Source organism: Varanus komodoensis, unplaced genomic scaffold (genome assembly GCF_004798865.1).
Source record: "Varanus komodoensis strain SLA01 unplaced genomic scaffold, ASM479886v1 scaffold14_1, whole genome shotgun sequence".
Classification (NCBI taxonomy): domain Eukaryota; kingdom Metazoa; phylum Chordata; class Lepidosauria; order Squamata; family Varanidae; genus Varanus; species Varanus komodoensis.
Genome location: NW_025335438.1, coordinates 25,956,837 through 26,028,925, shown reverse-complemented (window position 1 = coordinate 26,028,925; position 72,089 = coordinate 25,956,837). Strand labels below are relative to the sequence as shown.

At 39.8% G+C, this 72,089-nt stretch overlaps 1 protein-coding gene and 1 long non-coding RNA gene across 3 annotated transcripts in view; one reads left to right on the top strand and one right to left on the bottom strand.

The window, feature by feature from the left end:
* MIB1 (MIB E3 ubiquitin protein ligase 1) overlaps window positions 1-4,764 on the top strand; it is a 75,074-nt gene extending 70,310 nt beyond the window's left edge. The window contains exons 24-25 of one of the 2 annotated variants that reach the window (XR_006414044.1): window positions 3,574-3,885; window positions 4,619-4,764. The gene's annotated coding sequence lies outside the window, so the exon portion shown is untranslated. Of the gene's footprint in view, window positions 1-3,573; window positions 3,886-4,615 lie in introns of both variants that reach the window. The other variant, XR_006414043.1, reaches the window with a different exon arrangement.
* A 36,561-nt stretch (window positions 4,765-41,325) lies between these two features.
* Window positions 41,326-48,112, bottom strand: LOC123020581. Its single transcript, XR_006414140.1, has 3 exons — window positions 46,476-48,112; window positions 45,761-45,832; window positions 41,326-42,373 (listed from the first exon to the last, which is right to left on the bottom strand). It is a non-coding gene; the product is annotated as an uncharacterized LOC123020581 (long non-coding RNA).
* Window positions 48,113-72,089: the final 23,977 nt, after the last annotated feature.

Genomic DNA, 72,089 nt, shown 5'->3' with positions numbered 1-72,089 from the left:
TTGTTAACTACCCTGCGCTTGCTGGTTGCATGCAGGAGGAATTAGCAGAATTACTTTCAGCGGCCCAGTTGCCCATGTCATATTAACTTGCTTTGTTGCCATAACGAAAAGCCACTCTGAATCTCTAGGCTGTTGTAGGATTGATATTATTGTGCGGGTCCAGTCCGGGTGCCTTGTTGCTCTCGTTAACAAGCAACTTGGAACCCATAGGCTATTGTACAAGCAGTGGAGAATGGAGCCACCATGGCTTATTCCTCTCTCTGTGATCATGCAAATAGGCCCAGTGCGTGAATCTGGATCACACAAAAGCTCTCATTACAATATTTTCTTATGTTTTCTATTTTTCCACTGTTAAATTATTTGCATTAGCTTGCTAATTCTTTCCAAGTTCAACTTAAAATGCTGATTTTAATCTGTAAAGCTTTAAAGACCCAGGCGTATATTGTCCCAATTAGCATTTATTTTCATACGTGTGGTGCAGTGGTTAGAGTGTTGCACTAGGATTGAGAGTTGTGGGTTCAAGTCCCCACTGGATAGCTTTGGGCCAGTCACTAACTGGCCATCTGAGCTACCTCATAGGGTTGTTGTAATGATATAATGACAAGGAAGAAGGTCATATATGCAACATTGGGCTTCTTAGAGAAAAGTGGGATATAGATGTCCCACTATATACAAATATATACAAATAATATATTTTGGTAATTTTGCTTCTGTCTTGGAACTATTTTGTTAAATTTTCTTTTCTAATTTTATAGGTTACTTATTAAATTTATATCTCACTTTTTTCCAATGAACTCAAAGCAGCTTTCATCATTCTTTTCATGCTGTTCTCAGTCTTATCTCTACAACAACAACTCTGTGAGGTAGGTTGGGCTGAGAGTCTGCAACTTGTCCAAAGTCAACCAGCTGGATCCATGGCTGAGCAGGGACTAGAACCCAGATCACCTAGGCCCACACTCTGAACCATGCACCACACTGATACTTAATAGCTGTAAGTTACACATCAATTAGACCATAGGTCTAAAGGAATATGTTTTAATTAATTAATTAAAAGCTTAGCCATCCTATTATACAAAATCTCAGGGAGGCTTACAATATTTAAAAGAACAATTAAAACAACAATTTCTAATAAATAATAGAAACAGAATAAAACAATAAATCACAAAGCAAACAGAGTGACTCAAGGTTAAAAGTTGTTAAATTTTAAAATACTGTTTAAATAAAAAGGTTTTGGCCAGGCGCTGAAAAGAGTATAAACTTGGCGCCAGGTGTACCTTTCTGGGAAGTACATTTTCATTTAAAAGGTATTAGGGAAGAGATCATTTTGCTCTCTGGGTACAACACTGATAAAACATAGCATAGTGCCATGTTTGTATGTTTCCTTATATTCCTTATATTTAAAATTATGCTGTTTTAAAGTTATACCTACCTGTGAGTAGGCTTATTCTAATAGGAGGCTGATGAAAACTTCCCCATGTCTATCCTGCTCATGTAATAAAGAATGACATCAAAGCTTTTCCAGGTCCTACAGTACAAGCATTTTTACATAGAAGTAATGAAATTTACTTCCTAGTAAGAATATTTAGGAATGCAGTGCCCTAATGTTTTTAAACTTTCCTTTATTAACATTAATTTGCATTCAACATTGATTTACAGAATAGGTTAATTACATGCAAGATAATTATACAAACTGTGTTTAAGTTCTAGTAACATGTACTCTGCTCATACAATATGGACAAGTATAGAAAACCATTTTTCCGAGGCTGGTAAGGTTTGTAGATCAGCTAATTTTACAGTGGGTACAAGTTTGTGCTGTAATGATTCTGCATAAAAAGAGAGTACTGTACTGTGACAGACTTTAAAGATGTTTTTTCTTGCTAAGCTCTTCTGTCTATTAGCCCTTTGGCTTTTTATTTACTGTTTTTACTACAGTGCTGTAAGTTTTGTGTTGTGGATTTTGTTTATACACTTTATATAATATTTTATAATGTAAACTATCTTGGACATTTCAGATTTGAAGTGAAAGGTTAGGAAATATTTTCAACAAAAGGATCTGCCATCTGCAGAGTGCTCTAAGAGAATTTATATTTCCTTCCTTACACACAATTAATGTGCTCTGTGAAAAAGCTTGGGACATTCAATAAAATGTTTTTAATTGGTGCCAGTTTAACAACAGTGTGGTTACTTCCCTGCCCCATGCCATGTAGAATAGAATAGTTTTGCCTGAGCACACAAACAGCTGTTCCCTGGCAAATGGCTCATCATTTCCTCAGATGATGGTAACTATACTTGGTTTCTGTGATTGATTCCTGGCTTTCAATTTGAACATTAAATGGGGTTTTTCTCCCAGCACTCTACAAGGTTAGAATATGGATCATCACTCTTTAAAAATTATTTAAACAATACCTTGTATTCTCTGTTCCATACGCATAGAAAATGTGGATGTTATATGGGGAATTCTCAATATTCCTTGCATGCAAAATTGCCATAGGATACAATAAGCATTTCAAAACAAATCCCTACAAGGTGGGAGAGTTTGAAAATTGTACATTTTTGTGGAGTGTTGGTAGGTTCTAATACAGTTATTGCCCAGTGATGTATAATGTTAGGATAATTCCACCAAGGCAATGTCCAAGGTGGATGTAGAGGGTGAGAAAAGGAATGCAGAATTCCATGCTCACTCAGACTCGGATCTTGTTCTATTTCTTAGATACGCATATGGCTAAGCTGGTAAATAGAGGCTGCGTTAACATATTCCAATAAAAGTTAATGAAGAGCCCCAAAGCACTCTTTTCTTCTGCAACTTGTACTGGAAGCTACCAGTGCATCCTGCAGGTAGACATGGCACACCCGCAAATGTATCTGACCTACAGACGGGGAATACACATCTTGGATACACATCATTTTGTCTGTATGTCTGGAGAACCTACTGACACAAAGAAACAGCTTGTTGTAATACACATGTATCTTCCCAGATCCCTTAAAGCTAGTCCATTTTTAGGCTCCAAATAAATATGCCTGAAATGAAGCAACTAACTATACAAATGCAAAAGTATCCTGCAGCCGTATTATATAAAAATTATTATTATTTATTATTATTAAAATAAAAAAGATGATTAACATGAGCATTTGAATAGTTCATAAATTTACCTTTCAGTAAACAACAGAAAAAAGGCGCAATTCATTACAGCTATTTATCAGTAACTCTGTTGCTGTGCTAAACAGGGAGAAATGAAAGGGTAGAAGCTCCAAGCAGGAAGCCTTTCATTAAAGACAACAGAGTCCCGAAAAGCCTTGACAGAGCTGTGCAGTGCATTAAAAATGTAGGCACCACATATCAGGTCAAAAGGGAAGGCTAGCACAAACGCACTGGAGTACAACAATTTGTCAGAATCTAGGTCCTCTATAGATATGCATATGTGTGTATGAACAAAGGATGGCAATTCCTGTCCAAACTCAAAGAGTGCGTGTGTATGTGTGCATACACATGCAGGTGGGATGACAGAAAGATCTTAGCTAAAACCTTGGTGGCATGACTTTCTCTCAGATATTTATTTATTCATTATGTTTCAGGAGCCCCTCATGTATAAACACAGCATTGCACGAACAGAAGTATGGGACACAACTCTCCTCTCCAAAAACAGATGAGACTGTTCTGAAGTACATAAATAAAAATAAGCTTTTTAAGCCTGACACATTTCAGAAAAAAAATTCCATCCTCGGGAACCTACTGACTTGATCCACGTACATCTTCCAAAATGTACAAATGCTTCCTCTGTTTCAAGTGACTGCTACTTTGGGATATAATTGGAGCCCTTCTCCCTGTTTCTTGGAAAGAATTCTCATCACCTTAGAATGGCAGCTGTAGTCCTACCCCTCTAGAAGGTACTGGCTTTGGAAAAATTGGACTAGAATATTTGTGTAGCTTGAAGTACTGGAACTGTAGAAGACATTAAGGAAGCCTTTAGTTAGATTGATCATACTTGCGTTGTTCTCAGTTTGATGTATCTCTGGCAATTATGAGCAAGCCATAAATAGAGTAGCCCCACTTAAAAGGGTTTTGCTCACCTAAGCCACTGGTTTTTTTTTTTCATCAAATCAAACTGATGAGCAAACATCCATATACTACAGCTCAGCTAATCTGTTGCACAATTTTCCTCTCCTCCACCTTAACCTAATGTGGGAGCCACTATGACTGCTTTGGGTTAACAATAGCTGCATTTATATGTTATGTTTTGCTTGTAAACTGACATATAAGGGAGTGTAATGGGCTTAGGTCACCTGCTTGTTCAGGGGAGGTTTCATTCTTTTCTCTTTTTTTAATCCTTTCATTCTCTTGGGTGCTCACTTGATCAGATGTGAAAAGCAGTGCCATGGTGTTCTGCCAAGTATTGGCCATGGTAGAGTTTCTAGAAGTGGTGCAGTAACAATGAAGCCAGTGTGCTTCTTTTAGCTGGGAGTGGGGGTAGAAAGGTGAGAGATGCTCAGAGCTGGATTCACTTTAGTATTTTACCCTGTTTAACTGTTGTGGAAAAAGGAAGGTGCATTTGATAGATTCCGTGCGTAGTAGGCAGTGTATGCAGACTTTAATAGTATGAAATTTGTCCTTTGCCAGCAGTTATATCAACAGATAATTCCATTAAAAATCTATGTGTGTTCGCCCAACATTGGAGGAGTGAAGAACCACCCACTGATGAACCGATTCTAAAAAAAGATTCTGGACTGTGCTGAAATGGACAGGCTGACTTTGTCTCTGAAGGAGAAAGAGGATACATACTTCTATCAAACTTGGAATTCTTTTTATTATTGGCTAGAGAAATAGGACTATGCGTAGATTTGAATATGTCTATGGATTGCTATAAAAATAAACAAACAAACAAACAAACAAACAAACAAACAGGGGGCTGACCCAGCAGGTCTGATGTCTCTGATGATTTTTTTTTAGTTTCTTTTTTACTTTGTAGAAAATAATAATAAAATTTACTTTAAAAAAAACTATGTGTGTTCAAGGTATTGCAGGAAGGAAATGTCACCAGGGGGTGTTTTGTTTTGTTCTGTTTCTTGCTTTTCTCATGGGTTTGGAGGTTGACTCCCATAGGGATCTATGCAGTTGTTCTGCAAAGACAGGTATCTCAGCCTTATCTGATGTTGTGTCCCTACAGGATTTTTGGTCTTCAAATAGCACCAGCCACAAGTCAGCATGGCCACTAGTCAGGGATGATGGGAGTTGTCCATAATACCTAGAAGGCCCCACATTAGAGAAGGGTGTGGTAGCCCCTCATATCCCTTGTCACAGCATCAGTTTTATTCTGCAGGTTCATCAGGACTGTTAGGAGAACCGATAAATAAAGAATACTCTGAGTCTAGGCTTCATGTTCCGTAATTATCATGCAAGTGAATAACTGATGGTGGCTCTTCTCCATTTCAAAAGGTTCTAGCAATGGCCATAATTCACCTGGATATTCCTCACTGAATATTTAAGTAGGGCTGTGTAGTAGCTGCCGAAATCCCAGATTTAGTTCATAAAGCAGTTTTGTTAACGACATGAAAGTATTTTTAAAGTTCACTATGTGCAAAATGGAACTTGAGGTCCTAACACAAACACAAGTCCTAACACTAATTTGGTACCCTTTCAATATGTTGAATTACAGTTCCAAGCATCTGCCATGCTTGGAACACCTCTGGAAGGGACTAGGTTGGGGAAGGTTGCTTTAGTGCAAAAATCATTTCTCTCTTTCATTTTGTGTATGGATAGCCTTAAAGATAAACCTAAACCAAAACAATGCACCAAGCCATTTAATGTCAGTTTTATGCTACATGTAAAATTTAATGCTTCTTGCTGTGTCAGTGCTAATTTGCAGCTTCTGTATCATGTCAGACCCATGTCATCTTCGCTGCTCAATTGTATATGTAGCCAGTGTAAAGAGGCCTGCCAATCCTTCCGCAATTAACTATGCTTCAGAATTGGCAGGAACAGAAACCCTGCATGATGGTGGCTAATGTGACTTTCCAGTGAGCAAAGCCTGCCTGTCATCGCCATCTCCTCCTGCAAGCTTTCTTATCCGACAAGAGACTTTCTTCTTCTTTCCTTTTATTAGATCATGTACAATTCTACACATTTGCTAGATGAACTCTAGAACAAGGGCCAATGCGCAAGACACATATCTAAGCATCTGTGAGGAAAGCCCTGGAAACAAATGCATCTCTCAACCTGGTACTTACAGGCAGGAATGAAGAACAAAAATCCACACAAATGCAGCATAAGCTATACTAAGTACTGCTTAGAGAGGCTAAGAGATTATACCAGCTCTGGCATAGGTCATGTTTCCTACAAGCTCAGTAACAGCAAAAGCACACTTAAAGCTGTATCTTCCACTGGGTACAGGAGAAATATCGATCAAATAACCAACTTGGTCTACTTCAGATCATGTTTTGGATCTTTCAGCTCTAAGCCTCTGATAGGCATAGTTCCCTGGATGTCCATTATGAATGTAATCTAAGTTCCCTCCTTGTTTGCAAGAGAAAAGTTTGGCGAAAGGAGTGGGGTGGATATGGCCAAATCCAGCTAAGCTGAAATCAGCCCTGAAGTTCTAACTCTGGAAACGCCCAGGGATGGAAAGGAAGGAAGGGGGTTTCCTGGAAAAAAAGAGAACACGGTTGACCTTTAAACAGAGTTGGCTCTATTGTCTGAGGAAGACTTAATCCAATGGAAGCTGAGAGAAGAAAATAAACTAAATATCACAGAACTGTAATACAAACAAAAAACACCGGCACTGCTTGTGTTATAGTTTCTTCCCTGCTGAGAACAGACCCTCACCATTGCGGGAGGCAAATAGGGAGACAGGTATTGTACAAGAATGCTGAAAGTGGGAATGCAGTCAGTCTGAATCCGTTCACATTGTACCTGCAGTAATGCATGCCGCTTCATTAGTTCATGGGTGGTAAGTCCTTAAGGCTGCTGTCCTGTATACATTTACCTGGAAATGAGGCCTTTAAAGATCTCCCTCATCTTAATTTTAAAATGTTTTAAACATTGTTTTATGTACTGCATTTTGCTGTTTTTATATCCAGTTGTGAACCACCCAGAGAGCTTTGCCTATAGGTAGTATAGAAATGCAAATAAGAATGGTAATAATAAAGTCCCAATGGATTTAATGCAACTTGCTTCCAAATCGATGTGCCTATTCTGTCTATTTTGCTTTAAAACACTTGTAAAGTTAATTAAGGTGCTTAAGTTTACTTATTTAGAAATTAGCACTTTGATATAGAAAATAAGGGAATAATGTGAGAGTCAATGACAAATCTCATAAGTAAATCAAAGTAGATGACAACCACTTTGCTCAGATCCAACCAATACAAATGGGAATAATAGATTATTAAATTAGGCAAACCAAATTTAACCTAAGGCTGACATTAATTTTTGTAAGTGTGCAGTCATTATTGCTTATCTTCTTCCTTTTCTTCAAATTTAAAAAATGGCCTTCTGCATACATGCAGCTAATGTTTCAGAAAACAAATACCACCAAACTGTAAGAAATGACACAGTTCTTAATTTCATGGACAAATTCTCAGGAAAAGGAGATACTATATAATAATGCCATACTGACTTTGAATTGTGAGTTTTCCCAGATTGGATGGGGCCAAGTGCCTCTTCATTAGTGTGGGTATGTCCACCCTAGAGAACCCAATTATATCTGCAGAATTCTCTGTAGCCATAATTGTATTGATGATGATATTTCTACCAGTAGTAGGACCTGAAATGTGGTTGGGAAATTCTGGACTGGGGCACGATAGTTATTCCCTTGAATCCACAGAACCCAAAGTATCTTCATTCACTAGAGAGGTACCCTGTACATCAGCCTAAAGTTGGTACAACTAATCCAGTCCTCCGCTAGGACTAATGGAATCATTGCACAGTAAAGGAGGTTTAAGAAAATCAAAGATCTGCCTAGGACAAAACAAATTAAGTCTGCCTCTGACACACCTCTTACCCTGGCTGGTGTGAGTCAGCAGGGTTAAGTCTGCTTAAGCCTGAGAAAGGATTGGACAATCTACCACTTTGCTGCAATTTAAATACATTTCTGTGGCTTTTTTTATTTTGAAGTGGACCATATTAGGCTTATTAGGACCAACTGAAAAGTCTCCAAATTAGGGAGCTTTCAAGTTTTCTTGATCTCTTCCTCGGCATTTTGAACTAGTTTGTTTCTTTGTAACTTTTCAATTGATCCTAGTATAGATATTTTATTTTGGGAATTCCTCCCACCCATGAACAAATATGACTACTGGGGAAGGTGAGGAATCTATCTTCAGAAGGGTTGTCTTGGTCATTTACAAGGCTGGAATTGCCATAAAATGACCACATGAATGATGCCCCATAGAGCCAGCTGAAATAGTACAGCCAGCCCTCAAAGTGATGGCTGTCTGGATGTTTTCAAAGTTCACAATCAACTCTAACCCAACTTTAAATGGGGGTGGGGCATAGCTGTAGCATTCAGTGGAGGTTGGTGGTCGCAATCCCAGTGGATACCTAAAATCCATGTATCCACTCTGGATTTTAGTCTGAACCTTTCAAGACCTATCCATGAGATTGAACTTTTAAAAATGTGGTTTCAATCCCATGAATAGTTCCCTTAAAATTTGAACTGAGCCCTGGAGCAGATATGCTCACTGACTTTGCTGCTAACAGCCACTGCCGGTTGCATCTTACGGGTGGTGACCATGTTTTCCCCACTATAATAAAACTTAGGAAGCAGCATCGTAGATCCGCAGAGCACTGACATTAATTTTAACTAGAATGTTCCCATCTTCTCCTCTTCCTGTTGCTGTATATAGTATTGATAGTGTAAGCACATTTTCTGCACAAGGGCTATTGAACCAAGCTGGATGTGTCAATGTGAATGGAGATGGACATCCAGATTAGCTGGCATGGGTAACTCATTGCCCATGGCCTGAGCTCAACCTGTTTAGTGGGGTCATCCGACCCTATGTATAGCATTGTCAGGGGATGAGAGAAACCACAGTGGGGAAGAAGAGGGAATTTTCCTTTGCTAGCTCCATTGCATGCACCTGCATCTGGATCCAGCCCAAAATATTTGTGCTCTTTATTTCTATATTGCATTCAAGCTGTTTATTACAAGCCCCATCCAAGGAGCTTAAGACAGCATGCCTATCTCTCTTTCTCTTGCACACCCTCCCCCTTTTTTATCCTTGTAATAATCCTTTCAATAAGTTAGACTGAGTGATGGTGGGCGGTATAGAGTCACCCATTATGGGCTTTCTAAATCAATTAAAGGTAAAGGTTTCCCCATGACATTAAATTCCAGTCATGTCTGACCCTTGGGGCCGGTGCTCATCTCCGTTTCCTAGCCGAGGGAACCAGCATTTTTCCACAGACAGTTTTTGTGGTCATGTGGCCAGCATGACTAAACACCAAGGTGCACAGAATGCTGTTACCTGCCCACCTAAGTGGTACCTTTTTATCTACTTGCATTTGTATGCTTTCACACTGCAAGGTTGGCAGGACCTGGGACAGAGTATGGGAGCTCATCCCATCTGAGGATTCGAACTGTCGACCTTTTGATCCACCAGTCCAGCAGCTCAATGGTTTAACCCACTGCACCACCGTATCCCCTCTAAATGAATTAGGAATGTTAAAATTCCGACACACACAATATTCTGTTGAGAACTTGGAGGCAATTGAAATTTTGGGACATAAGCTTCTGCACATTGAGTACTTTTAATCCTCTGTACCTTCTGGTCAAAATTTGATGTAGTGTGAGGAGTTCAAATTAGAAATCTAAATCAATGAGATCCCTATTAGAACTTTAGGCGTATGCATGGGGCTCTCTGGATCCAAGCCATAATAAATACTACAAGACACTGTCCGTTGGAAACCATCAAATCAAACCATCCATTGTTTTCCTTCTATCCATTCATCATCACATTCCAGCAGGGCAACACATGTCTATAACATAATTCAGCAACAAATCATTCAATTTAATACTAACAAGTGGCGTGAGCAATGGGTGATCACAGAGATATTGAGCATGTCTTCTTCCACAAAAGCCCTTGTTTTCCATTCCTCCAAGAACCATCTGTATGTTGTTAGCTTGAGAATGTCTCTTCTATCATTTAGTTACCTTTTGAATGCTAAGGGCCTGTTGTTTGATGTGCCTTCACTTTAATGTAAAGCACACCATTGCTAGGTTAATGATCACGAGCTGTCATCACAGTCACTTTGAAAAGGTGGCAGTGATGAATGGAGCCAGCAGCTCCAAGGGAGGTTGGTCACAGAAGGCACAGTGAAGTTTATTTAAGCTGAGTTGGATAATGGGCCTATATGTGAGATGGGATGTTTCTAGTTGCTATTTGTATAGCAGATATTACCTGGCCTAAAGTCCCCCAATCCCAGGCTCTCTCTATATAATACTATAAAGAGAGAAGGTGGGTATCCATTTGAAATCTATTCCTAGAATGAGTTTCCCATGGCAGTGGATACGGGGGAAGCTTGGCTATATGAGGCAGAAACACTGTCTTAAAATTTGGAGGTTAAGAGAATGCAATGGAGAATATGACCAGATAACTAAGAAGCCTGGATACATCTTTATTATTTGCATGGAATGTGATTCCATTAGTGTGGCCACTTAAAAATAACCAAACCAACCAAACCAAAACTTCCCCAAAATAGAAGACAAAATAAGACATGGGTTAACATAAATTTGTATATGCTAATTCAGACCTGGGCATTGTTCGGCCCGCGGGCCACATCACATCCGGCCCGTTGGCTGACTCTGACTGGCCCGCATGAGGTCACTGGCAAATTAAAAGTCAATGCAAATATATATTATCGTAATATAGATGCTTACTACGTTAAGTGCTGGCAGATTATATATGTTGTAAATTTGTGCTATATAAGTAAAATTGAATTGAATTTATTGCTTTTCATGTTAATGTTAATGTTTTTGTGAATATTCATTAAATAGTGTTGTTCTGTGCTCCACATTTTCACTGTATCATTGTAATGTTTCATTTACTGTTTTTATAGAGATATATATTGAGCAGAGCTGTAAGTGTATTGGTCCGGCCCTTAACAACTGTCAAAGTTTCTCATGTGGCCCCATAGGAAAATTAATTGCCCACCCCTGTGCTAATTCATGTGTATATATGCATGAGTGTGCAAATTTAGAAATAGCTATCATAATTCAAATATAAATACAGTACATCTAATACAAGATGGCTTATTGTAAGCCGTCCTGAGATGTTTTATCGGGAAGGATGGGGTAAAAACGTTTTAAATAAATAAATACAGTACATCTCACCATTGTGTGGAAGATAATAAACAGGGAGTTTGTGTGCCTGCACCTGTTCAGCCTTCTGCCTAGGTGTTAACTTTAGATGGGCAACCATTCTTACAGTTCTTCATCTTTAAACTGGAAGTAGACACAGTAGCCCTTCAATTAGAAGACATCTTTCAGTAGAGGACTGTCCTCTGTAGAAGAGGACAATGGCCACTCTCTCAAGGTATGTGTGAATAAAGCTACCCTGCATGCAGGAGGACCATTTGCTTGGATCTTTTTTCTGGGATCAGCATCTTGCCAGAAGGAAAGATGACAATAGGGTGGAAAAGCCCATGCTATCAACCATGCTGGTGTGATTGTGAAATGCACATGTGCTGCCTTGCAAAATGGGACAGGACCATGTGAAGTGAGTCTCATGCTGCTAACTGCCTGAGTGAAGCAGTTTGAGATGTCAAATTAATTGAGCTTAAAGCATAAATGTGGCAAGTTAGTGTTACATGTATATGATCAATGTAACCATAGGCTACAAATATTACTGTGCATCATGCACTTGATTGCCCAGGCAGTTTTCCAACAACCATCCTGCGAATAGGTTAAAAGTAAAGGAATTTATATGGAAAAATTCCATTGGAACAACAGTGCTAATTCAACGTGTGTGTGGGTGTGGGTGTGGGTGTGGGAGGGGTATTCTGATAGCTTTCTGCACATTAGCACTGAGGAGGAAGTACAAAAAACAGCACTAACACTTATTGTATAGACTGGAAATGTTATTTTCTCATATCCAGTCTTCATTTCTATTTCCTGTTTTATTTTTTACATGTTTTTTCCTGTGGGCTGTAAGAAAGACTGATAGACAGACAGACAATCTTGTTTTAAGGAGCACAAGTGGCTCTGCCTTGTACTTGGACAAGCTGTTGTGAAACTGGCTGTGAATAACGCTTGCGCAACTGAATCACCTGGCAAAATGCAGCAGGCAACCACTTGTGCAATCCAAAGATTCAGTGAAACTCTGCTAACACTATTTGAATTTGAGGAATGATACCAATGAATGGTGGCTCAAGTTGACAGCTTTTTATCAAATAGTTGTTAGTAATAGCAATGATAATAGTGATACATGTTGTGACTTATTTTCTTTTGATTATTTCAATAATTTGGATTTCCCCAGACCATTTCAATATAAGAAATTATGTCCAGATGTGCAGACATTTTCATTAAATTAATATTATTTCTCTTTACATGAAGGATATATTGGGATATTGTATACTATTTGTGGGGGTAGGGTTCTCTTTTAGGGGAAAAGGTGATACATTTAGATATGTTACTGCATGATCTTTTTGGACAAAATGGCCATATTCTGTTCATATAAGAACACCACTGTAACAGGCATCCATTTAAGATATCAGAAAGCCAGACACCATAACGGGATTTTGTTTCAAGGGTGTATATTTAATTTATTGAGTGAGAAAGAGAGAAACTCCTAATCGGAGGCAGGGATAACAGTTTGTAGTGAGAAGAGGGGTTTTCTCAGAAGGTTTTGGAGTGATATTCAGCATTCTGTGGGAACCTGGTATCACCAGCTGCCAGGAACATCAAAGACAGGAGTTGAAACTAGACATGGCTTTTGCCATGGAGCTTGCTGCTTCACTAAAACTGTAATGGGCAAGTGGTTGTAGTTTGACTGGGGAGTTTACAGCCTGGAATGCTGATGCTTTTGGGTTCAGAGTATGGAGGACTTAAGGTAAACAAATCTGCGGGTGAGAGTGACTAGTGTTAGGTCAGGCTAAGGGTCACTGAAAGGTCAAGCTGCCATGGATCTGGATATTTTGGTTGTCTGTTTACCCACTGTGAAAAGGCAGGGCATGCTAAAGTACTCTCTGATCATCATATTTGTGCTTGCAGAAACAGTCTAGATGGGATGGGCAAGCAAATAATCATAATGATCTCTTGTTTCTCAGAAAGCATAGCAGGACTGTAGTCCATTAGCAGCTTTTTCACAACAGCATGACCTATGATAGTCAAGTGCTTATTTTAACATGTGTGTTGTACATTGAGCAAGCAGTAGTTTTTGGTACCCAAAAGCAGGATATCCTAGAACAAAGTTTTGGTTTAGAATGCAACTGTTGGCAAGGAAGAGCACTAAACATGAACAGAATACTCCATCTAAACATTTCTGGAGCATTCCAGAATCCATGCTGAAATAAATAAATCAGTCTTTGACAGTGGGGAGGGCTGGCAGGGAAAAAACCCCCATACACCTAACTTTTCAACACTACGAAGGTAAAAGGAAGAGTCAAATCCATACAACAATACAAGACGGAAATGTTGTGGGGGGGGGGGGGGGGGGACACAATGGACATAAATTTACCTAAAGAAGAGTGGTAGCATCCACAATGTACCTTAGTTCACATGGTAAAGATGATACATGAAAACAGGCTTATTTATATAGCAGCAGACAATATAAAATAATGCAATATCAGTATTTTGCAGTATTAATCAAGTATTAATAATTATTTGGAGTGATGATTTCTGTATTTATAATCTTCTGAACATTTCAAAGTCATTTATTAAATCAGTAAAGTTGGTAAGTGACAACCAGACATAGGATCATAAAAGCACTATCATAAATGTATAACACAAGAAAAGAAAAAAAGAATAAAAAGCAGGGCTGCTGCTTCTGTTACATTTTTAGTGCAAGAAATCTAGTGTGAGTACTTATTTTGTTCTGCACAAATAATTCTGTACAGGCTGGAGGAAGAAGCTGGCCCAGTAATGTTTTCAAAACTTAAATAAATATTTATTTTCCACAGCTAATAGAGCAAACCTAACCTCTTCAGGTGACTATCTAAGAAGGGATCAACTGAGTTTGGATAGAGTGAAAAAGTCCCTCAGCCAGCTGTGCAGGGAGGGCTGGGGGAGGAATAGATCTTCCCAACAGACTCCAGTAAAACTATCACCACTGGTAGGCAGTAGAGCTCTCAAAATGGAGAATTCCAAAGGCAGGACAGGGCAACTTTGGGTCCACGGAATCCAAAATCCTTATGTTTTCCATTTGAGCCCTAGGATTAGGCTCCATGCCTATACCAGTCTCTGGTTGTGTTTTGGGGAAAAATTAAAAGTTGAAACACCAGGAGAGAAGCCACTCCCACATTTCCCAGCCTAGCTGTTTGTATGACAATAGGACTCTAGATGCTATAATGGATCCATGAAGGATGTCTCATTTAACCTTGGAACCTTGTTTTGTAAAGAATCATTGGGAAGATAAGGGCAAAACTTTTTCGATCAAGGAAAGCTTTATTGGAAATTTTCAAGTCAAGTCTGACTAATTTTATATTAATATTTATTGAAAGAGGGACTAAAGTAAAATTTTGAAGCCTAACATCTTCTCATTAATCTACTAACTGCACATAAGGTAAATTGTATAAAAGTAAGCAAGTTTTTAATGGCATGAAGCCAAGTTGGAGATTTAAAATGATATACGAAAAAAGAAATTAATAGACTTTATTAGTATTGTGACCATAACATCTTCAGTTATTACATCAGAGCCAGAATCTCTTAGGGCTATTCTAGATTAATTGTTATTACCATGGAAACCACTTTGCAGAACTGCGTTCTGAGCTGTCCATGAACAGTATTTCCTTTTCTGCTTTTCCACTACATAATCACGAAGTCACTGGCATGGTTAACAAACAGTGTCAAGGACACTATTAGAGAACAGAAGGTTCCTTCTGAAAGTGCAAGTCTTGCCCAAATGAGGAAAACAAAAGTGAACAGCTGCTTGTACAAATGAGATGCAAGCACACAATGAGTTTTTTAAAGGAAGCATATCTCTAACAACAATAAAGAATTCCTTAAACATATAAAAAGCCTAAAACCAGATAGAAGGGTAGTTGGATCATGAGATAATAATGGAGTTAAAAGCATACTAAAGGAGGATAATGATACTGCAGAAAACTTGTGTGAATTCTTTTCATCTGTCTTCACTGCAGCAGGAATAGAGCAGACACCTGTGCCTGAATTGATGTTTTCAGGAAGGGAGTCTAAGGAACTGAGGCAAAAAGTGGTGACAAAAGATTAAGTTCTCAGCTGTCTTGAGAAATTGAAAGATCATCAGGCCCACATGGTACCTATTCTAGAGTTCTTGAAGAAGTCAGAAATGAAATTGTTGATCTTTTAACGAAGAAGTATAACCTGCTCTTAAGATTAGTATCTGAACCTGAGGACTGGGGGCTTGCCAATGTAACAGTTTTTAAATTTTTCAAAAATGGATGTAAGGGGAAATATAAAAGATTAGAGACTGGTTAGCTGAATATCAGTTCTGGGTAAATTGGTTATCTATTTTATTAAAAATAAAATCAGTAAGCATGTAGAAGAACAAGCCTGGCTTTAAAAAAACCAACATGCCTTCCATAAAAATAAGTCCTGTCTCTCTACCTGTCAATAAACATATGGATAAGGTTGATCTAATATACATTATTTACTTGGGCTACCAGTAGGATTTTGGCAGAGACCCTCATAAAAGACTCCTGAGCAAAGTAAGTGATCATGAAATAAGATTGGAGGTCCTCTTACGAATCAATAACTGGTTAAATAATAGGAAGCAGAGAGTAGGAATGGTACATTTACCCAATTGAGGGATGTAAACAGTGGGGTTCCACGGACTTCTGTATTGGGACCAATGCTTTTCACATTTCCAAGGCACACTGGGGCAAAAAAATCCAACTTCAGTTATAAGCTGATGGGACCTGATCTAGTCATGGCTGACCAAGAAAAAGATCTTGTGGATGTATTGGCAGCCAGTGTGCCAACTGTGAAAAAAGACAAATTCCATGTTAGGCACAGTTAAGAAAGGAATTGAAAATAAAACTGACAATATCATATTTGCTTTATCTGACAAATCTATGCTGTAACCACACTTAGAATAATGCATACAGTTCTGGTTGCCCCACCTGAAAAAGGATGTAGAATTAGAAAAAATGGGGCAACTAAAATGATCACAGGACTGAAGCAATTCCTGATGAGGAAAGGTTACAATAGATGGGATCATTTAGCTTATTAAAATGATTAATAAGGGGAGACAAGAATGAGGTGTAGAATATTCAGCTTGGTGTGGCGAAATTGGATAGGGAAACATTTTTCTATGGAGTTATCCTATGAAGCTGATTAGTGGAAGATTCTGAACAGATTAAAAGTGGCTTTTTCACACAACACACAGTTAAACCATGGAATTCACTTCCACAAGATGTAATGACAATTACCAATTTGGATGGTTTTAAAGTGGGATTGGACAAATTCATGTAGGAGAAAGCTCTTAGTAGTTACAAGTCCTGAAGTTTATGTGCTAGTTCCAGTATTAAAGGCAGTATACCTAGGTATATCAGTTGCTGGGGAACATGGGTGCAGCATGCTGTTGCACCCATGTCCTACTTGTAGGGTGTTTCCAGGCAACTGGTTGGCCACTGTGAAAACAGAAAGCTGGGCTAATGGACCTTTGGTCTTATCTAGCATGGCTCTTCTTATGCTAGATGCTACTAGGCCAGATCCTGAAGATGAAACTCAAATACTTTGGCCACCTCATGAGAAGGAAGGACTCCCTGGAGAAGACCCTAATGCTGGGAACAATAGATGGCAAAAGAAGAAGGGGACGGCAGAGAATGAGGTGGCTAGATGGAGTCACTGAAGCAGTTGGTGTGAGCTTGAGTGAACTCCGGGGGATGGTGAGGACAGGAAGATCTGGAGGAATGTTGTCCATGGGTCGCTATGGGTCGGACATGACTTCGCAACTAACAACAACAAACTACATTATAGTTGGATATCCGTATACAAGCGGAAGAAGATGTTTCCTTCACTTTCTTTAGTTTCATAAATAGTACACCATTTTCCATGCTTGAAAAGCAGCTATAAAACTGAAACTGCTTTAAAAACAGAAGTGAAATGTGAAGGTCTCAAAATTTCAAGAAGCCACAATTACTATGAGTAGGGAATGATGCTCACACAATAAATACCATGTGTAGAAAAACTCTTCTATTCCATGCATGTGAAATAATTCTTTACATGAATCAGTACAGAAGATATTCAGGGTATTCGTGGCTGTAAAAAGCTTCCATTTCCAGGTCAATTAATTAGACAGAACATAAGTCTCTTGATGATGATGATGACAACAACGACAATAAATTACAGCATCGGCTACTTCTACACCCACTTAAGACAGTGCATGTATATTATGGAGAGATCATAGAGTTGGATATCTTGGATATTCAGTCCCATTGTTTAATTGTTGCTGGACACATAGAACAAGAATATTCATATTACAGCATGTACTTGGCATCTTCCAGCGAGGGAAAGGAATATTACTCACCTAGGCAATTAATTCCTCTTCTAACCATCATGACATTGCTCCTAATATTGAACCAAAATCCTGTAACAGAAGCCCATTAGATTTGTCTATCCATTAACTACATCTACTGCATTCCATAATTCCAAAACAGTCTAGCTGTGATTCCCTTGAAGATTCTAGCATGCAAGAAGTGCCTTTCCTTCAGCTTACCTGAAAGATTAGCTCCTTAAACAAACGTGGTCAGCAGAAAGGGCCATCATATTGCTGAGTATCTGCAAACATTTAGGTACATAAAACTACAGCTGTCAGCTTACAAACCATTGTCTCTTTAATGAGTTTTTTTCTCTGAAAGTTATTTACTAGAGGACAATGTTGAGCAAGCAAATCAGTTCCATAGAAGCTAAAGCTTGCCTCCCCTTTTGCCTTTCACCGTTAAAGGTGTGGTAGTGTTTAGTTAAGGCAACTTCAGTTTAATTTCCATTATTTGAGAATAGAGTTAGGAAGTACCTGACTTCAAAACAACTAGAAGAGTTGCACATTTGACTTCTTGTTGTGTTGCTCACAGCAGATTGGAAGGGAGAATTATAGAAATATTGGTTTATTATGGTGAAAAGAATTAGCCCCTTATTCTTTTTGTCTGATATGGAGCCCTTTCATCCCCAATTTCAGCTGAGAATTTGTTTTCATGTCACACTAAAATCATCTTAGATAAGTTTTATGTTCCACTAAGTCTGCAGTGACCAACCTGTGGCCCTCGAGATGTCATTGGACTTCCATCAGCCAATCATCAGGCATAATGGGAATTATGGTCCAGTACCATCTGGAAGGCCATACGTTTTCTATCCCTCCAATAAGCACTTCTATGGTTTATAGAAAGTTAACAATCATGTTTAACTGACACATTATTATTATTATTATTATTATTATTATTATTATTATTATAACATTTCTATGCCGCCCCTTGCCGAAGCCTCGGGGCGGCTTACAACACAATAAAATACATTGAAATACAATAGCACATAATAAATTACCATTAAATACAAAAATACAAAAAATACATTGAGTTACAAACATAATAATATAAAATTAAAATTATCAGTATAAAATAAGTAAATAAATAATATAGGAGGAGAAAAGAGAAGGAAGAAGAAGTTGCCCTGGCCAGATCATATATTTTAACATATATATTTAACATATATATAAAATATATAATATATATTTTAACAATTAAAATGACATGACAGAGCAGGATAACAGTTTTCCCATGAAAGGAAGAGAATAAATGAATATTCTGATTACTATTTCTGGAAGAAAAGAATACAGTTGATGAAGTAGGACTTTGAAGAAACAAATTCAATGGTTGTCTATGTTCCATGTTATGCTTTTAGGCCAAGGATGGACAGCAGATACTCCTGATGTTTGGGACTTCAACTCCCAAAAGCCAATGGTCAGGAATGCTGGGAAGTGAAGCCCAAATCTAGCCCACAAACCTTAGGAATGTAATTTGGTTTTCTCTAGTGTCAGAAAGGTTCACTATTGATGTACTGTGAGACTTTATTGTACACAAAGAAGTTTCTTAGTTATACAAGTTGTCCAATTTTATCTAGTTAAATAACCGGAAAAGGCAGTTAATTAAGAGGGAAGAGACTTCCATATCAACCCTCTAGTAAGCTTCTGCTCTCTCAATCGCTCACCTGTTTTACAAGATCAAAACAAACTACTGTGGCTTGTTGTGAACCACGGTGTATGCCAGCACAGCTGTGGCTTGTTGTATAGTCTGAATCTCAGGGGTAGAGCTTTTTGAGGATCAGACAACCACCAAATATCCATGGTCTCTTGTAGGGTTATTGATTATTGTAGGGGGCTGAAATTCCAAATATTCAAAATGGCTGCTGTTTAAATAAGCTACAGTAGGCTGTGGTGAGTTATTTGTGGGTCGCATAAGCCTCCAATAAGCCATGTGAGCCAGGTTTAGCCAGCATGATAAATTGTGGCAGGGTGGCAATTATGCAGATTGTACCCAGCATGTGCTGCAGCTCATAGCAAACTGGTAACTTGTTTTGCTTCAGAACAAAGCAAGTAGGCAGACAAGCCACACATCTGCTTAAAAAAAGAAAAAGTCACAACGCTGTCCCCTGGACTTATCAGTAGGACACATTGTCAGAAAAAGTTACGGACAAATCAAGTTCTTTAAATGGTTGAAGTTCTTTTTAAAAATTTGACTGCTACCTAGCATGCTGAAAAAAGACTAGTAACACTGTTTTGATTTATGACTCCTGTGGCAGGAAGCTGCCTTCATCACAATAACCCCAAACTCCACCTTATGTCAACAAGCCATTGAAACAGAAGGCTACAAGGCCGTTGCACAGCCTGGTATTGTACACCCGAACCAACCCATGTATTACGTAGAAAGGAAAACACTGTGATGGTTCTTTTCCGATTGCAAGCCGATTAGCCTCCACTTCACTGTTTTTCCCTCCTCTTTTTCGTTTTACCAGTAACATAAAAATGTTATCATAGTTCTCTGTTGATTTGTGTGGGGCGTTCTTGCTGGCTTCAGTGCCACCATTCTGAGCTGAGATATGGACACACTTGTTGAATTCTTAATAGTGCTGTTAAGAAAATGTTAGTGCTTTTGGTCTGGTTATTATTAAACCTTGCAGTTTCTGTCATTCCTTATAATTCCAAGACCAAGACACTTGATTTAAGGAAATGGCAACATTAAGTAGAGAATCAGTGTGTGGTGCCCAAGTACAGAATTTTGGCAGGATACAGGAGCCGCATGCATAACTTATTTGCATTAATAATTGTCCCATGGTACATGGGCAATCTTTTATGTTTTGTAAATTATGCAATCAATCCTTATTAAGCGGTGTGTTTGCAGGGATTTGTATTTAAAGGTACTTGGCTTTAGCTACATCAAATTGAAGTGACCACAAGCAATTTACAAATGCACTTGTATTTGTAAATACAAAGTTGATGTTATCTGTTTATACTGCTTTGTTTTTAAATATTACATTAATATCAGGTACTAGATACAGTATCATTCCGGATTAAATAAAACCATGTTTATTTATTTATTTGTTTCACCATTTTGACCATGGACCAGTAGTAGAAACATCTTGCAAGGTAAAACTAAAAATATGCCACTCATTCAAGATGTGTTGCTTGCCTCTTGACTCTGCAACCTATCATAACTGTGATGAGAATGTGAAAAGAAAAGCCAACTCTTTATCACAGTCTTCCATTAGCCCCAATCAGCCTGGCCCACCTGGTGCTCTCCAGATTTTTGGAAATTGCAGTCCCAAACATAATTTCTAATAAATAACAGAGATACTAGATCTGCTGCAGAACATTTTTTAACTTTCTAAAAAAGCCAAGTCTTGTTGGTTTAAAGTATTGGACAAAATTATTTTTGTATAAAATAAGTGTTTAGTCTTTCAACATTCTTCTTTGGTTGGATCCAGAACTTTATTCCTGAAAAGGAAAGACTCCACTTGCAGGGAGTCCCTGTGCCCAGTTTTTGGAAATTCTCCCTTACCCCACTCATCCCAATCAGCAGAGTCTCCTGACTTTCTGTGTAACGTTTCCAGGGTTCTGGAAGAGCTGCTGTGGGAAGAAGGGGGTGCAGAAATCTACTTCTGCCAGTGCAGTGGACCCAGCAGAAATCTAGATTCAACTTGTGGTCTTTGGATTAATATAGAAAACTTGGTATGCTGGGAACAATTTACTGTTTGGGAAAATGGCCTACATTTAAAATAAAAAGCTGCTTGACTTGGCAGAGTGAAGCATGCGTAAGTCCATTGATTTCAGTTGTAAGTAAGCATATTTAATTATATATGAGATTGTGGATACTTTAATTCTGCATTAGATTGTGGGTGCTTCCAGCTATCCCATATTTTGATTTCAGGCACTTGACACCTGCAAGCTGCAACAATTCCTCTGCTGAACTTTGTGAGATCAAAAGGCAGACCAAGTGGTCATGATGGGCATACCTTGGATTCAAGAAATCAGTCACTGACTCCCTGCTTTTTCTTTCTTTTTTAAAAAGCAAGCAAGCAGTGTACATAGATTCTCCAGCGAGCTGTTGAATTTTGGGCAGATGGCTGTTGAAGCATAACAGCATAACAGCTTCCAATTGCTATCTTACAGCAGTCCCTCCAGCATTGTATTCCCTAGATATTTGGACTTCAAATGCCCACCATCCCCAACAAGCATGATCAATGATCAAGGGTGATGGAAATTAGAGGGTGGCATGTCTGGAGGGCACGAAGGCTTAAAAAAGGCTGCTGTAAGCATTTACAAGCTCTGCTTGAGTATCCAGAGTCCTCAGTTGGGGGACTATAGGCAAAAATCAATGCTGCCCACCCATGGCTGTCAGGTGGGATCCTTTATATTTCTATTATCTCTCCTTTTTTAGATTATAGCACTAATCAGGTGCATTGCAAAAATAAAAATAAAAAATGGGGCGGGGAAGATATGCAAGCATTTAGAGACCAGGTAAGGAGTCTTTTAGCAGTGGATCTTAAAATGTAGATCTTTGTGTATTGTATGTTCTATTTAAAATAGATATTGTTTTTATAAGGCTTTTGCAGACAGGCTGGGTCATAAATCTAAAACAAATAAAGAACAGCACCTCATTACTTGATGCATTTGCTGAAAGCTCTTGGTTTCAGTCTCTTTGGTGTCCTTGATTCAGTTACGGAACAGAAGGCGAGTGATGCTGGTTACTTGAAGTAAATGTCAGAGTTCTCACTGATTCTCAAGGAATTGCATCTCTCATTTTCTAACAAGTGGGCCTCTATTTTGACTAAAACAGAAGGCCACAAATTTAGTCAGATTGTATCTTCTGCAAGGATTTGATGGTACTAATGAGCAAAAAGACCTTGAGGCTTGTGACATCATGGATAAGAAAGTGGAGAAGGCAGCAGATGTCTGCTTTTCCCTATCTTGTAACTACTTTTTTGCAGCTGCAGTGAATAACATCTTACCAAGGTTTTAATACCAAAAATAAAGAAGGGACAATAATCAGAGAATTACTTAGAAGTCAAAATCTTCAAGGTATCTGTTCGGGTGGTTGTGGTGCATTCATACCAAGGCGGGTGAGGTGAAATGTGGCAAGAGAATAGCAGTCATGAAAAATGAAGGATAATTCTAAAAGAATTCAACTCAACATTTATTTTGAATAGAACCAGGCAATGCTTATACAGGGTTAGCCATTAAACAAATACACCATTCACGTTACTTTACAGCCAAACAGTAAGCAAGAGTTTTCGTGCCCAGCTGGTACTCAATAATTTCCCAGTAAAAATAAGCAACGTATTACAGTGTTTAATTTGCTATGCAATGAGCCTAGAAGTCTTTTTTATTCTCTCTAGGCTGGAAACTTTATTCCATATTATTATGATTCTCCCAGATCTGTCATCTAGATCTTTCACCCGACTCCAGCTAGGGAGAATGGCTATACTGGTACTTTAAAAAATGAAGTCATCAGACTAAAATGCATCCACCTTCTTCAGGAGGAACAGTCAGATCAGCAGAAGAGAATGGATATCCCTAATGATGATGGGGGCAGAGGAACTCCCATAGGGCAGCTACTGAGCAGCAACAGAAGGCAACAGTGGTGGAAGCTCTTTCAGAGACAATGGCAGTGATTCTAGAACTGAAAAGAAGGCAATGGTAAACCACTTCTGAATCTTCTTATTTTGGAAAGCCCATGATGAAACAATCTGAAATGCATCAAGTGATAGTTCCGAAAGCTGAAACCCTCAGGTTGGAAGGTATTGAATGAGCTACTGGGGGAGCAGCAAAGGACAAGTATGAATAGTGCTGTCACTAATGATGCAACTAGGTAAATCCAAAAGGAAATCCAGTGACTGATATGCACAGAGGTGAAAGGAAAGATGCTGCACAGCACATACAACTAGAAGATGGAGCAGAAGAAGTATGAACCAAGGTGAACGGGAAACCATAAAGCAGGCCTAAGTGTGAGCAGACTCTGGTGAACTGGTATGGGATGCTTCAAGTATTGATAGCAATTCTTGGAAACAAACATTACCAAAACATATGGTACAATGACAGCAAGTTATAAAAACAGCATTTTCTTTAAGATATTCTCTTCATGTGTTGTTTGTCTGTGTAATGTATTAAGAATACTAAGGTTTGAGAGATTTTTACAAGAAAGACACCTTCTCATATTGTAACAGACTATCCCAGTGTTCTGTTCAGCAACCTTATCAGAGGTTTACAGCTGTGGACAAAGTCTCCTGAGAAAGCATAGTGGTTGAAATATAACATGCTATTTATACCAAGGCACAAAAGAGCACTCTGGGACACTGGTCTTGGTGCACAAACAGAGCAAAGTGGACTCCAAAGAGAAAGAGATGTGAATGTGGACTGGCAGGGAGAGAGAGGTGGGCATATGTAAAGTTTAACTTTCCCAAGAGTTTCTCTAGGATTGAGACACATATTTGCTTGAATTGAAGTTCTAAAATTCCTGTGAGAATACCAGTACCATAACATATCTGTCCATAAAATTCATCTAGTTTGTTCTGTAAAATCAGTTTTGCCTTGTGAAAAGTACTTGAATTTGATTTTTTTAAAGTGGATGCTGTACTATACGTATGTAGCTGAATATGTTCCCCCTTTATTCTTTCATAATACTGCAATCTTGTGCTTTGGAGGAACACAGTGATTGGTAGCAGATGCATGACTGGCAAAATGCAGAACATATGGGATTCACTGCCACAAGGTAAAGTAATGGCTACTAGCTTAAGTGCTTATTTTAGTCATAGACATATTCCCATGAAAGACACTTAGGACAGCCAGATCTTTAAAGAGCTGGACCAGCACCCCCATCAACAGGTTACAACATCTGAGACTTGTTTAGCTCAGAGAAAAAGCAGATAAAGGGAGACATGACAGAAGTACACAGAATTATGCATAGTGTGTTGAAAGTGCATAGGAAGATTTTTCTCTACCTCTCATAAAACTAGAACCCAGAGACATCCCATGAAACTGACTAGGGGGAGATTCAGAACATATAAGATCAATTAAAAGCACCAGAAGTAAAGCACTTGTCAAACAAAAAAGTCTTCCATAATATAGGTGCCAACTGAGGCTGCCTAAGGAAAGCGTTTCCCAAATGAGGCACTGCTTCTGAAAAGACCCTTTCTTGTGCAACCATGAGCTTTGCCTCATTTCATGCAGAAAGGTCTTCAGTGATTATCCTAGGGTGGGTTCCATGAACACGGACATAAAATAAGCTACCATGGCTTATTTTCCTTCCTTGCGTGTGCTGACTGGGAGCTGCCTAATTAGCATAATAACCCTCATAAACATGGGTTTTCATGATGTCTGAACCTGGCAAGTGTGGGTGGTTAGGGTGATTTGCAAACTACCCCAAACCCCATGGCAGATTCTAGGTTGCTGGGTGATTTGTAAGCCAGTCCAGCCACCCAACCTTGCTCGTGACTGCTATATAAAGATTGGAGGAGATGCTCCTCCAGGACATTTAAAGCTTCAAAAGGTGGGATTTGGTGATTATTTTTTTCATCAGAGACCTAATCAGCACTCCTTTCAAAACAGATAGTACAACAAGGTCCGCAAAGGAGGGGTTCGCAACTGTACTGAATCCAGCTGGCTGTTTTCACAAGCTGGGAGGGGCAAGGGCCAAGCGAGATCATGGGCAGTCTTAAGATGCCAAGAAAAGTCTCTACTCTTCATGCCTACTAAGCTGAAAGTTGTCCATCAAAACAGAACAAGCAGCTGCCATAGGCACATCCCTGGTCCTTATGCTAAATGTGGAATTCAGGTTTATGCTTGTTTCATTTATATATCAGCCCAAAGTCAAAGTAATTTGGGCAGTTTACAACAGTCCATAAAGCAGATGATAAAAATACAGTTAAAATATTGTACAGTCGGAAGGATGTGAGTCTTTTACTGGCAAAGTGTTTGATAAACTGGTAACAGCAGGCCCCCTTTTCCAGCTTTGGGATTCAAATGTAGAGATCCGTTCACTGCTTGAAGCAGCTCCCCTGGCAGATTCTGGCCAAGTGCAGTGGCAGTGAGGAAGTGAGGTTTCTTTGGTACCATCACTGCTACAGATCGGGCTCTAAAACAAGAGCGGGCAGCATTTTGCCCATGACAATGGCTTGCGGTGGGAGACACTAGGTTGCGGGTTAGGCTAGTGGTCATGGCCAGAATCAGAGGCTGGCAAGTCCTGGGCACATGGGTGGTGTCAAGAGCAGGCACGGCTGGGCAATTGCAGGCCACCACTGCTTGCTGTTACATGCTCTAAAATGAACTCTAACACATGTTCAGTCAGAGCCATCCTGAGTCCGCACTGTCATTATAATCATCTCCCATGGCATTTCGCTGCCACTAAATCATTATCTGGAGGACTGAGGAGAAAGCCTGCTGATGGACCAACTGGTGGTCTTGCTTTGCTCACAAACAGGTAAATGGCTACCTTAAGTTTCCCATCCATGTGTCATAGTCTCACGCTTATCAGAACGATGCACATTTCATTCACCGTGAATGAAACTATGGCACAACTCCCAGTCGCCTTCCCTGCTGCCAAGAATAAAGTTAAGAACTAAACTTTTCACTTCCTCCCTCCCTCCCTCTGTCTTTCTTAGACATGCATGTGCCTGCCTGCACACGCACATGAAAAGCAAGGGGAAAGTGTCTTGAGAGGGAAAAGGTGTGGGAAGAGAGGAAAAATAGAAAGTGGAAAGAAACGACATTAAGCAGTAAACAATCAGAAAGTGAAGGAAAAGACAGTCTTGATGAAGGGGAAGGCTTTCAGAGACATATACGGATGCTCTGCCTGGTTCAGCTTGAGGACTTGGCTCTAGTGAATGTCTTCACTCGTGTTGTAAGAGCCAAGAACAATGTGAACTGTAGAGAACGTTCATGTGCTTGACCAGTGGGCCAGAATATTTCTTCTGACTCTGTCAAGCAGCCATCAGCCCTTAACACTTGACCCTCCTGCTGCCATTGCTCATGTAACTAGATGGCTTTAAGCTCTGCATTCTTCTTTTCTATGTTCAGTTTGCCTGCAAAGAATAGACTGAAACTTGGACCTAAATTGAAGAAGGTGGAGTGCCTGATTTACATCTTGCTGCTGCCACTCTCCCTTGATTTTCTGTGCTGGTGACACAAGAAACTTTTCTTTACCATCAAAACCATCTGCAAAGCTCTCATCAATTAGTAAAATGATTTTGACAAAAAGAAGAGAAAAGAAGCCATAACCACGAAGGGCAGTGCGGGGTGGCCAGGGAAAGACTTTGGAGTCATTTGCTTAGGTTTGCTTTGTTTTCACTTCCACTCATCCACTGTGAGACTGCATTCAGGCATATTAACTCAAATGCATACCTTTCAAATCAACTTCAATACAAAGCAACCACAGCAGAATTTATTTTGCAATTTAATACATGTTTTAGCAAGTATTTCACATATGGAAGTGAAGCCCCACATTCTGATTGATTAGTGACTGTTAGCAAACAATGTTTCTTTCTTTCTCTCTCTTTTCCAATTTTATGAAAAAATAAAAATTCTCATTTTATGCATGATTAAAAGTCTTACACTGAAGATGGTGGAAATCAGAAAGAGATACTCAGAGACAGAGAAGCAAAAGAACAAGGAGGCCAGAATCAGGAAGACTGTGGGGATGGCACAGAGTAGATGACAGACTAAGGAAAAACAAACATGGAGAACAAGTGGAGAATAAGAACTTCTCCACAGGAATAATTTATTAGGAACTTGTGATCCCTTACTCACAGAAGTTTACAGGACCTTTTCACAATGAAGTCATCCTCCAGAACCTCTCTTGTGTTTTTCAGGCTTTTTAGTTATTTTTGATGGAGGAAACTTTGGTATTAAATTTTAAACTGCAATGTAGTAGAAACTTCATAACACTTCTGCTTGATCTGGCTGGAAATCCTGTTGAACGATCGTTCCTGAGCGCCCTCTTTTTGGTGGAGCTTGTACAGCTGTCTCAAACTGTTTTTGTAAAGTGTTCTTCTTGTCCTTTCTCCTTGACACTTCTCTTTAACTCTGTATCATCACTACACATTTGTTTCTTTAGTTATCTCCTTTTAAGCCTATTGTTTAATTTTCCCCATTTCCTTTTGCCGTTTTACTTTTGTGCCCACAAATTAATTTAACAAACCTTAAATTTAGGTTTGACTCGCTTTAATGTTTTACCATCAAGGCTTTTAGGGGGATGATATTGGAAGTTTCAGTATCATGAATATATGATGATCCCTGTGACAGAGGGAAAGGAGGAAACCACTGGGCATGTTCCATTATATGCTTCTTTTTATTGAGACAGTTGCTATGTGTGCACTTATTCCCAGGATGATCAACCTAATTTGATCTTTTTTCCTCTTTTACAAATTACAGACAAAGGATTCTCAAATTACAGACAAAATGGCCAGGTTTTATATTGCACCTAGTGCCTGCTGTTTTGGTAAATAGTATTATTATAACTGTCTAATACTCCAGGATCACCATAGACTGTTTTTGAGTGTTGGTATAAATACAGTATATTGCAATTCTTTTTGTTCTCTTCAGAACTTTTCACCTGCTTGAGCATTGCTTTCTTTTGGCTCATAAATTAGACAGAAGAATCTTTTGCATTTAACGGTTTTACTGGCACATTTCTATGGGGAACAGGGATCATTCACCTGTTGTCCAAACTATCTTCCCACTATTTCTGGCACAGAAGAATTCTAAGCCATAGGAATATTATGCTTTAACAAAAACAATTCAGAAGTTGAAGAACAACATGAAATAAAGGTATTAGAGACCAATTTAATTACCTCTGCATTTTACCTTGTGTAGTAGGCTGAGAAAATGCTGAGAAAATACTTGAACAGGGCCTTTACTGCCCTGTATTTGCTTAGCAATAATGTCTCTGCATCATATGTCTGTTGGTGAGAACTCTACCTTAAAAAACAAACAAAAGGCCTCTGGACAGTGACCGTCAAAAGGCTGAGTTTGCTAATGCCATTGAGCATTGGTACAGGACGGCCTGAACAATTTAACTGGATGCAGAACAAGTAACGCTGTGCATGTGCGCTCGTTTTCTTTCAACCATGAATTCATACCAATAAAATGTCTGCCAGGGTGTTGTGTTGAGCATTTGTAAAAGACACCTCTGGGACAGCCAGAGTAGGGTAGTGGTGAGAGTACTAGACTGGGGCTGGAGAGACCCAGGTTCAAGTCACAACTTGGCCATGAAGTTCGTTAGATGACTTGGGGCCAGTTACTGACTTTCAACCTAACCTGCCTCATAGGTTCTTGCAAGGATACCATGGAGAGGAGGAATATATATGCTGCTTTGGGCTCTTGGAGGAAATGTTGGGACACAAATGTAGCAAGTGAGCAAGCCAACCAATTATAGGGGTACTGGAAATGGGAATGCAACGATTTCTGTCTTTGAGCACAGATGGAATTGGGGTGATTGTCCTGCTGGAGATCTCCATGCAGGGGCATTGCTAGGCCTAAGCTCATAGGGCTCCAACTCCAGACTTCTTCCCAGAGCCCTGGATCCATTCCTAAGAGTGTGTGGGGGCTCTTGAAAAAAGGGTTGCAAGTTAATTGAAGAATACATTTACCTGAGGTGATTTGGAGGAAAAATTAGTAAGTTCTCTGTGTCTTCTGCAACATTTAAAAATCATAGAATCATAGAATAGTAGAGTTGGAAGGGGTCATAAAGGCTATCAGGTCTAACCCCCTGCTGTTGCAGGACACCAGTTTATACCATCCCACTCTGATGGCTGTCCAGTTTTGTTTTATTTTTTAATGACTAGTGTGGGAGAGCCCACCACCTCTATAGAACTCTATAGGCAACTGGTTCCACTGTCTTATTGCTCTGACAGTGAGGACTAAATAAATCCTAGTAATTATTTCTGAATTTGCCTATATTGATATCATTCATCTTGATATTTTATGCAGATTTGTGGCCTGTGGGCCTGATCTCCAAATCCATTAAGTGTCTGCATCTATGGTTAAGTATTGCTCCCTTGCAGTTGTATCTCATGATTTGGCCCATAGAACTCAGGGAATGGCATTGTTATTAAGCAAGGGCCAACTTGCACAGCCCCAGACTGAGTTCCACTTGATGTGATGCTAGTGTAATTGGCTTTTGTATGTATTAATAACTTGTGCTGACTGTTCATATTCTAGGGCCAAATTCACAAAAAGTTCTTCATGTTTTCATAGCAAAAACCCAACAGAATTGTTCATTTGCTTTCCTATAAACCAGAGCTCTTTGCTTTAATGGTGACATGACAGATGAAATTTCATCTAGGTATTGCCATACCAGGAAAAGTGTTAATCTGTTGAATTTCAACCTGCTATAAACTGTTGAAAACACAGAAACCTTGTTCAGATATTTTGGATGTGATGGGGGGGGGGTGAGATGTGCCAAACTTCTGGATGTGGCATCCAAAGAACTATAGCTATTCTGTACAGTTTGTTCATATTTTGGGATATGAGACAATGCCATACTTTTATGACTTTCGTGGTGAGAAAACACTGGCAATTCTTAAAGCAACAAGAGTGTGCTAGGATTAGGACTAGTCTGTCATGTGACAGTGATGGAGGGGGCAGGGAGAAAAGGGGACAAAGTGAATATTTAGATGGAGCAGCAATGCAAATTTACCTTCAGTTCACTTTAAAAGCCTAGTAAATCATTACACTTTTTATTATTTACTTGGTACAAAATTCTCTAGTGAAGGAAGGGGCTGCACAACCCCCTAAGGACACGGAGGTTTTTTTGTGAGTTGCTCATAGTTTTTTCTGAAACTTAGGATAACCCAGTGAACATATTCCACTGATACATACGCATATTAGAAATATTGGAAGGTTGAGGTTTGGCTGTATGCTGGGGTTGTTTCATAAGGCTCAGTGTGTCAATGCCAGGTGGGAATTTTGAGAAGGAAGGTAATTCTCGCACAGCTTGAGGAAGACAAAGGTTGCATTTACACCTGGCCAGGAGGTTTAATCATCTACTATTTCCAAACATTGCTGGCTAACAATCTGCTGTGTCTGAGATCATAAAACATATCACAAAGTGGAGACAGAAGAACTGTGACTCAGTTGACCAGACCTTATCTTTTCAGAGGTGCAAGCCAGTTGGGAAATTGTTGTCCAACTTTGCAAATGTTACCCATACCTGATAGATTAGCTATAGTTATGGATGATATTCATATAATACAAATATAGACATAAATAGAGGTATAGATCTCGATAAAAAAGACAGAGCACATTTTAAGGAAAGATACCACTACATAGATCTTTAGAAAGAAAAGAGACAGAAATATATACACATGATCAAAATGGGAATCAAATATGCTATCAGTTCATTCCCTGAAAGGTAACACCTTCTCGGTTGTGTACACATGAGCTTGGATTTGTTATTGCCCAATATTGATAACATCTGAAGATTTGGATTTTTCAACAGCTTTTTCAAATTTCAAAATTCTACCAAGACCTCTCACTTTTTTTTGAAGGCATGTATTCACTGAACATCACTGGCATGCAGTGATTGGTTCCATGAAATCCAACTTGTGTTCTATCCAGTAGTTTCCTATCTGTAAAATGGGAGTGTAAATATATTAAAGATAAGAAGGTGTTCCATTGCTTTCAGGTTGGATTACATGCCTAAAGTAGCTAGATAGATTTGGATAGATAAAAGTATCTGTTGCATGTTATTTGTTCTTACACTGCTATATAGTATTTGCTGGGATTCAGGGAGTTCTGGACTATCAGTTACAGTTCAATAGTGTTTTGTTTTTGGGTTTTTTTGTGGGGGGATGCATATTTATTGCATGGAATCCATATATCATTGGCAGTGCTGTTGTGGGGAATCAAGACTTTTCAGCACTCAAACTGCTGGAAAACTGTGATTCTTCTAGCTTGGAAGATGGTGGACAAGATTGCTGCACATGCTCACTTACTTACTTACTCCTGAACATCCACTATTTTATACTAACAAAATGTTTATAATTATGGTGCATCTGGACATTAATAGAGGAAGACTCTGTATATTACAGGAATGCTGGGACTGGGAATGAAATAGGTCTCTGTGCTAAGCAAAGTATTTCATGAAGACTCCCTTGATATCCTTGTTGAAAAGGGCTAGTCTGACTATGCAGACTAGATGATATTATGATAGGATACGGAGGTGATTGAGCAACCATGCCAAATGCTATGGAATGATGTGATTTGGAATGCTGCCTGGATGACACTTGTGAATGATTAGCAAAAAAATTCTGGCAATGTCCAAGAACTGTGGTGCTCTCTGAAGAATATTGTGCCTTTATGAGAATTAAAATTGCTTGTGCCTTCAGCTTGTAGCTAGACTGGATGCTAAGTTGGATCAGAGAAATGACTTCTGCAGATTCTGCTTTTAATTCTCTTATTCCCCATTCTTTAGTTTTATTAATATTAATATTCCAAGGACTGTATAATCCAAAATTGAGTTGTTGTTGTTGTTAGTTGCAAAGTCATGTCCAACCCATTGCGACCCCATGGACAACATTCCTCCAGGCCTTCCTGTCCTCCACCATCCCCCGGAATCCACTTAAGCTCACACCAACTGCTTCAGTGACTCCATCTAGCCACCTCATTCTCTGCCGTCCCCTTCTTCTTTTGCCATCTATTGTTCCCAGCATTAGGCTCTTCTCCAGGGAGTCCTTCCTTCTCATGAGGTGGCCAAAGTATTTGAGTTTCATCTTCAGGATCTGGCCTTCTAAAGAGCAGTCAGGGTTGATCTCCTCTAGGACTGACTGGTTTGATCGCCCTACAGTCCAAGGGACTCACAGGAGTCTCTGCCAGCACCACAATTCACAGGCCTCAATTCTTCGGCACTCCGCCTTCCTTATGGTCCAACTTTCACAGCCATACATTGCAACTGGGAAAACCATAGCCTTGACTATACGCACTTTTGTTGGCAGGGTGATATCTCTGCTTTTTAGTGTGCTGTCTAGATTTGCTATACTTTTCCTCCCAAGGAGCAAGCGTCTTTTAATTTCTTGGCTGCAGTCCCCGTCTGTGGTGATCTTGGAGCCCAGGAAAATAAAATCTGTCACTAAAATCTGTTCTTCCACATCTATTTGCCAGGAAGTGATAGGACCGGATGCCGTGATTGAGTACAGGATATTAATCGGAATTGGAATACATTGCAGTACATTGGAATTGATCACTCGGGTATACTTCCACCGTGGTGTCATGTGCAGTGATTACGAATAAGGAGAATATGGTTCCAGTCACAGTTCTACCACTACTAGTAGTAGTAGTGACTGGCCACAGTCATGTCATCATGAGCTTCATTTGTTACTTTTCATAGCAAGAAGAGTGACAAAGGATGACAGCCAAATTCATCAGAGCATGCATCAGATTGGGATTGTTAAACATCTGGCACATCTCAGTGCTCTTTCTCTCTATTTACACACACACACACACACACACACACACACACACACAGAGTTATGTATTGTATGTGGTGCTTCCTTTGAAAGGGATCAGAAACCATTGGCTGGTCCAAAATAGAACAGTGAGAGTGTTAAGGAGGACTGACTGATGTGATCATATCACACCAGTGTTTTATGATTTATACTGACTGCCAATCCATTACCAGACCCTAAATGGCCTTGGGACAGGTTACCTGAGGGAACGTCACCTTCCCTATATACCTGCCCAGATACTATGATAATCCTCAGGGGCTTTTCTCCAGGAGCATCTGCTGAATAAGGTGAAGCACAGGGCTACTTAGGAGGAAGTGCCCATGATGGCATTCCAGCTGCAGAATGCCCTGCCTGAGAGGACTTCCTGGCATCTATGTTATGGTATTTTTCAGTTCCAGATTGTGACCTTTTTATTTTTTTTTCTTGCTCTTTGGTCTTTCAGGGTTTTTTAAAAAATCATCCCTGTGCTTTTAGATCTTTTTGGATTTTATTCTCCTGGTCTTTACTTCCACATATGACTTTTATATTATGTTATACTATATTATTGTATTTCAGCATTTTAAATTTTCTCTTGTGGATTTCCCAGAGAGCATCAGCTATTGGGTTATATAGAAATATAATAAATTATTGCATGATAAATAATATATCCTGAATCTTCCATTATTCAGCTTCATTGGGTGACAGATTTCCCTAGGATGGCAACCTTCAGAAATCCAAACAAATTGATGTTGTTGCTCTTCAAAAGGGTTATAAAAGAATAGTGCTTACTTCTCTGTAAGCATGTTTCATTGCCATCAGAACATTTCCTGGATTAGCAAAAGTGGTTTTTCTTTTTGGTAACTTTTCCTATATTTCGTCTTTAACTTAGAAAGCACAGATGCAGACCCCTGACCAGGATATCAGCTGCAATTTTGCTAACAAATCTTTCCAGTGGAGCCCTGCCAACCACATTTTCTGTGCTCATTCATTATTTGGTTTTCAGCTTTTGAGCTGATTTAAGGAGACCCTGCTGGAACTGTAGCAGTTGCAATGGAAGGCACAGCTCTGATTTATGTTTCTTCAGGAGAACCCAACCAATGGCTTACTTTACAAAGTGCAGGAGAAGAATCATAAAGTAGTCACTACATGAACTCAAGAGACTAAGCCTCCTTTACCTCTTCACTCTGACCCCAAATGCCATGAAGGGGACAAAATGCTTTTGAAATTGTGGAGAGTTTCAAAAGCAAATGAATTATGGCACAGCAGTTTGCCTTTCATAGTCCATTAAAGGACTGTGAAATTTTACAGTCTAGCTGAAGAAAGTTTTGGTGATAGAAGGGAGACTTTTTCCTCTCCGTCTTGCCTTTCATAGTCCCTTTATGCTTGCTCCTCGCATGCCCTTTCACTCAGTTCCAGAGGCTGCTTTTAGAATGGAGGAGAAACTTCTCTTGATCCAGACTCTTGATTTTATTTTATTGTATTTTTTGGTTAAGAATCAGCAATCTCATTCTCTCTGTGTGTGTCTCTCTGTCTCTCTCTGTCTCTCTATCACACACACACACACACACACACACACACACACACACACACACACACACAGACACCCTGCAGACCACTCAGTGTAAGGGATGGTAGATGGCTTTTGCCTTCCTTCAAAGTTGTCTTGCAGTGTGCTGCTAAGGTACATTTTCCCTCCTCGGTATAATCTCTGTACAGACAGGAAGAAGTGTCAGTCAACCTTGTGGAACTTATTCTGAGTAAATATACCTAAGATCAGGTTGCATGTTGTCTGTTGTATCCAACAATTGTTTAAATTAAATGATCCTGTTTATTTCAATAGCCTAACTCTAACACTGGATAAAACCCCACTGTTTACTCTTCCATGAATCTGAACTTTTAAACACTCCTCTCACTCGGGCTAATATAATATTTGGTGTTACTAGAAGAAATTGCATTGGACTGGCTTCCCTCACTGAGGTTTCTTTTCCTCCGTAAAATGGTTTAGAGCAGGAGTGAGCAATCTGTGGCCCTCCAAGTGCTATGGTTTACAACTCCCTTCACCCCTCATAACTCACTATACTGGCTATGGATGATGGGAGCTGTAGATCAAAATAGTCATAAGGCCATATGTTGCCTATCCCTGATTCAGGAGAAAAAGAATAGACTCCATTTCAATTTGGAAAGAAATTTTCAAACAATCATGCCTAACAGAAATTAGCATATGTATTTCTTTTTATATTACATCTATAGGTTGCTTCAGAGCAAGATCTAAGAGTTGAACTGTGCTGCTAGATCAGAGTAAGAGTCCTTATAGGGTTTCTTACAGCAGCTTGTCAAATGCAAGTACAAATAGTTCTCACCACAGGGTACTCCCCATCAATTGGTAATCCAAGATACACCACCTCTGAACCTGGGAGGTGTGGGATTTAGGGACAGTTGTGGGGAACCTCAGGCCCAGAGTTCCTCAAATGGAGCCCACATCCCTCCACTGATTCTGCCACTTTTCCTAAAACCACTCATTGGTCTGTGGTTTCCTAGTTTTGGGAAGCTTTATCTCTCATTCTAAAAGGCTGAGGCACTGTCTCTAAGCGTGACCTTAAGCTATAATTCGTTGGTATGCTTTGTATGTTTGCCTTTCACCCTTAGTCTTTGGTCCTGCCCACCACTGAGAACTTTGGTCCTCAGAACTTTTTGATCCATATACTGAAGGAAATTTCCTAATGCTGTTTTACTACTACGGCTAATAGTTAGATTGATAGACTTATCCTCCATGAATTGTCTAATACCATTTTAAAGCAATTTTAGGACTATGGGAGACACCTGGTCAAAGCAATGAATATTTTTTTTACTCGAAATGGAAACTATATTTATGTATCAATCTAAATCTATCTATCTATCTATCTATCTATCTATCTATCTATCTATCTATCTATCCATCTATCGTCTGTCTGTCTGTCTGTCTGTCTGTCTTCCATTTAAACAGTGGTTAGAATAGGGTGAAAGACTTATACAAGCTACTGTCAAAATGATATGTATATATATGTTGTTATGTGCTTTCAAGTCATCTCCAATTTATGGCAACCCTATGAATGATTATCTTCCAAAATGGCTTGTCTTTGAGAGCCCTGCTCATCTTTTATGATAAGGCTGTGGCTTCCTTTATGGAATCAATCTGTCTAATTGGTCTTTCTCTTCTTCCTTCACCTTCAACATTTCCTAGTCTTATTGTCTTCTCATGGGTTTTGCCTTCTCATGAAGTGCCTAAAGCATGACAGCCTTAGTCTCAGCACTGTTTCTTTCAAAGAAAATTCTGGCTTGATTTGATCTGGAACTGATTGTTTGTCTCTCGGGCCAGGGTTTCCCAAAAACTGTCTTTCAGCACCATGTTTTTAATGTATCAGTCCCCTGTCCCCCCCTCCCAGCTTTCATACCCATACATAGTGAATACAATAGGGGAGATGATCTCGGCCTTGGACTCCAGTGAAACATCCTTACACTTGATTATCTTTTCTAGTTCCTTCATTGCTGCCCTTCCAAGCATCAGTTTTGTCAGTTTTCTTCCAATATCTTGACTGTAGTCTCGCTTTGAAATGCTGACTGAGCTGAGTTATGCAAAATCTTTCACAATCTCTTCATTATTAACAGTAAAGTTCTGTAATTCTTCTGTGGTCATGATTTTTGTTTCCTTAATATTGAACTGCCATCCCTCTTTTGAGCCTTCCTCTTTCAGGAGTTGTTTCATCAGGAGTCTGTTCATCAGGGCCATTGTTTTCTTTTTCATATTTGTTACCATATTCTTATTAGGATTTGGACTTATTCAATCTCTGTAGGTTGGAATAGTTCTGTTAGTACTGTTTCTACTCTTGGAGCTTTATTCCTTCCAAGTGCTTTCAAAGCAGCTTTCTCTTCACTTTCTAATATTGCATGTTCTTCCTCATATGGTTCTTCTATGAAGGAGTCTGTCATCCATTAATCTCTTATGTAAAGTACTTCCACATATCATTTCCATTTCTCTTTATTTATCCTGGTCACATACATTCCTCTGTTGTCTTTCAGTATTCCTAAATCTAGGTTTACATTTGTCTGATTTCTTGGATCGTTTGGAAGAAGTCTCTTGTTTTTCTTCATATATATATATATATATATTCAAAAACAGAAATAAAAGTTGACCATCTCCTCTGAGATAACTCCAGAAGATGGTGGCATCTGTATTATCCTATGGCTGCTCAGTCACTATATGAAAAACCATAGAATTTCTTTGCCCAAGAATATTCTGTTGGGTTTTTTCAACATATATAAAATGGCCCGTGTTGTTATGCTACAGATAGTTTCTTGTTTCAATGGCATTAATATGATGTTAACATTGCAAGGGCATCTTTTCTAAAATATTGCTCTCAGCTGTTCCTAAGACAGGAGTTGGCATAATAGCGCCTCTGGACACTTTTCTTAACATCCACCAAGGTGTCCTACCCTTCCCATTTTGAAAATGAAATACGTATTGGTGGGTGGGGTTGCTGTGAAATAGGTTTTTTGTTGCTGCTGGGAACTGTTTGTGCAAAGCAGTTGTTTGGTGTGCTGGAGCTTAGAAGCTAACCTCTGCTTTTTGGCAGTCTTTTGGGCAACTTACTTGCTCTTTGCCATGGCTTGCAAGGGCACCCAAGCAGTTGCTCAAACAGCTAAATATGTCCACAGCCCCAAGTGGTTCCAGATTCTGACTCCAAGGCATCTTCCTGTTTATTGCAACATTTTAAAATTACCAAATGGCTGTTCTGGTAATTATACCCTCCTATGTTTTCATGTCCCCAAATGTCAGTGTCCCACCACTAACAACAAGGTGTAAACTAGGATCTTTGGCAATTGTGAAATAAGCAAGAGTCATGTATTTTAGTTGATGACAATCCTCTTAGCCTAGTCACAACTTGTGCTGCTATAAGCCAGTTTGTTTTATTGCAGTTAGACTTTTTCCCAGCCACCACCTTGTCAAGAGGTATATGTTTAGGTGTGAAACAAGTTTTCAGAAACTCTCTTCAGTATATTTGCTTTTCAGTACTTTATTACAGTCCCCACCTTGAAGAGAACAATTCTGAGTCACGTCTTCATAGGCCTTTGTGTATGTGCATGTGTCTGTGTGTTTTAATAATTTCTAAGAAATGGTTTTGATGTGATGCCCAGGAAATGAACCTAACATTGTGAGGGCAGTGGAAGTTCACAATTTATAGGTACTACAATGTTTTACAAGAGTAACATTGTGCAAAGGCAGACAGATACAACCTGCGTAACCAGTTTGAATTATCAGAATGCTGCTTTCTTTTTAATTTTTCGTTATGAAAAAATATAGATAAAGACCTCATTCAAAATCATCTACATGTTTAGCTGGAAGTAAGCTTGTATGGGATTACATCCAGAATCAGTCAAGTTTGAATAAAATGACTCTGAACATAAAGCTAGATTTTTAAAAGATTGAATATACCCGCAGTGGTCACAAAATAGGTTAACAGTAGGACAAAGTCATGTCAAAATTCCCCGTTTTTTGTGGCAAACATATGGATATTCAGGAGAGAAAAAAAGCCTGAAAGGATTTGATTCTTTTTGTCTGGGACTAAATAGAGACAATAGTTTCCTGTTCTGCTACAGATGCTAATTTACTCAACCTGTCTAAGATGGTATCAGTGGTGATTACTGATGTGAATGATCCCTGTGCTTACATTGGAGCTGTAGCTGAATTGTCAGACTATACCTTTGCTTTCCATTGCCATCTAACACCACATTTTGCAATTTCTTTTCTGTGTACTTGTGAGTATATAATATATTCACAAATCTTCCAGTGCACCTTAAAGCATGACATCAGTGATTGTGCCATTATGAATCTACAGTGATTTTATATGTGTTTGCATCTCTTCTATTCAAATAATTCAGTTGTGAACAATTGCCTATATAATGGTGGGTAGCCCTGGAATATTGGATTACTACTCTGAGGGCCATGTCCTCTGATTAGCTTTGAAAGACCTTCCTTTGATGACTTGCATACTTCTTGAAAATTAAATAGGAAGAATAACAATGGATGAAAAGGGGGTGGGGTGGGTGAGAGAAAGAACCTTTGCGTGATTGTCTCATGCATGGAGGAGTCAGGAGACAATCCTGCAGTAACAGTTTCTGACCACTCCTCTTAGGTCAGTGGTGGAAAGAGGTATGGATGCAAGTCCCATGGGAACCCTACAGTGCACACACAGCCCTGTTGAACAGCAGTGGTGAAACAGTGTCCACAACAGCTTGGGCTAGAATAACTATGGGTCTGGAAAAAGCTGCAAGACTTTTTGTTGCTTTTTGCTGCAACAGAACTAGTTACCCTCCGAAGATTAAATTGCCTGATGAATTTAACACATTTAGGGTGCAATCTTATGCACATTTATACAGGAAAAAGAACTTACTATCCCCAGCATTTACCAGTTAGCATGCCGGATTAAGGAATGCTGGGAGTTGTAGAACTTTTTTTGTATAAGCAAGCATAGGATTTTGCCATTCCTTGTTCTGCAGAGTGGTCCATATTGTCTCCTTCCTGCTGTACTTTTTCTAGGCCAGAATCCAGCATAATGCGCAGATGTGGAAAGCCAAGTCATGGGGAAAATAGTCTTGCTGTGGATAGACTAGCAGGGTCTGGTGATTTCATGTGGTGCCGGAGTGAGTGGCGTCACATGGTGCCATTTCTTGAAAGACTGTGAAAAGCAGAATGAACCAAGCAAGGGTAGGGCCTAAAATGTCAAGACCCAGGAAAATGGGGAGGGGGGTTGATATTGCTTCCTGATTTGGGGGAGTTTCAGAACAGTCACTGAAATATTTATATAAACTCCAAGATTTAAAGAAATGTTACTGCTGAGAGCAGTGCAGGTCTGTTTTCCAGATTTCACAGATTAGACTAGTGATATGTTAATACCCAAGTTTCCTCTGTTCAGCCATCACCCTACACATTGCTGAAGTGTCTACTTCTGTTCCTGTTCTTTTTATTATTTTGCAGCAGCTTATTCTGGGCGGATGCAACATCCAAAGGTTTTTGTTCATCTGACTAAAGAGCTACATGAAAAACATAATTATCCTACAATGCATTATCTTCTGCACAGTGCATGACATGGGAGGATGTATGTGGCATTCTGCTTTCAGGGTCATGTGTGGTCAGCTATATGTTCAGAATAACCAGCCAATTTGCCTGCCCATCCCCATATAACATCTGCCTTCAGACCTGCAGCAGCATTGTCCCGTTTTACTCCTGAAGTTCACTATGATCATTTCTATATTTGAATGATATACCAGGAAACAAAGTAGTCATGCATGGTCAGGAATGAAATTTGAAGTTGGCTATTATGGCATAGACTCTCATGGGTGCCTTTGTTGCTCATATGAAAATGTATCCCACAGCACTCAGATCACGTTCGCATTTGCCCCAGAATGGCAATAAAGAGTTATTTTCTCCTCAAGAAGACTGACATTACTTTTTTCACTAAGAAAATCTCCACATAATTGCTCCCTGAAAAAAAGATATGGATCCTCTCTTTCTCTTCCCCAGCCCTCACCAACATTTATTTGCATTTACCCCATGACAAAGTTTAATTAGAAAGGGTCTTTTTTTAAAAATATGAAAGTGCAAATGGAACAAAAAATATGGATCAGACAAGCTTGCCCTGTTAAGGATTATCCAGCGTGTCATCGTGGTGCCAACATTCTCTGAAATCCCAGCAACAAGAGGCAGCTCTCCCTACCTAATGTGATTTTACTGCTTTGAATCTCTGCCCAGATCCTCACAGCATTCCATGCTACCACATCATCACAAGGGAATGGACTTTATCTTGAAAACTTTAAGAGTGTTTGTTTTAAAGATGATTTACCACACTTGACAATGACTAGATTTCCTAAATTAAGCCAGAGCTATTGTTGCTATTGTGCATCGCACGTTATGCAGAGAAATGCCTAGCAGCTAGACCTCTAAATCTCTCAGTATGGCTCAAGTTGCTCATAAAACAAGCAGCAGAGCCTTGGGTTCTTATTGGATTTCTGCTGCTCTGGATGTCAGCGTGGCTTGGAAAGCACCTGATTGAAGGGGTGAGGAAAACAGAACTGGCGCCCAGCTGGTTAAGACTTTAGCACATCTCTGGGCCTAGAAATTATCTGACTTTCTGTCTCTTATTTAGTCTGCCTGAAGAAGAAATGCATAGCTAGCAAAAGTTGCTCAAATATGTGGTAAAACCAGTGATAAAGGGTTTGTTTGTGTTTTTGGGGTTGGGCTTTTTTTTTGGAACTTTATATAAATATTTCAGCTTGAAACAGGAAGAACTGTGTCCACTGGTAATGTATCCTAAAGAAAAGTGAGGCTAAATGAATCTAAATTATTATATATACATGTGTATACATACTCATGCAAAGCATTGTATCACATAACTTCATTGATCATTGCATAGACCTGCAGGGAGACTGAACCTTAATAAGTATGAGATTTGACAAACTTGGTCCAGATAAGCATATATAGCAAAATCATTTTTTGTTTAACATTATTTGGTTTGCAAGAGGAAGAGCTATGAAATATTTACATAGGAATGCATTTATAACATGGCCAAAAATAAACAAATTAACCTGATGAGATGTAAAGTTTTTATGAAAGTATTTACCCTACAACCCTACGCACACTTCTTTAGGAATAAGCTCCATTGAATTCAATGGTTCATGTATATTAGGCTGAAATTCTATACACATTTACTAGGAAGTAAATTCAGTGGGACTAATAAATTAAGATGTTCATACAGTGACATAAAAAACACTATTAAATGGAATTAAATTAAATGAATAAAAAACAGGAGACTCTTCCTAGGATAGAAGATTGAGATACTTTGCATAAACCTTATGAATCAATGTCTTACTTTGGGGCAGGGTGGTAAACCAAATTCCTTATCTTTAGTTAGACTTCCTTATTTTGGCAACATTACCATTATATTATTTTTCTGAAGGCATAAAGGTTCCTTCCTGTAGGACTTGGCTGTCTTTACAAAATCAAAAAGTAGCACATCAAAAGTAATAGTAGGTGACAAATGTTAATATTTGTCAAAGGCTCCTGCTTTGATCCTTCATTTCTATTTTTTAAGAGCTTGACAAATGTGGCTTGTGGTTTGGCTTCAAACATCTTCTGTCCCCCAAAGTGGTTTGCTTGGTGTCTAATCCATTTGATCCTCCACTTGTTTTCTCTGCAGTTCTGGAAAAAAGTGGGTAGCGACTGACTTCCAAATATTGTTCATGTTGAATAACTGTGGTTAAAGAACAAAAAGAGTTTATTCTGTTACTGTTCTCAAGGCTTTGGTTTGTTTCTTCTGGGTTTCTTTCAGCAGCTTTGAAAGAGAGATGTTTGCTATCTTTTGATGGTGATTTTCTTTTTGTAGTCTTTTTTGTACTGCATCGATTAATATTTTGTTGCCTTATTATCAGTGGTGAAAATGGGTAGGAATGACTAGTTGATATGGTAGTAAAAACCCATCATGTCATCAGACCAGATGTTTGAGGCAGAAGTCCAAGGCCCTGCTCAGAAAAATGAGCAGGACGGTTTCAAATGCAGCAGGCCTAGTGTAGAACATATTGAAGTAGGTTAAATAACATACAGTGACCTGTTTTGCATGAACAAAACAGCCCACTGTGGCTTATTTAAGCCAGGTTAGGTTAAGTGTATGAGCTACCTGTACAAGCCCCAGCTATAGCTTGCTGTAATGTCTACTTTTGGGCAGCCATAGTTGTTTAAGGGTTAAGCAATGTTCAAATGACTCATGATCTGCTGGAAGGTTATCTGAGGGTTATTAACCCTCAGGTAATCCCTGCCTCATGAGTTCTGATGACACAACAAACTACAGCAACCTGCTCCCCCTCCTCTGAACAGGAGTTGGACTTTCAAAAGGGCACCCACAGGGACTGCAACCCACTACGACCTAAATAAGCCATAGTGGGCTATAATGATCATGCAAACCTGTTCCTCATCACTGAGAAACCTTACCCCATAAGTCTATTAAATCCAAAATATATAATTACCTTACTGGGTAAAATATCTTACCCAGAAATATATTCAGCATATTCAACATTAGCCTTAGAATTGCTTTTGCTCGGGTTCATGGGAGTAGGGCTCCAGTGCTTTAGAGAGGAAAACAGTGGAAAATGCATGCATGCTTCTTTCAAGTTTGACATGCACTGCATGTATATGTATGTGAGCATTCATGCTTTGGTTGTCCCTAACCATAGTCCTGTAGATATCTGGTCAGATGTGAAGCCCATTCAAAGGGACTTACTCCCATGTAACTATGTGAATGGCATTCATGCAGTACAATTCTATTATTATTTACATGAAAGCAAATCCCACTGGGTGCAAGTGTGCTTAGAACTACCAATTTTTAAAACATGTGTTGTAGACCATTTTTGCATACTGTAGTGTAAATAGCATATCTGTTTAGCATTCATTTTAGTAATTCCAAGCAATCTTTATTTTTCATATGCAAAATATTAATCTCATTTATTCTCACAAGGCCTTTCACTATTATTGTTTTATCTATATGTATATTTTATTTATTTAATAAGTTTTCCTTCCATTTCAGGTAAAAAAGATTCCCAATGTAGCTTACAAATTAATATAAGGAGCATTAAATTTAAATTCTCAAAGCTGCCAAACAGACTGAATATAAAGCAGGAAAAGCAAGTGACAATTTAATTAAAATAAACAATGCAATAATAATAAAAATCAATAGGAAATTCCATGAAAACACAAGGGTAGCTTACAATCTACTAAAAGCAAGGACAAAGAGAACCATTTTCTACTGGCACCTGAAGCTTAAAAGGGAGGCACCATCTCTGAGGATGGAGTTTGTGGTGGGGACACTCCACAGAAATGGGCCTATTCCCTATTACTATTCACCTTTCCTCTGAAGTGTGGGCACCTTGAGAAAAGTCTCTGAAGAGCTTAAATGATTATTGGTAGCATTTATATTTTTGAATGACCAGAATGAGAACTGAAGAGGATGCTGATTTGCATAACATATGCGTAGGTGCAAATTTAGAAATAATTACGATTGAAATAGAAATATAGTATATTTCAATGTATAACGCTCGTTTCACCAAAGTGTGGAAGACTGTGACCAGGTCCCCTGTGTGCTTTGCTCTGCTGTCCAGGTGTTGTTAACAGAAAGGTCAAGGCTCATATCTTCTTTCCGATGGATCTTTATCTTTAAGATGTCTTGGGCTGGGCAGCCTCAAAAAAAGAAGATGGCAACCTGACAGTCATTCAAATATATACCCTCTGCAAAAGAGACATATGACCTCCCTATGTCTTTGAAGGTAAACCATGGAATTGCTAATTTTCTGCCTTTTTTTTAAGTGTTGGAGATGTAATCAGCAGAATAGAAACATATTTCAGAGCAAGCTCATTGGTTACTTTTTCTTAGAAAGTGGGACCTTGGTTGGTACTCAGAAAGCTGTTCATGGGTTCACCATTATGCCTGCCCTTCTTGTAGTGGTCCAATTTAACCTATCGTCCATATGCAAATACTGGGGGAAGACAGACTAAAAATCTATGGAATAACAAGAGGGGAGTTCAAAGGACTCCTTCCCATAATCACACACTCACACATACTGTTCCTAAAGTTATCTACCAAAAAACCATGTGAGAGTAAAGTTGCCCATATACAAAACATTCATGTCATATTCCTGGTGGCCGACAGCACTGCAAACATGGTGCCCATTGGTTCTGATCCTCTGGTGCCTGATTTGGAGAAAGAAACCAGTGGGGCCTCATAGAAAGCACATTCTAGGACTTGCATTAAATAAGAGGCATTGATTCTCAGAGCCTTGGACCAAATCTGGCCTCATTGGGGACTCAGATGGAATCCTGGCTGCACCCTGTTCCCCCAACATCAATCATTTCCACCTTCATGAACTTCCCCAAGGATCCTGCTCTAATTCCCCTCCCCACATTAAGGAGATGGGAGGCTAGCCTGTGAAGCTGCTGAGCTCTCTGTATTTCCTCTGGCAAGTTAGAGGACAAAAGGAAGAATCTGCCCATGAGAGATTTTGGGCAGTGATCCATTTGGCATCCTTCCTGGAAAGTTACTTGAAGCATTGGAGGTAACTGGATGAGGGAACTGTTTGAGTAGTGAGGAGCAGAATACAAGCAGGCCTGGATCTGGAGGGAGGCCAAGGGGCAGTTGAGCCCCAGCAGCCAATTTATTTATTTTTTAGAATTTGCCTAAACATGTGCATAAATTGCCTAAATGGCCTTTGGCCCCAACCCTGGATCAAAGCCTATACACAACTGGGTGTGTGTGGAAGGAAAGGTAGAATGGGAGAAACATGTTAGCAAGATCTGGAAAATTGTGGGAAGGGAAGAAGACATAGATATGGCTCAGACAATATGACAATCCAGTGTAGAAGTTGAAATGAATTGCTTCCAAATCATAGGCTGCCATGTTATGTGAATCCATCCATGCTAACAAACCATGGTTTGTTAACCCATAGTTCATAACACCCCCCCACAAAAAAACAAAAAACAAAACAAAACCATATATTACCTTTGTGCTTGCTCATGGTTAACAAATCATGGTTTGTCAGTGCAGCTGAGTTCATACAACACAGCTGAGTTCATACAACACAATTCAATAACATACCTTGGGTTGTTGTAATTTCCCAAGGGCTTCTCCTTCCTTTGCCTCCTTCCCTGTGCTGCTCCTTGAGAGTTCCTTTTGTTAGGAATATAAAATATAATTTGATTATGCTAGTAGGTCACAGAGAGAAAGGAAGCGTAAGAAAGCCAAATCAGCCTTCCCATCTATAATAATTCTGTGTTTGCTGCACATGAAAGGCAGGTGGTCCCTAGCTTTGGACAATCCAGCACACTAAAAAAGGCTCTCACTAACATTTGGAGAGTGGTTTAGTTTTAGGGAATGCCTGCTTAGTGAGGATAATGATTCCTGTTGGGAGAGACAATGCAATTCCGAAACACCAAAAATTAGAAAGGGTATAGAGTTAAAAGAGATTTAGTTTAGGTTCATTTTGTAGAAATGACTCTTCAGGTATAAAGGAGTATCTTACCTTTAGCAGATACTACCAGAGTACTCTAAAGAAGTATAAGTAGTGACTGGCACTACCATTAGGTGGCTGCCTTGGGCAGCTGATTTTGGATTTCATGAAAGAGCAGCAAATTGTCACTCAGTTAATTAACTTGATGGGTTTGATCCCACATTGTCATTTTGGGAGTAGAACAAATGCTACATGTGGAATGAGAATTCCCCAGCTTTTCCTCCTCTGTGAGGTCCCCCCTCATGGCCCTTCAAGTCTGCCTTGGAAGACTGGGAGACCCTCTGGAGTAGATATGGAGGGTACCTGTGGAAATGCAGGAGCAGGAGAAGAAGGGGGTCCCCCTGAGAATCATTCTGCTGGCAAAATGACAGTCTTGCTTCCAACTCATCATTCTTGCTTGTGGGGGTTTCTGCCCCAGATGCCAAAATAAATTGGCCAGCCTTGAGTATAATTTGTATTTGTTACTGAAGCAGCAAAAACGTCTTGGGTCAACACTATGTTGCTTGCATAATTAACAGATAAACTATACCGTAAAGCAGCCTTCCCCAACCTGGTGCCCTTCATATGTGTTGACTATGTTAAGTTGGGTGATAGAAGTGGTAGTCTCCTTTGAGAATGGTTTGATGTTGGCGAAATGCAAGGAGTTGCGAACTAGCAGGATGGGGCTTTAACGTGCATAATTCAGTACCCTTGTTTACGAGGTGTGACTCTTCCTTCCCTGGACTCAGTGTCACACCAGGGCTGCACCCATTGACATTAATCATCAACTTATTCTCCTGAGTAGCTCTATTAGAGACAGAAAGGAAGGATTTCTTTTGCTTGTCCTGCTCTTAGGGTTATCGTCCTCTTCTTTTTCTTGAAAAGGATAAGCGCTTCAGGTCCTATTGTTCTTCTTCCAAGATTACTGGAGTGGGCACTTGAGTCATCCACAGAGTCACCTTTTATGCTATTGTGTGTGCAACCCGAAATGCAAATGCGGTTTGCTCAGTGGTGATAGTCAATCTGGCTACACTTCAAAAGACTGAGATGAGTCTGCCAGCTAGCCTTTCAGCTTCACTTACATCCATCTTTTCTATCTCCAGTGCTTTCTAGGTCCATGTCTTCTTCAGCACAATAATCACAGGATCGGGACATACATTTTGTCTTCATGGACTGTGTGTACTTGGGAGTAACTTATGGAAATGTGTTTCAGACTGGCTGGTTTTCTTGCTTGCTTACTTGCTTGCTTGCTTTCCTTCCTTGGAAAAAGTAATTTGCATTAAATCCTAATAGTAGAACCCAACCCACACCACATTCTGTGATCTGTCCACTCCCTCCACTAATTTTTATACTCTATGTATTTCTAGATTTCAGTCCCATTGCCAGGGTGATTTCCAAAACAAACAAACAAGCAAACAACACAATACAGTCAATATAAAGCATAAAATCTGCTTAAAAGTCACCAAATAATAAAAAGCAGGCTCACACGATCAATAGGATTAACACTGGATCTGAAAAGCTTGGGAAAAGAAAAAGGTCTCTGTCTGGTGCCAAAAGGACAATAAAGTAGGGACCTGGAGGACCTTTCAGGGCCACTCTCTCTGCATAGCACCCTACTCCCTGGTGTGACATCATCCCTGGCTCCTCATTCCCCCAGGGGTGGTTGCCTACTACCTGTATGTTTGAGGATTCATCCCTTGGGGGAGAAAATGGGGTGCATCTCAAGTCATTCAGCTCATGTAGGGAGTTGCATTAGGACTCTGTTTCCAGTGACTCTTTGTTCTGTTCTGTGCCCTGGCACTGGTCCTGCAGAGAAGAATGAATCATGGGTGTCTTATTTTAATCTCAGAACAGGGAGGAAAGGCTTATCCTTTTACTCTCCAGCTGCAATCAAAATAGAAATCTCCCTCCTCACAACTGAGCTCCCCATCTGTATGCTTGACTGACTTGCACTAATGCAGATGAGAGAATATTGGGACACTGGGACTGGCCCTGTAAGAATTTTCTCAAGGCATTGAACTTTATTGTGTGCTTCAGCAGGCGGGACAATCCTATGCATATATTTACCTGGTGTAATCTGCATAGGACTATAGCCTTCTCATCCCTTTATTTTATTCACGTTGGCTTGTATGGTTTTGCCTGCCTAGGCATTTTCCTTGCCTTGACCCTTTTATTTACCAGAGCTTAGTGATCATTGATTTTCCTTCCGTATTATTTTTTCTTGTATGGTTGTTATTGTGGTTTGTACAGTTTATTGTTCAGTTTGAAGGGGTTGCTGATTACTGCTTTGCTTAATGGCTGTTGAAATTGCCTTGGGTTAGTTTTATAGGTGTGTTGAGGCTGTTTTTATCTGTTAATGGCTGTTTTACTGATACTGTATTTCTGGAGCTTTGTTTTATCACTTTTGTTCAGCCAGTGCTAGGATGGCCATGTGTCTTCTTTTAAGGCCATATTCTATTTGAAGGACTGCCAGAGAACCATCCTTTATTTGAAAGACAGCTCTACCCAATCCCAGATTAAAGTTGAACAACCATAAGAAAGGAGGGCAGAGGCTTTGGAATTGCCCATCAAGGGCTAGAATCGGAAAAGCAGATCAACAGGCAGCATACAGTAGTGACAATATTTATATACTGTAGTGATAATTATTTCTAAAAGTGCATGTATGTGTATGCATTAGCATATGCAATATTTATTCAAAGTAATTTTTATTAATTTACTCCTCTTTTGCTATCTATTTCAGTTGAAACATTTCCTCTTTTTTATTTTCAAGTGGCCTTCGCACTGAATATTAACTTGCAGCAAAACAAAAAAAAAAACAAAAAAAAAAAACAGAGAACTATGTGCATATATCCATTTATCTAAAATGTCATGAAATTCTGGAAGAATATTGGGAAAGTAGAAGAAATTATGTCTTATATGTCATGTTGAGATGATTTGCTCTTTTGAAATGACTTCTTATGCCTTCATTTTGCTCTTTTCTTCTCTCCCTGTCTTGCTGTTGACAGGTTTTCATCTTCAGAGACCTGTTGCCCTTTTATGGCTGTTCCTTCAGGAAAAACAAGCGGATTTAGCTCTCAGATGCACCCATGGAAAAAAAGGGATGACTCCTGACAGAAAGGAGAATGAAATCAGGCCATGGAATTACTGCTCAAGTGGCTCAGCATAACCTTTCTTAGGTTGTCCTACCAATGACCCCTTCCTTAAACAGTCAGAAATCATGCTCCATAAGAGTGGGAGGCAATGCAGCTTCCATCCTGGCCTATTTGTGGACCTCTCCTCTGCAGAAATTGCCATCAGGAACATATTGCTCTGAGTTATATACAGTGGTTTTATGATGCAAAGTCCAGTTTTTATTAATCACATGGTTCAAAGATCAGTTAGAGGAGTAACTGGAAATCAAATTCCTAAGACAGTTTCTTGAATCTACAGTGTGTGTGTGTGTGTGCATACACACACACACACACACACACACACACACTCTCTAATCTCTGATTTGGAGAGGCAGTGTATGCAGGGGAATACAAGTTATTCATTTCAGTTAATTTCTATGCTGCCAATAGCCAACTGCTCTCTGGGTAGTTTACAACAGTTTATTATTATTATTATTATTATTATTATTATTATTATAACATTTCTATGCCGAATTACTTGAGAGGGTTATCGTTAAAAGATACAAATCCATTTATAGTAGTAACTGTTAATTGCAGTTGTAGTTAATGGATGGAAAATCAAAATGGCTTATGCTCTTTGACAGTATCCTAATGGCACCATTGCACTAACAGGACACTTAAAAATTGGCAGGTATAAGATGTAAAAGGTAAGTGTTGCAAGGAGGAGAAATGCAATAGGACTTATCTTTGAAAGCAATGGGAAGATTATGGGATGGTGTGCTCTACTTCATTGCTTATAGGGATCCATTTTCTAGTAATCTGTCTAGAATTTGGCAAGCCTGATGACTTGAGCGGGTCAAAGAAGACCGGGAAATTCCATGCCACTTGGATGGAAACTTCAAAGTTGCAGACAGGGATAGTGGCAAGGGCCCTGCTGGGGCCCACTCACAAGGGTCCCTGGACTTGTCCTGCCTCCTCATTGCAACTTGCTTGTTCACCTTCGTCTTCCTCTGGCCCAGACAACAGTGGTGGTGGTAAGGAGGAGCAGCAGATGCCATGGCCTCTTTGCTTGCTACCTGTCAAACATGCAAATAGGAGCCGTTGTGACTAAGAGGATGAGGATGAGCTGTTGTTGCTTGAGACCATTGGTGGTGAGAATTCACTGGAAGAGGAGGTTCACTTGTCCAAGAGCTTTCAAAAACCGGTGTGAGGGCCTGATTGCTCCTGCTGAAGTAAATACTCATTGTTGTGATACCCAAAACCAACTTGGTTGTTGGGTAACTAGCAATCCAGAGCTGGAACTGTACCTCAGCTTAATTTACCTCACAGGGTTCTGTCAATAAAGATATAACTGGGATAAACTATGTTTACCACTCTTTAGGCCTTGTAAGGAGGCTGAATGAAAAAGAAATAACTGTTTGAATGTTGCTTCATTTTTTCCAGTGAAATGCCTTTTGCATAGACAGACAGCTTTCCTGTCTAGTGAGGTAAGTTCATTTTCACATTATGCTTTATGGGATATCCTTTATTTACCCAATGTTTTCCTGTCCACTCTTTTCAAGCTATGTATCTTGCATATTTTATATACACAAAGGTGACTTTTCCTTCCTTTAATGACCATGGCTTATCAGTGCAGGCAACTGATACTGGACTCATAAATATGTCATTCTCCCTGCTTTCCTCACAGTCCTCTCCTTTACAGGATTCCTCCTTCTGCCCTCTCACCCCCTTCCCACTGTACCCACCCCCACCCCATCCATTCCCATCTTCTTTGATTCTGCAGAGCTACCCATTGGCTGATCTAAATAAATCACCAATGTAAACTATCAGCAGAAGTCATTGTAGCCAAAAGTACAAAGGGAATATAAATACAAGGTCAGTGGAGCCAGTGCCTTCCGATTCTAATTAAATATTTCCTGTAAGTCAATGCCAACTGTGCATCTTGGAAGAACATTTGGAGGCAGGAGCCTGAACTCCCAAGGACCCTGTTGCCTCAAAACCTGTTTCCTGCTTAGCCACATTTAACAAGGAGAACCAAACATACACCATCAGTAGCAGAAGTCAATGTAAGCAGTTGTACTGTGTAGAGATGCTTGGTTTCCTCCCCACAATAGCCATGTGGACCCAGCCAGCCTGTCTTTCTGGCATGTGGGTGTTAGTTTGCATGACTCAGTCTCCCTTTCCTCCCACCTTCCACTTGGAATAGATGTTTGTTGTTGTTTTGAGGGGACCTGATTTTCAAGAGGACATGGAAGCATAGTTGTTGGGGTGGTGGGGTTGAGAACATGCTTTGCAGGCCAAAGGCTCCACATTCAATCCTTGCCTTCTCCAGGTAGGGCTGAAAAGGGTTCCTATTTGAAAATGTGTAGAACCACTGCCAGTCAGTATGTAGACCAGCCTTCCCCAAGCAGGTTAACTCCAGGTGCTGTGGGCTCCAACTCCCAGCATTTCTTACTATTGGCCAAGGTGGCTGGGGCTGATGGGAGCTGTGCTCCAAGACATCTGAAGGACTCCAAGCTGGGGAAGGCTGGTGTGTATGATGCAGACCTAGACAAGCCACTGATCCTAATATGGGCTGACAAAGGCCATTATGGATTAGGGCATGTGACTTTTCAGCACCTCAAGTGTGTTGTACACCTGAGAGGTATTAATTAAATGGCAGAGAAAAACAATGTTTGGTCCAAAGCTTCCACAGTATCCATGTCATTAACTGCATTGTGTGCTGTCTGTTGAACCTTTATTTTTCATTCAGACTCCATAGAGGGAATTGGTAACACAACCATTTATAAAACAGAGTTCCATACAACTCTCTGGGAGTGTGTTAAACACAGATCTTTAGCAGATTTTCAGTAATGTAAGGGAAGAAAGAAAATGGCTGACAGTGGTCTGGTGTCAGGCTTTATTTAAAGGATCATTGCATCATTAGTTCACAGTGCCTGAGTACAACACATAAGATTGGAAGGCAATCTTTGTTCAGAATGAACCCACCTTCTGGCCATGAAAATTGACTACTCTGTGGAACTTAATCTCCAGAGAAGGCCTGTGCAGCCTTTGTTCATTTTTAGATAGTTGATTCTTTTCTTTGTTTGATAGGAACATTATTTCTTTGCTTTCATATGGTCCAACAGCAGTATTAGGAACACATGGCTCTCAAGAAACACTGTTATCATCCTTTCATTTTATTACTTTTTAAAAATTGGGTATTCATTCATTCATTCTTGGTTTACCTAATTGTATTGTCTGCCATATCCTTTTTAATGTTCTGTAAATCACAGAGGTCTTACAGCCTTTATACTAGAAGGCTGGAGAGGAAATGTTTAACAAAGAAAGATGATAAAATATGTAACTCCATACCTATTTCATGGAAGTTATTCCAAATATCATATAAATTAATTTAAAGCTCTGTTTTGGAGAAGAAAAGTATATTGCAACAGTATTGGCTTTACCTGTTTACCAAACATGATGCCAAACTAATCTCTGCATGATAAAGCTTATGTAGGAGGGGAAGCCAGTCCAGTGAAGAACTGGGCAGAGAATCTTTGGCTCCACTCCTCTCCTCTGTCAGCTGATCACCTCCATTCCAGTTTGGAGGCAGTAGTGGTGCTTCTTGTCTAGGAACTATAACTCAATGAGGGCACAACTGAGCTAGCTTCTCCAGATAAGGGGACATGCACGTTCTAGGCAAAAAAAAAAAAAGTAAAGCTGGGAGCTGTACATCCTTTTTTCTGTATAAATATGTATAAGATTGCACCCTAAATATGTTCAATGCATCAGACAACTTAATCTCCAGAGGGTAACTAGTCTGTTGCAGCAAAACAGCTATGCCTCTCCTTTTCATCAAACCCAGGTAAGGCAGAGGCCATTCTAAATCAGTGTCTGAACTCACTAATGGACAGGGTGAGGGCCAATAAGCTGAGACACAATGCAGGCAAGATGGAGGTGCTGTTGGTGGACAGACTGTCTGTCCAGTTGGGAGATCTTCAGTCTGTCCTGGCCACTCCCTGTAAAAGACAACGTTCATAATGGGGAGGGAGTGTCCTAGACCCTAAAATGTCATTGGAGTCACAAGTGGACTCAGTGGCTAGGACCACCTTTTATCAGCTTAGACTGATCTTCCAACTATGCCTCTATCTGAACAGGCAGAGCCTGGCTGGAGTTATTCATGCTCTGGTAACCTCTCACTTGGACTATTGCACCTTGCTATATGTGAGGCTGCCTTTGAAAATGGTCAAGAAATTCTAATCCATTCAGAATAGGGCAGTGTGGCTGTTGATGGGGACTGGGCCACAAGATCACATAATGCCAGTCCTCTTTCAGCTGCAGTGGCTTCCAGTTGAAGTGCAGGCCCAATTCAAAGTACCTAAACAGCCTAGGCCCGGGGCTGAAAGAATCCCTGTCCCATATGTTCCTGTCTGACCCTTAAGATTGTCTGCCAAGGTTCTTCTCAGGAACCCCCCTAAAAAAGTAAAGGGGTGATAATCAGGATAAGGGCCTTTTCATCAGTGGCACCCCATCTCTGGAACATGTTCCCCAGAGAGGTACACATAGTACCATCCTTGCCATCTTTTCAGCACCAGGTGAAAACCTTTTTATTTTCCAATTATTGCAATAATTAAGTTTCTGTGTTTTATTATCTGAAGAGTCAGTTTCAAATATTGTTAATTTTGCTGCTGTACAGGGGGCAGTTAAATTACTATAGTTGGTGCAGTTTGTTGTCCTGTGGCTGTTGTCTCGTATTTCTTTTAGTTTGTATTGTGTGAGTATACTGAATTTATGAGTATTTTAAGAATTTTGTAATGATTTTTAATATTTGTAAACCATGCATAGGTCCTGTGGGCTATAGGATGGTCTATGTTAAATAAATGAATGCAATAAATGAAAGAATCTTGCAGCATTTTCAAGACCCACAGTTATTCTAGCCCAAGCTGTTGCAGATACCTTTTCACCACTGCTGTTCAACATAACTCTTTTCCACCACTGACATAGCAGGAATGGTCAGAATCCCTTGCTGGAGGATTGTCTCATGACTCCTAGATGAGACAATCATGCAAGAGTTCTTTCTCTCCCCACCAGTCCCCCTTTTCATCCATTGTTATTCGTCCTATGCAATTATGCAAGTCATCAAAGGAACAATGTACGATTAAGTCTTTCAAACCTAATCAGAGGATATGGACCTCAGAGAAGTAATCCAATATTCCAGGGCTACCCACTGTTACATGGCCAATTGTTCACCTTGATGGGCCAACTTACAGTGGTGAAAAGCTTCACAACCGTCCCATTTTGAATTATGTGACTAGAAGAGATGCAAAGGCACCTGAAGACCACCTGTTTCCTAAGACAGATCTCAGTAGAGTCATAATGATGCATTATACACAAAGCTGCTCAGAAAAGAAATGGCAAAATGTGGGCATGACAATGAAAAGCAAAGGCATGGTCTGTGACAATTCAGCTAGAGCTCCAACATAGTATGCAAGATAAGGACAGGGTTCATTCTCATCAGTAATCACTGGTGATAAGGTCTTAGAAGTGCTGAGTAAATTAGCATCTGTAGGAGAACAGGGAACTATTGTCTCTATTTAGTCCCAGACAAAAAGAATCAAATGCCATTATTCAAATTCAGGCATTTCACTCTGAAATTCTTTTGAAATTGAAACTATTTCAGGTGATGAGCAGATTGTCCAAGGACTTAAAATGCAATCCTACCCGTTTCTGAATAAAATATATTTTCACCTTTCATGAATGGGCACATGGAATTTAAAATCACATATGCTTGTTGTAAGTCAAAACTTTTAACTAGGCATGTTAAGTCAGTAACTAATTCCCATCCAAGTAGGGGGCATAGAATACAGCTATTTTTGTCACGACAGAGAGCATCAGTATGTAAAATCCAGCACTTAAATCCCATTGACTTAAATCAGGATATTTATTGCTGATCCTGCTCTTTCAGCTTTCTGGGAAGGTCAGGGGCATAGAGGTCAAATTATGACCCAGAAATTTCCCAGTCCAAATCTCACCTTTTTCCTGAACTTCCAAGGTGGCCTAAAGGGCCTCAGTGTACCATCTGCAAGACAGAGGGGATGCTACTGACTTACCTTATACAGTGATTGTGAGGATAACACAAGTACCTGTGCTTGCATTCAAAACACTATATAAGTGCCAAGCATTATTCTTGTATTCTAAATATTTATTGCAAACTGCTGAAGGGTAAAACCACAGTCATGCCTTGAAAGCATGTCTGTAACTTCTCCTTGCTCCTCTTCAGCACAATCTATTCCGCAGCCCTTCTACCTGATGTAATCTTTTTATTCAAATCCTGCAGATAAACAGAAAGGAAGCTGCTACAAAACTGAAACAATTTTTTTTAAAAAAAATATGAGAGGTGATACAACTAGGCTTTGTCATCAGAACACATTCTTGAGAGCATACAATCCTCCATACACTGCTAGTCATGGGATACATGGAGAGCAGCTGCCCTCCTTTAAAAGATTATTGACATTTCCTCATATCTGTCACCAGTCTATAGTATCCTTTGTGTGTGCTTACAGTTTGAGATTAAAGAGGCAGCTTCAAGAAGACAAGATTTCTAGAAGCGTTTGCTTAAGAGTCTGACCAGTCAGTAGCTGTAATGTTTGGTTAACCAGCAAATCCAGTCAACTCAGCAAGGTTTGGATGATTAAGCAATTCCTGGGGATATTTTTTTTAAAGTCTCTTTTTCTTTTAAAATCTGGGTAGAATCTAAGAATGCACACACAAAAATCCAAGGAAGAGATTTCATTATTACATGAATCTGAAAGAAGCATTTACTACAGTGTCTTTGTTCCCATTTGCATCTGGTTTTGCGTGGATCCTTCTGCACAGGGCTGTTTCCCATCTGCTGCTATAGGTGTGCTGCAGAGCACACACTTCCAATACATAAACAGAGTTTAGATGCACGCAGACATTCAACTCACTTGGACCCACTTCATTAAAAACAAAGAAACACCTGTTTAATTAACTATTTCAATTAACACAGAAAATCACAGCATCAGAATGAGAGAATTTGTAAAGACTACACAGAAAACCCAAAGCAGAAAGACATGCAGCATAATCCAGTCAAACACTTTACAATTCCATGTTCAGTAAAAAAGAGTAAAGTACATTGTCCGAGATCCAGGCTAAGTAGGTTGCCCCTATTTAAATCTTCAGGGCTTAATTGACTCACAGTCTTCCATATTAAAGTCATAATGTTATTAGTGGATCTAAGAGCAATGGACTAACCGTGTAAACCTTTACATGAGTGCAGAATAAGCCCCACTGAGCTTCAGTCCAGGAACGTTTGAAAAGGACGAGGAACATGAGAAGACCTGCTGGAGAAACATGCCTCGTTCAGCATTCTGTTTGCACAGTGGCCAACCAGGTACTTATGAGAAGCTCACAGGAGGGCCATGAGTGCAATAACCTTCATGACTCTCAGGAATGGGCACTCAGAGGCACACCACCTCTAATGTTGGAGGCATTGTCTTGACCAGTAATTTAGACAACTTGCTAGGTGAATAGCTGTTTATTAACAGCATACACAGTGCAATTGCCCCAGCTTTCTACTGACCTGCCTGGAATCCCTCTCATCTTGGCCTTTTCCCTTTATCCCTGAACCAGGAATGTCTCCCATACCTCTCAAGGTGGTGTAAACAAAACTTAATAAAACAATGGCAGGAACAACAATAAAAGGTAATGTCAAAAATCAAATTTAAGAAATACAACCAGACTGTATCATATACACAGTGGACCTAGCAGAATCCTAACTCAGCTAAAAGTCAAGATAAACAGTTGAGTCTTGCTTTATTTATTGTTTTCTATTTGGAGAGACAGGGCCTGACAGACATTAACTGGGAACAACAGGGGTCTTTACTAAGATGGCCCTATCCCTTAAGCCCATCCGCCTAATTGCCTTTACAGGCAGATGCAGAAGTATGGCCTCTAATATTGATCTCAGAGTGTAAGCCGTATGGGTGAAGTAACCTTGCCCAAGTAATTTAAGGCTTTAAAAGCCAGCACTTTCATTCTGAGTTGTGCCCAGGATACACTGGCAGCCGGTATAACTAGAGGAATGGGTGTGTGTGTGGGGGGGTCATCTGAGCTGGCTTTTTGATACTTACCAGTATTTCAGTTGAACAGTTGAAGCTTCTGAACTGTCTTTAAAGGCAGCCCTATGTAGAGCCATTGCAGTAATCCATCCAGGATTTTCCTTGAGCAGAAATATTTAAAGCAAGTTGCATATGATGCTTGCAACCCAACCAAATCCTGCTTTCTTTTACCTTGTATATTTATACATTTGGTTGTTTAAAATATATGTTCTAGCCACTCTAGACAAAATACTCATAAAGGAGGTTGAAAAATAAAATAAATAAATTAGCTCCTTGTGAGCATGTGTGGGGCTGAGGGAAAGCAAATTAAATCCCAAAGTGTTCTATTCTGAATGTACACTTTGAACAAAATAAGACATGGGGTTTAAAAATAAAACTGTATATGACTTTCTTATATACACATACTGTATATACTTGGAAGTACACATGCATGTACTGGAACTGAATTGTTTCAATTTATGTAAGCAAGGGTGTAGTGGAGGGGGCTCTTGGGAGGTCAGAGAACCCCCACTGATTTTGGGTGGGACTCCCAGGGGGGTTACTGTTCCTCCCCCACCACCACTCCAGAGACTTTAATTTTGCTGATTTGTGGCTGGCAGCTGCCACTGTGTTGGAGTCCTAAATTGAACAGGTTAAGAACAGGGGTTTTGTTTGTGTGTGTTTTAACATTTCCCAACAGTTCCTGGGAAGTACCTCTCTGGAAAGGCCTACCAGGCATGCACATGTGTTTTCTACAACACTTTCCCTCAGGGTCAGCCTCTGCTCCTCAGCAACATGAGGTCATCTTGTCTTTGCTGCTCCAAACACTAGTTCCCATCTCGCCTGACCCCGTACACCAATCCCAGTTATTTATGCCATTGGGAGAAATAATGGCCAAAGTAGAATAAAAGTAACTGCAGTATATTCACTAGGATCAATGGGAAAAATCAGCCATGACTTCTGATTGGGCTACTGATTCAGTGTGGATCGAATGAGACCACAATAAAAGATTACTGACTGGATATTTTTAAAAACTAGAACCCCTAAACTCTGGATGCTGGACTCATGGAGGATCTCCCACACATATGCACACACAAAACCAGTGACTGACAATCCAGATTGCTGCTCTTGGGAGAATATAACTACCTATGTTTCTGTAAATGTAAGTAAGTAGTGCCTTGGTTTCTCTTTTATCTCTTCCCTTCCTGTACTTTTCCCCTTGTATGCCACATTTTTAGATAGTAAGCCAGTGGGCAGGAACTGCCTTATTAATTCCACATAAGCCACTCTGGGTATGAATGTACTTTAAAAAAATCGTTCATAATATACAAAATAATAAGAAATAACTTCTAGAAGCTATCATTGTTTCACTTCAAAAAGAGATACCCTCATCTTGCATTCATTACTCAGCAGAAATTCAGACAAAGTGACAAAGTGCATTTGATTGTATAGGTTGCATAATCTTGGGAAATAGGTGTGGCTTGTGGGTGATGGGGCATGGTGTGGCTATCATGAAGGGACCCCCCACATCTAAATTTGCCACTACACCACTGTAAGAGAACTATATTTTCCCCTTTCATTTGTTTCGTCTTGTTGAAAGTCACAATTTAAACATCTGCTACCAGAGATAGGAGATCCACTCTCCCTCATGGACAGGCTGGCTGCATTGCTTGGACAAAAAGCTCCCAGCATTGCTTACCTGTAATTAGTTAATCCATTTCTTTTTAGCTTCTATCTCTAAGACATGATAGACAAGAAAAGAAGGGAGAGGAAGAGAGACAAAGTAAGTCAGCAGGGCTTCTGGAACAGTCAATCAGGAGGCAACTCGAGGATGTTCAGTGTTGATGGGTCTGTTCTACCCATGTATCTCATTTCACCAATTACTCAAGTATAAAGAAAGACATGGGGACAAATGATACGTATTTTATTCTTTGATACTTCCTTTCACACAGTCTTGCTTCTATACTGGAACAAACTGCTGTTAAAATTTTGCCACCTGAAAATACTTTGTTTGAATTGCATACAGTATGGGATTGGCCTTTAAAAAAAAAGCATGCTGGACAATGTGTGCTTGTGTGAGAGAGAGCAGCAGACAGAGGAAGGGATTAATAGAGAAAGAATGGTGTATGTGTATTTCTCTATCTATATGAAAATGAATGGAAATGGTGCAGCACTGGCTCCATCCACCTTTGGCAGTGGACACACCCAGACTGGGTATGCAACTCCTGACAAGTCACCCTGAGGTCAGCTCTGCTCTTGGACCACAAATGGTTGTCTACTCCTGCTGTATGTGCATAGTGTTATGTGTGTCAATAGATTCTCTGAATCAGGGCCAAAGTATGAGAGGTTAGTCACCATTCCCCATGACTTATGTTTCAATTTGCTGGCAAATATATTTGTTAATTAAAAGCAAGACACTTTAACTTGTTGACAGTTCTAGGTATTTGCTGTCTGGGGAAGACCTAACCATGACGATCCATTTAACATGAATATTTTATACTTCATGACAAAAAGTGTAGCCTAATTGTGCAGGCTTGGATAAATTTTGGTTTGTGTTGGAATGAGCCAGCTCCAAATTTTTCAAGGTCCTTGAACAAAACATCTTCAATGGTCCCCCTCCCTCCTACGTCCTACTCTTCTTTTTCACCAGTATTGTCATCAGCTGTAATTATTCCTCCTCCTCATCATCATTGCTGCCACTTTTTGCTTGACATACAAAGAGCCAATGAGGAAGTAGGCAGTGGTATTGCTCACCCCTCATTCTCACCACCACCTTTGTCTGGACTAGAGCAAGAGGAAGTTGAGCAAACAGGTTGCAAGGATGAAGGGGAGGAGCAAAGCCAGGGCTTTTGACCAGGGGTGTGAACTGTTGGCAGGTGCTCAGCCAGACCTCCCTTTGACACCAGCCCTTCTTAAGGGTTTCCAATTTCACATTCATCTTTTATTTCATTGGTCATATGCAGGCACTAAATCATGCATTAGATTTGGGAGATTCAAGCTCAAATCCCTGCTCAGCTATGATACCAAGGAATTTTCCTGGGAAGGTCATAGTCAGTTAACCTAACCTATGCAGGTCACTGAAAATGGTGAAAGCCACATTCACCAAAGAAATGTGCACCTCTCTGTGAAAAAAGTGACGGAAAATGAAGGAGAATGTGCAAATCTATCTTTGTGTGCATCACCAATAATCCTGGAGCAGCCATGGTAGAGTTGGAGAATGTTGTTGGATGACAACTCCCATCATCCCATAGTTATGGTGGGGGTTGCAGAATGGCACAAACCTAATCCATCAATGAAATGTGTGCGTCCTTCAGGAAACAAATTACAAGCAGAGGAATATGTTTTTACTGGTAGAGAAATGTGATATTTTTGTTTACAGATGGTACAAAATCACACATATTGAAGGAGAGGTTTCGAATCCATTTTCTTGCTATTGCCAATTGCATTAAAAAGCAGAGAGAGTTGCATTTAAAGCTACTTTTCTGTCTTTCTCAGATCCACATCACTATCAGGAGAGGAGATCATTGGTGTTTCACTGGCATAAGTGAAATCAGTCAAAGATTGCAGACATAGACTCTTTCCAATCTTTCTAGCAATCAAGATAATCTTGGAGCAATTAAAGGCACAATCCTGCATGATTAGACCGAAAAAATGTCCTACAGTCCCAGCATTAGCCAGCCCTTGGAATTACAGGACCTTTTTTCCTGTTGAAATATGTATAGATCGCAGCCTCAGGCAGGAATGACAAATGTGTGGCTGTCTAGATGTTGGATTGCAATATCTATCATCCCTCACCATTGGCAATGATGATTAGCAGTCCAAAACATCTGAGATATGGTTTCCAAAATGAATCTCTGAAACTGTGGATGAACTTTTCTTTTCTTTTCTTATTTTGCAAACATTAGCCAAAGCCATTCATTCACTTAGTTCAAGGGCATGTTTGCTCTGAGAAGATGAGGTAATTAGTAAAATGCCCCCTATAAAACAAACCCCATAAAAGAAATTTCAGCTTTAGGAAGCAGAGAAAGGAAGGAAATGCCGGCTTCTGTCAAAGCATGGGATGCGATTAGCATTATTAAAGCCTTCTTCAGAGAAAATGAGGATAGTGTGGTATGTTTGATTCCACTACCCCTTCCTTCCTTCCATAATGCCTCCTCTTCAGATATGTGAATTCTGCATTAAATGTAGCAAAAAGACATGTAGTGATCTTTTCTGTTTTAAAAATTAGCTGAATTACCAAGTTCATTATGTAATGTTACATCACGTAACCCATGGTATGCTCACAGCCAGAAACAAGCGATTCGACTTTAGGTCTTGAGTACTGAGTACTGCCTTACTTACTCGTAGTATATACTGCAACTTCTATCTACTATCAAGATGTCACTGATAAAAAGTACTTTGGAGTTTCTTACCTGCTCCCTATTGCAGTTTGCTTGTTCACCTGCTTCTTGTTCTATTCCAGACAAACATGGAGGTGAGGAGCAAGAATAGTAGAGGCCACTGCCTGCCTGCTTACTTGCTTTTTGTCTGTCAAACAAGCAATTGGTTGCAATGATGAAGGGAAGGAGGAGAAGCAACTGTTGACAATGGTTGTGAGAGGACTCTATGGCTCTGTGAAGGAGAGAACCCATTCAGTGTGTCTTGTCCAAAGGTCTTCAAAGGCCAGGAGCTTGCACTGTGTGTGTGTAGTAAAGCAAGGGTGGGCAATGTGTGTGTTTCATATGTCTTGGCCTATAATGCTTATCATTGTAGCCAATAGTGCAGATCATGGGACTTGTAGGCCAGAACACCTGGAGAATGACACCCGTGTTGTAGAATCTGCCTTTGCACCCTGCGCAGAACCAGGCGCACAAAGAGTGCTCTGTTTACAGCTACTTTTTACCACAGAACTCTTGACCCTGTCCTTCGAACTGACTTGTGTTTCCCCTTTGTTTCCCCTTAAGTGTGACTTCTGTTGCCAGAGTGCTAAAGCTTTAAATACATAACATTCAGGAGCAGTAATGAGGTACCAACCCGAGCCTTTAAATAATATTATTACAACCTGTCTTGTTTTCCACATGGAAAGTGGAAAAACAATGGCAGAAAGGTCAGCCTATTCATAGATTCCACAGTAGGTAGCTCCTGGCGCAGACATTTCCTATTTTGTCGGTTCATAAGCTGGGCTATGTATAGTGGACGTTCACTTTGGACTGCATTTTTGAGAGGCTGAAGCTCTTTTTGGCATCGAAATGCATGGATTTCATGGTGCTTCGAGGAAATGAATGAGAATTAGTGCTGCTGTTCATGTTATGGTAATCAGCAATTATCCAGCTTCTGGGACTCTGAATTGCTTGATGTTCAAAGTGGCTCCCACACTATCTACGTTTATATCCAAATCTATATTTATTAGTAAGGAGAACTTTTTGTACCAAACTTACCTAATCTCTTTATTTCATATGCTGACATCACCCTAACTTTTGACATAAACACCATCAGTACAGTAATAACAGATTTAAAGGAGGCTACAAAGGCATGTCCTCATCAAGTTTCTTTAAAAGACAAAGGAAAAAGCAGCATTTTAAGTTGTTTCCTAAACATCAGCTGAAAGGGAGAGTTACAGAGGAACTGGCTCTTTGACTGTCATGCATATGAATTTAATTGGCATTACTGGATGAACTTGGCTCATGGATCTAGTTTAGTTCTGGAAGGCGTAGCCTGAGAAATGGTTTGAAACTTTGCTAAGGCTTTGAACTATGGCAGATGCACAGGAGTTCCTTGGCCAGTTCACATGACATGGCAACCCATTGTGGGTTAATTTACCAATGGGAAGGTGTGGCCACCCATATGAATATACTAGCTTCATGCAGGCCTGTGTTGTGCAAACCTGGCCAGTGGGAATTATCTGAAGTTAAACGATCTCACACAATCCTAAAATAGACTGGGCATTCTTTGAGGATTGTTTAACCCTTAAATAATTCCTGGCAGCTGAGTTTGCATGACACAAAAAACCCACACAACCCTGGACACATTCATAATGGTGGACAGCATGCAGTGTAGCACTCTAATTAATTAACTCTGCATAAACTGTCCTGTAGCCTAAAGTAGGTCACATAATGTACTTGCCTGGATTAGTGTTGAGGAAATTGTTCCCTGTTGGGGTAGGGAATACAAATATACAAAGAAATTCCTCTGAATGTCATGCCCTCAACCAGCTGATTAGCTCAAGAGGACATCTTTGAATGGGCTAATCAAAAGCCCTGGCTGAAAATGGTTCATTCCTTAAGTTTCCCAGACAGGTAAGAGGACTGCCTGAGCACCCTTTAAAGACCCCTTTCCTTTTAATTGTGCTTTCTTTTAATTCTTGTACTGATGCGTAGCCAATTGCGTAGCCAATAAAGATAAAAAATAAACAAGAGGCAAGAAAGCACCCCGAGCCATCTTCCATAACCACCCCATTGTTCCTTTTGCTTTTTTACCCATCTTGGCATAGGTCCAGCCTCTGAATCATCAAACTCTCTGTTACTTTGCTTCAATCCTGATGGATCTGCCCAGCAGACTTTAGGGAGTCAATATTCTGCTTGAGGATCCCTGGATCATCCGTTTCTGCTTTGGTATTCCATATGTCTCAGTTTTGAGAATCAGGGGGTTTATGATATACTTTATCCTGACTCTTTGCTAGCATCATTAGAACTCTACTGCACATTGCTAGGGATGGGGTCCTCCACTTTCCTGCTTCATTTGTTCTAGGTACATCCATCTGGTTCATATAACTAGAGAAAGAGTTACATCCTGGTTGGGTGCCCCATTAAGTCCAAAACTGTTTCCCATACAACATAGTACATGCCATCTCCGTACATCCACTTTGGTGCCTCTTGCTATGACATATGCATAGGTTGTTGATTCTGAGTGTGAAGATCAGTGATGTAAAGGTAACTTTTCAAGTATAGATGCTCAGTGTCATAGTCCCCATAGCCATGCTCTCAAGGAAAGAGTGCCGGTGTGCACAGGTGCATAATACCCAATTTATTAGAATTGGCTCTCAGGGCAATGTACGGCTCTGAGGGCAATGCTCTCAGGACAAAGGGCAATGTACTGGTTAGTACGTTGGTTAGTTGAGAGTCAATGTGATTCCATGAAAAAGGGAAAGAGAGGGACATAACCCCCAGGTCGCTGAACATGTGTCATGACTTGCCTGATTACCCTTGTGGCACACTGCTTGCTGTTTTGTCCAAAACTGGGTCTTTTGTCTCTTATCTGGGTATAAGAGATTGTGAAAATCTTCAAAACATGTATGTACCTCCTTTCTGGACCACACATTAGCAGAAAGTATTTTGGGTTGTGCATGGGTAAATTGTAAATCCAGACAATATAAAAATACAAGCTAGAACCAAAATCTCAGTGGCTAACCTTCAAATTTAAATATTTTTTTCACCTGTAAAATCTCTGCCCTGCTAGGTATCAGGTTTCTGGTACCACAATGTGCTGAACACCTCCAGTTCATGCTACCTTGGAAGTTCCCTCCCTGGTCTTTCTTCCGGCCCACCTGAATTCTGCAGGCATTGCCTTTGATTCATTCATTCCTGAATAGAATGCATCTCAATTCCTCACCTGTGCAACAATACTTTGGAATGTGTCTTTGCATTTTATTGCTGTAATTCATTGTAAGTATGTTTTATAGAACATTCGTTTAGTTAAGCAGTCAAGCTTGACTGCAGCTTTCAGCTTTAACGTGATTTATTTAAGAAAAGGTTATTGGCAAAGCCTATTTCCCCCACCCCCACATCTACTGCTCTTGCTTCAATGGGTTATACAATATTGTGGCTTTTACCAGGTGATATTGCCACAGTAGGCTACAGCTTTTAAGAGTTTGCATCTCCAGCTCAATGCAAGGACTGATATCACTACATGATATCACTTATAAAAAGCACAGTAGCTGCGTCATCTCCCTCTCCTTCTTTGAACAAGCACTATACAATGCCAAAGGATGCAAACAGCTTTTACAAGATTTAGAGCCAAGGGAAAGAAAATGCCCTTTTCTTGGGACTGCTGATTATCTTTCAATGGTGGTAAGTCAATGACTTTTTAATTTATTTTCAATAAACTGTTTCCAGACATTTAAAGCAGCACAAATAACAATCAAATAACTTTTGAAATTATCATCAATGGTACATTTATGTTACACATTCAGAGGTCATGCTGCTTTTAATAGCTGTCTCATAGATTGCATATTTATGGATATGCCAAAGCTTTTTGCTTGTGTTCCAAAATTATACTGTGTGTAAAGCTGTAAAGCTGCCTTGTGCAATGGCCATTGTGCAAAGCCACCCATCAACTTTATTATGTAAACAATCTAGAGAGCCATATGGATACAAGACAGTACACACAAGTGCTAAATAAACAAATAAACTGAAAGATGAACTCTAACCTTTTTTTTTTTTTTTTTTTGGCTATATCACATGCTATCCAAGGAATGGGTATCTTAGATTATGCGGCAAACAGCTTCGGCCAGCATTGCATACAAAATATGCAGACTTTGTCCCGGATGGATATAGGGTTGACTTTAGAAATATATTTAATGCTCAAAAGTTGATGAGAGTTGTAATAAATACACACTTGTGTGAGAGTAAGCCCCACTGAACTCAATGAAACTTATTTTTGAGTAGATCGTATAATATTACATGTAATATTGGAAGAGTTTGTTATTAAGTGGTATATGATTTTATTGTTAGATTGCTTTATATCATATACCTTATAGCTGGTTTTATGTTTTCTTGAATATTGTATATTGCTAGCTTTAATGGAAGATGGAAATTGATTTCTCTATTTTACAATGACCAGCAGTCACAAGCAAATAAACACTACTGATGGATAAAGGTTGAAATGGAGAGGGAAAGCAGGTCTGGTGACTTCTGGCCATGTGGATTTCTATGCTTGGGCTTATGGGAATACACCCAAATCACAATTGTTTTGCCAGTCTACAATTGAAGAAGCAGGCAAGAATGGTAAAAAAAATAAGCAAACTACCAGCTGTTCTTCATGCTGGTACTGCAGTGAAGATACACAGCTTGGGTGGAGCAACAAACCATGGGTTAAATAAACCGTAGATTGGTGAACCAGGTCAATATCTAAAATAAATTAAGGAAACATGTTCACCAGGACTACAATACTCTGCATGTCCACTCTGCATGGCAATAAAATACAATGAAGTCTCTAGGACTTCCTTCTGACTTGAAACTCATAATTTTGTGCTGCTCTACCCAGTAGGAACACAACCATAGCTATTTCATGTGACCATTTTATAGTAATATCTAATGGTTATTTAAATAGCACACTTTGTGTTGAGTGTAGTGACTTATCTTGTAAATGCCCTGCCATAAATCCATCGGCCAAGGTATTAGAGGAGAAAATAATTTGAAGGTGGGTATAGATATGTCTCAGAAAACAAGGATGCCACAGTAGAAAATGGATGAACTGTTTAGGGATGGATAGAGTAAAAATGGGATTTAAATAAAATGTTTCGAACCATAAAAATGAAGGATAAAAGTAAAAAAAGCACAATCCATGTACTCCCACACAGAATTTAGAGGACCAAAAGATTTTTCCATATTCCAGCTCTGAAAGTTGAAAACTACAATGTTGGAGTTCAGAAAATCTTTCCCCACTTTCTTCAGCTGCAGCAGAAAGAACTATGCTAGCTATTTCTCTGAGGATGCAAAAGCAACCTGGAAGAACTGGCTCAGGGACCATTCTGGGTAGGCAGAATAGAGGGGAGACTGATATGAGATATGAGTGGTTCCTCCTTCTATCCTGTCAGGAACAAGGAAGCCAAAATTGGCCGTCTAGCAGCTTTGCTGGGTAGAAAGAGTACACAGTCAACTTTTGCCTCCACAGTTTGCCTGCACTGCTCATAATTCTCAGTTTCAACATCCCCATGGAATTGCACCAGGAATAAACTTGAGATGATAAGAAATCCATGAAAAATAGAGAAATAGAGAAAAGATGTGGCCAGAACTTCATTCATAATGAAGCACTTAAGAGTGCAAAGGTGATACAAGGAGGCCTGGCTATTGATTTAGGCTGCAATCCTATATCCACTTATCTGTTAGGAATAAGCCTAATTGAAATTAGTGCAACTTATTTCTGATTAGAGATGTGTAGAATTGTGCTGTTCATGGGCTCTGGGAACCCTTAGGCTGATATCACACATGCATTGTTAAGCAATTTAACAGTAATCTGCTTTAGTTAATGTGCATTACCATGACCTGGTTACCATACCATGACAGTCCACTGCGGCTTCATCAACCCATGGCTTGTTTCAGTTGTCTAATGCTCAAACAACCCCTGACATCTGGATTAACCATAATACAACAAGCCACGGCAAGCTTGGTCCCCACAGGCATCCAAGTGTAAATTAAACCACAGTGGCCTGATGTGACATACAAACAGATCTAATTGTTTTACAAGCCACGTTTTTCTGTTTTACGTTCCAACAAACATGGTAGAACATGCTCATCCATTTGTCCAATTGGATGGTGGTAATTAGCAAGATCAGTGGTAAAACTACAAATTTGGGAGCAAGGCCGTGTCAATTTCATCCAAACTCCCATCTCTGTACTTCAATGAAACTGGCAAGATTGGGGCTAAATCTTATAAATGCTATCCAGTGCAATACCTGGGCTTGGACTTCCATGAAACTCAGAGGGTGGAAAAATAAAAATGTAGGCAGCATTGATAAAATGCAACCTTGTCAATTTCTCTAGAAACTGGAGGGTGGGCAGTGATCAACAATGCCAGTGGAGCAGATGGCCATGATAATAGAAACAGTGGAAATAATTGGGTAACAATATTTCTACTGATTAAAGTATGCACAGGTGATTAATTGGCCTTGGTACAAATGCAGCTCAAGTAATCAGCACTAATGTGCTGAAGCAGCTACTTCAGGTGTCTACCTCTTGCCTGCTGTTTGTATCATTATTGACTGTGTTCAGATAGCACAATTAGCCTCACTGAAGGGCTGAGTACAGGTTGCATGTGAGTTATCTTTGAATTGTAGGTTGTTGTTGAAACATGAATTGTTGTGTTGCCTGAACCCAGCCCGGACAACAAACCATGGTGAACAATATACAATTCACAACAGAGCAACAAACCATGGGCTCTTTTCATGAGTTGTTCGTGTTTATTACTGCAGGCAACACTATAACTCATATTCCAACAACCCACAGTACAAGCGCAATCTACACTCAACCCTTGTGTGTGGGTTATTGTTTTGTCACTATGTCACATTATGGAGACTCAGTCAAGGCCTTCTCTATGGAGGAACTGCAATTTGGAATAATCTCATCTTAGAAATTCAATTAGCACCTACAGAGCAGGTGTTCTGCCAGTTAGTATAAACATATAAATTCATTCAGGCATTACTGGATCCAATTTTTAATATTCTCCCATTTAATTATTTAATTTTGGATAACTAATGTGTGTTGTGATTTTATCATATCAGTTCTATTGTATAAATGGCTTTGTTATCATTTTAGGAAGAAAGGAGGTCTATTATTTATTAATAAATAATACTTGTAATAATAAGATAATGCCTTTTTCACACAACACATACCGTAAGAAGAAAACAGTATCAATAGGTAGACAGAGCACCTTTTGAAACGCTGGTGAATTTTCAGATTTTGAAAGGCTGATTCAGGTTGGTTTAAGGCAGTGATGGCGAACCTTTGAGAGACCGAGTGCCCAAACTGCAACCCAAAACCCACTTATTTATCGCAAATTGCCAACACTGCAATAAAACCTGAAAACTGAGGTTTTAGTATAGAAAAAACAATTCACAGCCAGTCCAAACAAATACACACACACACACACACACACACACCTCCTTAGCAGCGCAATGACCGGCCATGCGAAAGCTCGGACAAGTCATGTCCAATGAGTTGCGGCTTGTGACTTCATTGCCTGATGCCACTATTCCCTTCTGATCATGCGCATGGTGCCTATGTGCACTGTGATCCGATGCTCAGCTGCTGAGGTGATGTTGGCACAACATGGCTTGGGTACCGACAGAGAGGGCTCTGTGTGCCTGCTGTGGCACGTGTGTCATAGGCTCGCCACCACTGGCTTAAGGGATCAGATGGTTAAAGCTGACTCTGTAAATACCAGTAAACATCCTCAAAACTCTCTTGAAGAAAGTCTCCCAAGCGTGCTCCTATAACTTTAGGCGCAGCAGTGAATCTCAACAACTGCAGTGGCCAAACTACACGTTCCTTTAAACATTCTGTGTAAGGCAACAGTCACCTAACAGGTAGACAAGTCATTCAGTGGTTAAACAGTAAATAGTGACATTTCTTCACTTTCACTGTCGCAACATGGATAGCATACGAAAAAGGAGGACTGTGCGTACCAGCTGTGGCTCACATGCCATAGATTCACCACCACTGCCATAACTATACACTGGTGTACGTCCCAACCATAATATAGGGCAAAATTTCCATTGAAAAGGGGGCAATTTTGAAAAAGCCTTCCTTGACTAGCGTTTTCTGCACTACTCATTTCTGTCCATTTTAAAAACATTCCAACCATCAAATCCATGCCAGGACACCTCATTTTCTGAACCCTAACCCAACCCTGGTGCATGAACTATAACCCTAATATAAGGGTAACGTTCCACAGAAAAGAGGGTGATTTTGAAAAAGACTACAATGAGTAGCTTTTTCTGCATTGGTTATCGTTTCTGCCCATTGTAACCACATTCCAACCATCAAAATCATGTAAGGAAACCTCATTTTCCAAACCCTCACCCTACTCTGGTGGACACCCCTAAACCTAATATAGGGGTAAACTTCCACAGAAAAGAGGGTGATGTTGAAAAAGTCTATCTTTAGTAGCCTTTTCTGCACTGCTCATCGTTTCTGCCTATTATAAAAGCATTCCAAACATCAAAATCAGGCAAGGACACCTGATTTTCTAAACACTAGCCCTATTCTAGTCTAGTTTTCTAAACACTAGCCCTATTTACCATAATATAGGGGTAAAGCTACACTGAAAAGAAAGCGATTTTGAAAAACCCTTAAATGAGTAATTTTTTTCTACCCTGCTCATCATTTCTGTCAATTCTAAACACATTCCACCCATGGATAACATACCACAACACCTCATTTTCTGAACCATAAGCCTGCCCTGGTGCACAGCCCTAACCCTAAACAAGGGATAAATTTCGACTGAAAAGAATTTGATTTTGAAAAAGCCTTCCATGAGTAGGTTTTTCTGGACTGTTCATTGTTTCTGCCTATTGTAAACACACACCAACCATCAAAATCATGCCAATACATCTCGTTTTCTAAAACCTAACCCCACCCTGGTGGACACCCCTAACCCTGTAATAGGGGTAAAGTTCCACTGCAAGAGGATAATTTTGAAAACGCCTTCTCTGAGTAGCTTTTTGTGCACAGCTAATCATTTTTGCCCATGGTAAACACATTCCAACCATCAAAATCATGCCAGGACGCCTTGTTTTCTGAACCCTAACCCTACGCTGGTGAACACCCATAATCCTATAATAGGGGTAAAGTTCCACAGAACAGAGGGCCATTTTGAAAAAAACGTTCCTTGAGTAGCTTTTTCTGCACTGCTCATTTCTTCTGCCTATTCAAAACACATTCCAACTATCAAATCCATGACAGGAAACCTCGTTTTCCGAACCCTAACCCTACACTACTGCACACCCCTAGCCCTAAAATATACGGGTAGAGTACCACTGAAAGAGGGCAATTTTTAAAACACCTTCCTTGATTAGCTTTTTCTGCAATGCTGATCCATTCTGCCCATTGTAAACACATTCCAACCATCAAAATCAAGCCAGGACAGCTTGTTTTCCGATCCCTAACCCTTGGCTGGTGCACATCCATAACCCTAACATAACATGAAAGTTCCACTGAAAAGAGAGCAATTTTGAAAAACCATTCCTTGAATAGCTTTTTCTAGACTGCTCATCATTTCTGCCCATTCTAAAAACGTTTCAACTATGAAAATCATGCCAGGACACCTCATTTACTGTACACTACCCTACCCTGGTGCACACTCATAACCCTATAATAGGCGTAAAGTTCCTCTGAAAGGAGGCCAATTTTTAAAAAGCCTTCCTTGAGTAGCTTTTCTGCACTGCGCGTATGTCTGGCCAATTCTAAGCACATTTCAGATATCAAAAGCATGCCAGGACACCTTGTTTTCTGAACCCTAACCGTAGTGTAGTGCACACCCCTATCCCTAATGTAGTGGTAAAGATCCACTGAATAGAGGGCAATTTTGAAAAAGCCCCCCTTGAGTAGCTTTTTGTGCGCAGCTCATCATTTCTGCCCATTGTAAACACATTGCAGCCATCAAAATCAAGTTAGGACACCACGTTTTCTGAACCCAAATCCTACCCTGGTGCACACCCCTAACCCTAACATAATGCTAAAGTTACATTGAAAAGAGCGGGATTTTGAAAATGCCCTCCTTGTGCAGATTTTCTGCACTGCACATTGTTTATGCCCACTGTAAACTCATTACAACCATCAAAATCACGGCAGGACACCTTGTTTTCTGAACGCTACCCTACTATGGTGCACACCCCGACCCTAATATAAGGGTAAAGATCCACTGAAAAGAGGGCAATTTTGAAAACTCCTTTCTTGAGCAGCTTTTTCTGCACTGCTCATCGTTTCAGCCCATTCTAAACATCGTCCAACAATCTAAATCATGCCAGGCCA